At 51.0% G+C, this 70,069-nt stretch overlaps 2 protein-coding genes and 1 long non-coding RNA gene across 5 annotated transcripts in view; 2 read left to right on the forward strand and 1 right to left on the reverse strand.

Moving 5' to 3' along the window:
- POP4 (POP4 homolog, ribonuclease P/MRP subunit) overlaps positions 1 to 3,339 on the forward strand; it is a 9,593-nt gene extending 6,254 nt beyond the window's left edge. For both annotated transcript variants that reach the window (XM_512983.7, XM_016935586.3), the window contains exons 6-7: positions 1,411 to 1,512; positions 2,785 to 3,339. In XM_512983.7, the coding sequence (XP_512983.2) occupies positions 1,411 to 1,512; positions 2,785 to 2,921 (239 nt within the window). In that variant the 3' untranslated portion in view covers positions 2,922 to 3,339. The remainder of the gene's footprint in view (positions 1 to 1,410; positions 1,513 to 2,784) is intronic.
- Positions 3,340 to 17,777: 14,438 nt separating this feature from the next.
- LOC107969716 (uncharacterized) lies at positions 17,778 to 45,617 on the reverse strand. The gene is made up of 3 exons (XR_001711726.2): positions 45,338 to 45,617; positions 32,861 to 33,008; positions 17,778 to 18,531 (listed from the first exon to the last, which is right to left on the reverse strand). It is a non-coding gene; the product is annotated as an uncharacterized LOC107969716 (long non-coding RNA).
- A 7,441-nt stretch (positions 45,618 to 53,058) lies between these two features.
- On the forward strand, positions 53,059 to 63,129 carry PLEKHF1 (pleckstrin homology and FYVE domain containing 1). Of its 2 annotated transcripts, none has more exons than XM_512558.9 (2): positions 53,059 to 53,444; positions 61,476 to 63,129. In XM_512558.9, exons 1-2 carry the CDS (start codon positions 53,206 to 53,208, stop codon positions 62,329 to 62,331), a joined length of 1,095 nt encoding a protein of 364 aa, XP_512558.6. In that variant the 5' UTR covers positions 53,059 to 53,205; the 3' UTR covers positions 62,332 to 63,129. The 2 variants fall into 2 exon arrangements, with proteins under 2 accessions (XP_512558.6, XP_001149430.4); XM_001149430.7 differs by having other exon boundaries at positions 53,069 to 53,154.
- The last annotated feature ends 6,940 nt before the right edge of the window (positions 63,130 to 70,069 follow it).

The following is a 70,069-nucleotide window of genomic DNA, read 5'->3' on the forward strand; positions in this document are numbered from 1 at the left end:
TCACCCACGGCCTGGGATCTTGAACACAGAATCCCTTTCATCCAATGCTGTGGTTTCAAATGTCAGCTACACCTGACAACCCCCAAGGTGACATCTGCAGCGTAGGCCTGTCCCCTGAACTCCAGGCTCAGGCATCCAGCTGCCCACTTGACATAGCCGCCTGGATGTTCAGGGGGCATCTCAGACTTTACATAGCCAAAGCCGCCCCCGATTCTCCTCACAGCAACCCCTCCTGGTCTTTTCCATCTCAGTTAATTACTCAGTTATTTACACTGGTTGTTCAGGCCAAAAACCTAAACAGTGTCTATGTTTCTTCTTTCCTAATCTCCCCGAATCCTTCAGAACATCCTACTACTTAAATTCAGCCACTGTCATTCCCCAGATTACCTCAGACACAGCTCCTCACCGCACCAGGCAGCCAGAGTGCCGGTTACATAGAAATCAGAGCACGTTCCTTCGCTGCTTCAAGTCTTCTGGCAGCGTCCCATCGTATGGGAGTAAACCTGCCTCCTTGCTGTGGTCTAAGGCCTCCCCGCTCCCTGGGGCAGCAGGCCTCCCACACTGCCTTCCTCCTGCCCTGCTTCAGGGCTTCGCCTCTGCTCCTTACCTCTACCCGGGAGTTCTCCTGTGTGTGCACAGTCCAGCTTCTCATTGTTCAGCCCTGCTCCAATGCCACTCCCCTCAGGGTCTACCATTGCAAACCATGACCCTCCACACATTGCCCTGTCCCTACTCTTCATAGCACTCGTTGCTGTCAGAAAGTAGAATGGTGTGGTTCACCGTGCATCACCCTGCCTTGCTAGAACCCGGGCTCCGTGAGAGTAGGATCCAGGACCGCCTCTTTCCGTGCTGTGTCCCTGGCATCTCCCGAGGATGGTGCAGGCATTCCGCAGCTGCTTGGTGACTCTGTCCGCTACACTGAGGCTCGGGTCAGGACGAGGGAGGGGCTGCTGCTTGTGATGGTGGCTCATCTCGCAGTGCTGGCTGCTGGGCAGCTCTGCAGCCAGACTCACGTTCCAGCCAGCATCCTGGGCAGTGCATGGTGGTGTTTGTGCAGATCCTGCAAGGGAGACCTGGCTGCATCAGAGCAGCCAGCCCGTGGGCCCTGATGGTGCTGGGCACATATGTGACCTTTAATTCCAGAATCCTGCCCAAGACCCCTGTGGCCACAGACCCTCCGAAGGACACCTCATAGGAACAGTCCAGAGGCTGCAAAGCCCCAGGGGAAGCCTGGATTCTTGTTGGTTACATCAGGGCCCAGCTGTTGAGCCCCCACTCCCTGGGTGCTCTCTTCTTTCGTCTGCTAGCTCAGAGGGTGGGATCAGCACCCCCAACCCTTGAGGCCTGCTTCTCTGTGGTTCCCCCAGCACCACAGAGGCCTGAGCCTGGAACTGTCCTTTTTCTTTGCAGTGACAAAATCCAAATGCCCCTCTTATGTGGGTATTACAGGAATCCTTCTACAGGAAACAAAGCACATTTTCAAAATTATCACCAAAGAAGACCGCCTGAAAGGTATGTAGGTGTTTCCGAGGGCATTGCTTGCGGGCTGTGGCTCCCAGCTACTGCGTTAGCCTTTTCCTCAAGGCTCCAAGAGTTTGATTTGACCCCTCAAGTCAGCGCAGATTGCAGATACTTGCTGAACCTGCATTAAAGCCTGCAGAGACCATCCCCTGCACCCGTGGCTCCCCAAAGAGGTGTGTGTCAATGCAGCCTGCAACCCCGGCCAGAAATGGCCAAGGGGAAGGAAGACCTGCTTGGCTGTGCCTCAGGGGACCTGGGTCTGTTTGGGCCCCAGGAGAGGGCCTCCACCTGCCCCAAAGGCTGCTGCTCCCAGAGGAATGTAGCCAAACAGGCAGCAGGGTAAAAACAGGAGCGGCGCCTGTCCCTGGAGTTCTGAGCTGTGTCCTTGGTGATAACACTTGGGTTCCATCCGTGGCCAGCATTGCTCTAGCAGATACTTTGGGTCGGCCAGGATTTCTACACCCCGCCTTACCCACAAATCCAGAGATATCAAACCATAGTTAGAAGGTTTTGTTCCTTTAATTTTTTTTTTTTTTTTTTTGGAGACAGTCTCGCTCTTTCACCCAGGCTGGAGTACAGTGGCGCAATCTCGACTCACTGCAGCCTCCACTCCCGGATTCAAGGGATTCTCTGCCTCAGCCTCCCGAGTAGCTGGGATTACAGGCACGCGCCACCACGCCCGGCTAATTTTTGTATTTTTAGTAGAGGCAGGGTTTCACCATGTTGGACAGGCTGGTCTCAAACTCCTGAACTCAAGTGATCCACCTGCCTCAGCCTCCTAAAGTGCTGGGATTATAGGTGTGAGCCACTGCGCCCAGCCTTCTTCCTTTAATTTTTGAGCTTGGTTTTTCTTGTTGCTTCCCTTATTTTCCTACGTATCCTTCTACCTCACATTGTAAACCTCGGAAAGTGGTGTAAGAGTTTCTCCACGGAGCATAAGGCCAGGAGCCCATCTGAAAGTTAATGTGGGAAAACCAGTTTCTGGCAGGTGTTCTGGGACTTTCTGGTTCTGGGAATTTGGTCTATAGCCTTTGACCCTGAAGATTAGGTGCCAAGTTACATTTAGCATGTGACTAGATTGACCTGTGGCAGAATAACCACAGGCAACCCTAATGCCCCTCCCCTTGTGGGTTTCCCGTTTCCTATTAGCTTATTTTTTCATTCAATGTGTTCTGAATAATATTCTACCTAAAAGTAAAATATTAATAACTAAATATTTTTCCTCATCTTTTTTTCTCCTGCCTTTTTTTTTTTTTTTTTCAGTTATCCCCAAGCTAAACTGCGTGTTTACTGTGGAAACCGATGGCTTTATTTCCTACATTTACGGGAGCAAATTCCAGCTTCGGTCAAGTGAACGGTCTGCGAAGAAGTTCAAAGCGAAGGGAACGATTGACCTGTGAATTCTTTGCCGTCTAAGGCAGTTGTTTATGACAGCTGAAAACTGGACACTCCCTAAATGTCCACCTTTCAGTGAAGAGATAGTTAAGCCAATTCCATTTATAGACCACCTCCAGCCAGTGACGCTCCAAGTTGAGGATGTTGAACAACATGGGAAGGTCGCAGCGTACTAAGTGAAGAAGTCAGAGGACAGAGGAATTTCTCTTTCTAGGAGATTTTCATTTTGTGACTCCCATGGGGAGGAACAGACTGGCAGGAAGCACACCGGGGTTAACACTGGTTGACTTGAATAGGATTATTCGATTTTTAAAAATACTTTTCCATGTTTTCTGAGTGCTCTATGATAAAGCAGTTGCATCTGTGATAATACAATACATATGTGGACATAAACAGGGATCAAATAAAGGAGGTATTGCTGCAGTCCAGCCAGGTTGAAAGGGAAGGGGGGTCCCCAAAGGTCCATTGGATGGCAGGTGTCTATAGAGGCACGCCTTTGGGTGGAACTCTGACCCACCTAAGGTTTACTTTGCTATTTCAGGAAGGTTGAAGAGGATTGAAGGATGAGTTGCTAAGTGACTCAGGGCTTATTCACTTCAGGAATCGCAGCTGGGGTGGACCCCGGGAGCAGAGCACTGCGTGCAGCTGTGCCCATGCATGGTTGCCCCAGCGTAGTGAGATGGGACCTGCCGCAGCATGTCCACTCCTGAGCTGCCAGGCTGAGCCATGGAGGACTGAAAGGAGGTCACCCGGCATCACCTCCCGAGGTGAGACCTGCTGCAAAAGCCAAGCCAGCAGCATTGACGCCCTTTGATATCTTCGCCATTTTTGCTGCTGAAAGACTTGGCTTTTCAGTCTGACCCTGGCCCTCTGTGACGATGTGTCTGTAAAGCCAGTGGGTCAGGCCCTTCCATGCAGGGCAAGAGGAAAAGCGGGCCCAGGGCTGCAGTGAGAGCGGGGCAGGGGACCAGCCTACCAGATGGGTTGGAAACATGGCTCAGAAGGACCAACTACCCCTTCCCTTTGAGGAGCAAGTCTCTGCCGATCAGCAAGGCAAGGCCAGGAGCCCTCCTGGCGAAAGGCAGGCCACAAATCTGTTCTCCCCCAGGAGAAGTAGCAGTGCCGGGGCTTTGCGTTCCTGGTAACTTCCACCCAAACCACACCAGAGAGAAACACCGTAGTGGAGAAGGGAAGTGGGAGCGCTGACTGCTGTGTGCCAGGAGAGTAGAAAGGCCCAGGTCTGTGCCACCACCCCTCCCCAAGGCTCATAGTGCACCCAGAGTCTCACAGGGACCAACACGGTACCTGGGTCCTGCTTCCATCTGTGCAAGTGTCCTCTGCTCACCAGGGTGTTCTGAGGCAGCTCAAGTGCTCTCCCCCAAGCAGCACGCAGTCACCGCTGCCAGTGATGAACACACGCACGGGCTAGGCACATGGAGCCCAAGCGCACTGCCACCTCGACACGGGGCCCGGCCCAGCGACTGCCTTGTGGCCGTCCTCATCTGCCACAGGAAGACAGACTTCGAGGGACCCCTTGCCTAAGACCTCGCTGACTCAAGGGTAGAATTGAGATTTGGACCTAATAGTCAGGCTCCAGAACTGTGCTTTGAGCTACAGGGTGGCTGCAGGATGAGACGGATGCAGTTCAAAGTGCAGGATGTGCTGCCTTTATTACCTGCTTTCCCGCTGAGCAAATCCCTGTCTTGAGTGGGAAGTGGCATCTATTCCCCCAGCCATCTGAAAATGCTGTGTTCATAACCGAATAGGTGCTGTAGCTTCCTAGCCATCCCGCTCTTACCTGCCCCTCTGCAATGTAAAAGGCGTCCACTGTTGTGTAAATACACAGTTGCTTTCCAGAAAAGTTGTTGGTACCACTTGCCATGTGAAATCTGTTTTTCATTTAGCTCAGACTCAAGTTTCTGTGTGAGTGGCGGTTTAATTTGTAGATACCTCTCCCTCTCCCCCAAGGAGACATGGTGAGGGTGCTCACCGGCCACTAAGCTGCCGCTGTGCCTGCCTGTTTCTAGGATACACTGTTGCCCCCATGGCCCACCCAGGGGTCATATCTCCCAGGTAGAGGAGGGAAAGGGGAGGGCCCAGCTGGGCAGGACATGGTTCCTGATGAGGAACAGCTGCAGAAAGCATGACCTGAGGCCCAGGGGCCGTGGCAGGGGCCAGGGCTGCCATGTCTCCACAGGCTGCGGCACAGCTTGTCATGGAGGGTAATGTGGTGCTTTTTGGCCCAATCTCTCCCATGTCCACTGTCCAAGGAGCAGGACCCTGGCAGAGCTGAGGCCTTGGCCATGTGGTCCCACGGGAGACAGAGCCACATTCGACTTGTGTAAGCCTCCATGCACCAGAGAAAGTGCCAAAGAGGAGAGAGAGAGTGGTTAGCAACTCAGGACAGGACCCAGAGGCTGCAGGACTGGGAGACATCAGCCCAGCGACCCACTGTTCAAAGAGTGGGGCCCAGGGGCCCTTTACATCTTCCCAGTGCCCAGCTGCCACACAGGGTCTGCAGAGGATAGGCCAGAGCCTCGGGGGAAAGGATGAGGTTCTTGGAGGAGAAAGGACGGCGTGGGCCATGGCTGATGTATCCATCTGCTCAAATCTTCATAACAAAATGCCACACACTGGGGCTGCAGCATTTTCTCACAGCTCTTGAGGCTGGAAGCCAAAGATCAAGGTGCTGGCAGGGCTGGTTTCTGGAGAGGCCTCTCCCTTCTTGTCCTCACATGGCCTTTCCTCCCTGTGTGCAAGGAAAGTGATCCCTCGGGTCTTTTCCGTGTAGAAGGACGCCAGTCCTATTGGATCAGGTCCTGTTCTTATGAACTCCTGAAAGTCTCCAGACAGTCACAGTGGGGGCAAGGGCTTTATCATATGAATTTGGAGACCCAAGTCAGTCCACAGCCACCCCGAAGCTTTCCCAGCCAGGACAGCCTGGTTGTGCCTCCCAGAAAGACTCCAACAGCTACCTGGCTCCCAACCTCAGACACTAGCCAGGCCTTCTCTTCCCCCCATATGGGCTGCTTGGACCACTAGCCAGTCCAGCCGGCCCCAGTGCTGGCCCCTGAGCTGCCATCACCACTGGATTCTGTGACATGCTCATACAGGAACTTGGGTCCAGGGCTGCTCCCTCCAGTACCCGGGGCCCCTGAGCTGCCCAGTTCCCCTTCACTTTTGCAAACAGCTGAACTCCTCCTCCCGCTGGGGCCAGACACAGTCTGGATGGGGGAGGAAGTGCGTGTGCAGGTGGGCAGGATGGGCAGAGAAGTCTCCCTGGAGCAGGGGCTCCAGCTCTAGGCAGCTGTGGGTGTGAAGAGTGTATTCACACCAAGGCTCAGGGCGGGAGCCCGCAGAAGCATCGTGGAGGACCCAGGAAGGCAGGGGAAGCCTGCGAGGGTCTGCCCCCTGGGCTCAGGCAGGCAGGAGGAGAGACCGGAAGGGGTATATGGCTGCCAGGAGTGGAGAGATGGCAGAGATGCTGGAAAAGCCCTAATCCATGGGGCAGGAGGTGGAGTTCTGCTGATCCATTCACGCAGTTCTGAAGTCTTGGGGACCTTGGTGCCGCTATCTGTCAAGTGGGGCCATTAGACTAGACCCAGCGTTCCTGGAATGGCATCCTGGAACTTCCCATATCAGAGTTAGTGGGTGCACATTCAGAGCAGCCAGACCCTGGGCTGCACCTCAGACCTACTGAATCAGCCTCTGGAGGCGGGACCCAGATAGCTGTGTGTTTACCTAAGTCCCCAGCTGATCACTGATGTTTGAGGACGCTGGGCTCCAGATGGTGTCTAAAGTCTCTTCCAGCTCTGAGGTCTGGACTGTGATTTCAGACTTGGGACTCTCAGGCCAACGTTTTCTGGAGGCTGGGAAAGATCATCAAATGACTGATCTCCCAGGTTCCAAAGAGTAAACAGGAACATCCCTCCACAAAGCCGTAAATTCTGGTAAAAAAGCTTGCTTTCTGGACAATGGCTTTAGCTTTAATTTAGTTTGCATTTCTTAGCTATAATGTCTAATTAAGACATCTGTTAAATGTCTATAATATTAATTTAATAGAAGGGGTTCTAATAGAACTGTATTGGAATTGTCCATTTAATTAACCTCGTGAGCCTTTAATGGATGTCTTAAATAGACATCATTAACAAGAGTGCTAGACAAATTAAAATTAGAGTCAATAACATTCTTGGTAATTTTTCCTGAGCTGTGAAGGACAAGCCTTGCTAACTAGACAGGCGCAGAGATAGGCTGTGTTCACAGGAGGGTGGGCGCTGCTGTCCTAGAGGGCATCTGAAATGGACAGGCCCCAAGAGGGATTCAGCTATTCTGTGTCTTGGTCCACTTTGCCCATAAAAGATAACCTCCAACCATAGGAGGCAGGTCTCAGGAGCAAAGACCTGCCCTTCCCTATGCCTTTTACAGAAAACGTTTGCTGGGCCAGGCGTGGTGGCTCACGTGAGCCTATAATCCCAGCACTTTGGGAGACTGAGGCAAGAGGATTGCTTGAGCCTGGGAGTTTGAGACCAGCCTGGGCAACATAGCAAGACCCCATGTCTACAAAAAAAAATTTTTTAATTGAGCTACACATGGTGGCATATGCCTATAATCCCAGCTACTCAGGAGGCTGAGGTGAGAAGATCACTTGAGCCCAAGAGGTTGAGGTTGCAGTAAGCCATGATTGTGCCACTGCACTCCAGCCTGGATGACAGATGAGACCCTATCTCTAAAAAAAACAAGAAAGAAAGAAAAACAAAAAGTGGCCTGACCCATCAGAGCTCCTGGAGGAGGGACTGGCTTAGGAGGGAGATGGAGGAGGATATAGGACCTCACCCAGAGACTCACAAAACGCCGGATAGATGCACAGACTGAGTGAGATGCAACAGACTGGGATAGGGAAGGATTGCCTGGGACAGGCCGGGGAGCAGGATGAAATGGAAAACATTCCATTCTTTTGCCTCCACCGCCCCACTAAGCCACTCTCACTCAAGTGACTGCGTCTCTCCAGAGCCAGTGGTCAGTTCTCCGCCTCTACCTTGCCTGGCCTCTCATCGGCATTTAACAGGTCATCCCTTCCTTCCTCCTGGAACACCTCTTATCCTCACACTCCCGACTTTCCTCCTGCCTCCCTGGCTACTCCCTCTCAGTGTCCTTCGGGAGCTCCTCTGCAGAACTTCTCAGTGTTAGAATGCCCTGAGCTCTGCCTTTGGACTTCTTTCCCCATTCCCTCCATAACTGTCTCGTCCACCACTTCAGATCCACCAGACCCACATGTGTAACTTGGTTTACCGTCTGCCTCCTGCCAGCTAGAACGGAAGTTCCTAAGGACAGGACTCTGTTTTCCTCACTGCCATACCCTCACTCATCCAGAGCGTATCTGACTGTAGTCAGTGTTCTGTGACTGTTGAGGAAATGAGAAAGCTGCCCACCAGGCTCCGCCTGGAGGTCTAACAGGCAGCCCAGCATGGTGGGCTGCACACAGCATGACGGACTTCCCTCCTCTTCCCTTCCTTCCACCCGCGCCTCTGCGGAGGCCCCTCACCTCTTGGATGCTCAGGCGGGAAACCAAGGAGCCATCCTGATTCCTCCCTTGCTTTCACGCCCCCACCAACCTTTCATCACGACCTGGTGGCCCTCCTTGCAACCCTCCCACCACCTGCTGCTCCAGCTCCCTTCCACCCACCTGCCAGCACCCAGCCACAGCCACAGCCCCCCGCTGGCCTCCCTGCATCCACGCCTGGCCTCACTGTAGCCCGGGTGACCTTTGTGAAACATGACTCAGGGGGTGCCTCTCCCGCTGAAAACCCACAAGCGACTTCCTGCTGCACGCAGAATGAGAGCCAGCCCTTGACCGGCATCATCAAGGCCCTTCCAAATCAGACCCCAGCCCACCCCTGCCATCGTGGTCCACCTTCCCGCTGCACCCTGTGCCTCTCTACACCCCCAAGCATGCGATTGTCCCCGTGCACATCTGTGCCTGCCATTCCTTCCTCTTGGGCTTTCTCCTGACCCCTCAATCTGCAGGCAGCCTCCCTGCATTCAGCTCTGCACACAGGGAAGGCCCCATCATCCTAGCTCTGCAGCCCCCACCCCAACCAGTCACTCTGTCACATTACTCTGTCTGATATTTCCTTTTCCTTTTTTTGAGACAGGGTCTCGCTCTGTCACCCAGGCTGGAGTGCAGTGGTGTGATCATCGCTCACTTCAGCCTCAACCTCCCTGGCTTAAGCGATCCTCACACCTCAGCCCCTCAAGTAGATGGGACCACAGGCACATGCCACCATGCCTGGCTAATTTTTGTTTGCTTGTTTTTTTGAAGAGCTGGGGGTCTTGCTGTGTTGCCCAGGCTGGTCTCAAACTCCTGGCCTTAAGCAATCCTCCTGCCTCAGCCTCCCGAAGCACTGGAATTACAAGTGCGAGCCACTACATCCAGCAGTCTTGTTTTCTGTATCACTTCTCAGTCCCCAGTGCAACCATATCTGCCTGTTTCATATCATTTTCTTCCACTGGAATGTGAGCTGCTCGGACGCTGGGACACTGCCCATGGTGTTCGCCGCCATAACCATTGTAAGCCCCCTGCAGGGGAGAACACTGCCTTGCATGTAATAAGTGCTCAGTAAATATTTGTTTTCTGACCCAAAAAGAAAAAATGAGCCCAGGATGTGCCTCTAATAATGTTGAATAAGGGTTGGCACACAGCAACTGCAAGTGATGCTGGTCAGTGACCCCCGTCTGGGCCAGGTGAGCCCGTGTGACTTGCCCAGGGCAGGGCAGCTGCACATCCTGAGTCCAACGTGCCACCCCCCTTCCTTGTCGGTGGGCACCCCTGGCAGCAGGAGCCCCGGGTGAGAAGGCAGCCCTGTGCCACTGGGCCGTGGCACCCCAGCTATGCAGACCGAGGAGGTTATGCTCCATCAACAGCTGCGACGTGCAGCGCGTGTGGCCCGCGTTTCTCTGCCCATTTCAGTTTCCCCCATGAAGCCCCAGGGTCTGGCGGGAGCAGCTATGGCTGGCGCTGCATAGCCTGGCCTGGAGAGGCTGAGCCCAGCAGGAAACCTGAGTCAGGAAACCCAATTTCAAGGCCCAAGTTCCCCGAGATCTTCAGTTCCAAACACGGAGAATGTGAAGAAAGGGAGTGTGGTGTTTATTGCAGGCATATTTAATCTACACAAATTAAACTGTATCCTCTACCAAAAGAGAGGGAGGGAGGGGAGGAAAGAGAAAGGATGCTGTAGAGAGTGCCGCCAGTGGCTCTGTCCTGCCTGTAGAGTGCTGCCAGTGGAGGCTCGCCTTGCAGCGAATGTGAGATGGAAAGCATCCTCAGTTGCCCTGCTCTCCCAAAAAAGTGTGCGATTATAATGCTTTGTATAAAAAACACAGGCCCCAAACAGGTGCTGTGCCAGAGGGGCTTGCGCTGGCTCATGAGAGCTGATGTGTGCACCTCCTACAGACGGCACATTCATGCCGGCACCCTGCAACCCTCATGGTGGGAACAGTTACACAGCAATTTACACTATGCTACAAACCAGGGCTTGTTACACATGTACCAGCATCCCATCACTGCCCTAAATGCAAGCTGGCTGCTCTGTGTGCAAAACAGGCTGTGTTAAGTCATCTTTAGGGGGCTACCTAGCCCCATGGAAGATGGGGCTCCGTGGCCTGGGAGCTGGAGACAGAGCGCTTGCTGGCTGAGGCAGGGGAGACTGCAAACAGAGGATGTGTGTTTTCTCAGGGCATATGTTATACTTCAATTTAAAATGTTTGTAGAAGAACCATTTGGACTATTATGTGGGTGCTTAAAAAATATCTGAAATCATTTGAGCATCTCTCCAGCAGTCTCATTTCTTAATGGTAATGCCAGGCCAGGCATGATGGCTCATGTCTGTAATCTCAGCACTTTGGGAGGCCGAGGCAGGCGGATCACTTGAGGTTAGGAGTTCAAGGCTAGCCTGGCCAACATGGTGAAACCCGGTCTCTACTAAAAATACAAAAACAAGCTGGGCGTGGTGGCAGGCGCCTGTAATCCCAGCTACTCAAGAGGCTGAGGCAGGAGAATTGCTTGAACCCAGGAGGCGGAGGTTGCAGTGAGCTGAGATAGCACCATTGCACTCCAGCATGGGGGACAGATCGAGACTCTGTCTCAAAAAAAATAAAAATGGTAATGCCCAGGTTACCCTAAGTGGCTCTTGCTTGAAAATCACAGATTTAAAGCAAGGAAACCCACATTCCTAAGAAATGCAGTATGTCACCAAACTCACAATTTTAACAGCTCCCTCCTTTCAAAATACGGGCTCTTCCTCTACCCCAGAACTCCAGGGACCAGCTGCTCTGCAGCCCTGTCACTAGGGCATGGTTGCCACAGCCCTCCTGGTCCCGCCCTGTGAGGTCTCCAATTGAGTAGTGAGAGAGTGAGTGGTGATGACAGGACCCTGGGGCCACAGGGTGCGGTGGGAGGGGAACAGGGCCTGTGGCAGAGGCCCCTGGCAGGTCTGGAAGTAGGCTGGCTTCCCTCTGGACCTGACCTTAAGACAAGCCGGAGGGCTGAGCTGGAGTCAGGCGGGCTGAGCTTGAGTCAGGCAGGCTGAGGCCTCCTGCAGAGGAGCTGGGGTAGGAAGTGGGGCCTGCTGGGGTAGGAAGTGGGGCCTGCAGGGGCATGGTGCTGAGAGGCAGCTGGAGGCTTCAGGCACCAGGCAGGGCAGCAGGAAGTGAGGAAGACTGGCAGTGAACTGGGGAGGCCAAGGGCCGGAAGACCAGCTAGGAGGTTGTGGCCGGTGCTAGACGTCTGCGGCTTAACAGGGTGTCGGCCTTGGGGATGCACGGAAACAGGTTTGAGAGGTGCACACAGCACCCACGAACAGGCCTCAGGGACACAGCCCCTCCAGCCTCGGTCTGGGTGTCTACTCACAGCCCAGTGCCCTGAAGGGTGGCAGCCCCACTAGGCAAGTGGAGATGGCTCCAGCCGTCCAAGCTGCTGAACAAGGGGCTGTGGACAAGGCCAGTGTGGCCAAGGAGGCAGGGGCTGCAGCTGAGGTCTTCTCAGGGAAAAGGGGAGCAGGCAGGTGGGGAGACACCCTTGGGCAGACAGAAATAAGGAGGAAGATGGCAGAGCTGGGTCGCAGGGGTGGGGAGCCGTGTGGGCATACCTCTGGGGGTTGGGCAGGCTGCAGCCTTGTCTGGCTTAGCTTTGTGAGTTCAGTCAAGGGTGAGCCTCCACCCATGCCTTGGCGTCCTCATCTGTAAAATGAGCATCAGGAATAAAGCACAGCCAATAAAGTTTGTGTGTGTGGTATCACCCAAAAACTCAGAGGGTTCTGACAGAATACAGTACCATCTTCCAAACATAGGGGTCTGGCATTCTCCCAAACTGTCCCCTTGGGCCAGGTGTGGTGCCTCATGCCTTTAATCCCAGCACTTTGGAAGGCTGAGGCAGGAGGATCATTTAAGCCTGGGAGGTTGAGGCTATAGTGAGCTGTGATTGCACCACTGCACTCCAGCCTGGGTGACAGAGCAAGACCCTGTCTCTAGAAAAAAAAAAAGAAAAGAAAAGAAAACCCACCCACCTGTCCCCTCCATGGCTGCATTCTCAGTAGGACCCCAGAATACCCCCAGGTAGTCAGCACTGGTGGCTGGCTGAGGACACTGAGATGAATTATCCCAGGATCACACGGCCAGTGGGTGAGTCACATGGCAAGGCCCCTCTCACCAAATCAGCTGTTCTTCCAGAACTTGAGGAAGACTTCCTTTCACCATAAATGTAAAGCCCCGTTGCCTGCCAGGGTGGGAACAGAACTATTTTTTGCATGGCATGAACCCCTGCCAGCTCCTGGCTCCTGGCGGTGCTTGCCGCAGAATTTACAGAATGCAATAACTATTGAATACCCTATTATCCGGCTGCCTAATTAATGTAAATGATAGTTATGGTCCCCACACCGTGGCGTATGTTTCTCGGAGGAGGCCCTGCCAGCCGCCTGGGCCCCATTCCAGGGGTTTTTATGGTAGCAGCCCCATTCTGGCTCCGTTGAGTAAAAGGTAAGTTGTGGCCCTAAATAATGAAGACAAGAGCTAATGGGCTCGGTGAAGAAGGGCAGCTCAGGCGCTGGTCTCCGAATCAGGTGACAGACCCTGCACTAATGTGGCAGGCCAGGTCTCACTAACGCAGGCCTCTGTAACACCTGTTTCAGCATTGACTGAGTGGCGAAGTTAAATATTAAAAGCTGATAGAGCCAGTGCCCTATACAAAGGCTGGAATGTAACAAAAGCCCACCAGGAGTTTTGCCCAGGCCTTTCCTGGGCCTTGAAGCATGACAAGGTAACAAAGGAATTAACAGGACCCATTTTAAGATTAAACAAGTTGTATTGGAGGCCTGAAGAAACTCCCCAGACCTCCACAAACAAGTTTACTGGGGATCTGAAGGAACTCCCCAAACCTCCATAATTTAGCAGGAGACAAAATAAGGGTAATCGCCCCAGCACCTGGACCCATTTAGATTAAGTAAATTTACTGAGGCTTCAGAGGAAGATCTTCAGGACTCAGATCTTAGTTCTAGATTAAAAGAAGTTGGGCTGGGCGTGGTGGCTCACGCCTCTAATCCCAGCACTTTGGGAGGCTGAGGTGGGTGGATCACGAGGTCAAGAGTTCGAAACCAGCCTGGCCAACATGGTAAAACTCCGTCTCTACTAAGAATACAAAAATTAGCTGGCGTGGTGGCGTGCGCCTGTAATCCCAGCTACTCGGGAGGCTGAGGCAGGAGAATCACTTGAACCCGGGAGGCGGAGGTTGCAGTGAGCTGAGATTGCACCACTGCACTCCAGCCTGGGTAACAGAGCAAGACTCCGTCTCGAAAAATAAATAAATAAGTTAATCACTTATGTCTTTAGATGAATGTACACTTACACATAAACATATAGCTTAGAAGGTATATAAACTCTGAAACCCGAATTTTGAGTTGGTCTGGTGACATTTCCTAGGCCTTCTTCCCCATAACTGGTTACAGAAATAAAAACTCCCTTCCTCCCCAGTTCATCTGCATCTCGTTATTGGGCCGTGAGAAATAGCAGCCCAACCCTCAATTTGGCCTGGAAACACTAATAGACAGGGTCTTTCCTTGCAGACCCGAGTGCTCCACGGACCCCCTGTGCAACAGTCCCTAGGACTCTGGAACAGAGACACAGAGGAGGTGTTTCTCCCAGAGCGCTGTACGCAGAATAAAATCCTATGAGGCCCGTGTGGCCTGGCCCCTGCCCTCCTCCAGCCTCACCTCATGCCAGGCAGCTGCCTCCTCTCCTCTGGCTCCCGGCGAGTGGCCCATCCTGGCCAGTCTTGCCCTGGCCTTCCCTAGTTTTAGCACAAACCAGAGCAGCTGGTCACCCTATTCCAGCCCCACCAGCTAGGCTTGGTCTCAGGGCATGGGCCCAGGATGGTCTTCCCCATTCTATGTGTCTTAGTGCACTGGGGCTGTTATAACAAAAATACCAAAGACTAGATGATGGATAAAGAATAGAAATTTATTATTCACAGTCCTGGAAGCTGGGAAGTCCAAGATCAAGGTTCTGGCAGATTTGGTGTCTATCAAGGGCTCCTTCCTCATAGACACGTCTCTTCTCACTGTGTCCCCACTGGGTGTGGCACACTGGGTGTGGCAGAAGGGATAAGAGAGCTCTCCGCCGAGCGTGGTGGCTCACGTCTATAATTCCAACACTTTGGGAGGCTGAGGCGGGTGGATCACCTGAGGTCAGGAGTTCGAGACCAGCCAGGCCAACATGATGAAACCCCATCTCTACTAAAAATACAAAAATTAGCCGGGAGTGGTGGGTGTGCCTGCGGTCTCAGCTACTTAGGAAGCTGAGGCAGGAGAATTGCTTAAACCTGGGAGGCAGAGGTTTCAGTGAGCCAAGATTGCCCCATTTCACTCCAGCCTAGGTGACAAGAGCAAAACTCCATCTAAAAATAAATAAATAAAATAAAATAAAGAGAGCTCTCTGTGGCCACATTTTTTTTTTTTTTTTTTTTTTTTTTTTTTTTTTTTTGAGACAGAGTCTCACTCTGTTGTCCAGGCTAGAGTACAGAGATGCAATCTTGGCTCACTGCAACCTCTGCTTCCTGGGTTCCTGGGTTCAAGCGATTCTTGTGCCTCAGCCTCCCGAATAGCTGGGATTATGGGCATGCACCACCACACCTAGCTAATTTCGGTATTTTCTGTAGTGATGGGGTTTCGCCATGTTGCCCAGACTGCTCTCAAACTCCTGACCTCAAGTGATCTGCCCACCTCGGCCTCCCAAAGTGTTGAGATTACAGGTGTGAGCCACTGCTCCCGGTCTGGCCTCTTTTATAGGGCGTTAATCCCTATAAACACTCCATCCTCAGGACCTAATCCCATCCCACGGCACCCACCTCTTAACAGCCTCACATTGGGCATTTGGTTCAATATATGAATTGGTGGTGGACACAAAATATTAAGTCGATAGCAGACTGTTAGCTCCTCAGGGGGCAGACCGATGTTTTAGGCCTTCCCAGACCACCCTAAGTCCACCAGTCACCATCTCCACAGTGCTGGAGAGAGAAGCTGACTCTCCATGGCTGGTCTGCTTCCGTCTTGTGGGAGGAGGCTGGGCCCTGCGTTGGCCGCCCACCCCGGCCCTCCCTCTGTCACAGTAGCACTTGCAGGAAGAGGTGGGGCTGGCCTTTCTTAGAAAGAGCCTGTGTCCAAGGCCAGGCACAGTGGCTCACGCCTGTAATCCCAGCATTTTGGGAGGCCGAGGTGGGCGGATCACCTGAGGTCAGGAGTTCAAGGCCAGCCTGGGCAACATGGCAAAACACCATCTCTACTAAAAATACAAAAAGAAGACAGGCCTGGTGGTGGGCACCTGTAATCCCAGCTACTCGGGAGGTTAAGGCAGGAGAATCACTTGAACCCAGGAGGTGGAGGTTGCAGTGAGCTGGGACTGTGCCACTGCACTCTAACCTGGATGACAGAGGGAGACTCCGTCTCAAAAAAAATAAAAATGAAAATAAAGCCAACAAAAAAGAAATAACCTATGTTCAACTCGGTGCTGCTCAATCCTGGCTACCTGTTACAATCACCTAGGGAGTTTTTAGAACACCAAAGCCCAGACTTCACCCCACAAAGTTAATCCAGAATCCCTGGGGTGGGGCCTTGCCATCAGTATATACATATATAGACAGAGAGAGGGACAGGGTCTCACTCTGTCACCCAGGCTGGAGTGCAGTGGCGTGATCTCGGTTCACTGCAACCTAATCTTCCCGGGTTCAAGCGATTCTCGTGCCTCAGCCTCCCAAATAGCTGGGATTACAGGCGTGCGCCACTACACCCGGCTAGTTTTTGTATTTTTAGTAGAGACGGGGTTTCGTCATGTTGCCCAGGCTGGTCTCAAACTCCTGACCTCAGGTGACCTGCCTGCCTCAGCCTCCCAGAGTGCTGGGATTACAGGTGTGAGCCACCGTGCCTGGCCAGCATCATATATTATCGGTGTATTTTCTACGTGGCCTAGGGCAAGTCACCTCTGGGAGCCAGAGCTTCCTTGCTGTAGAATGAGGAGTATCCACCCTGTGCTGTGGGAGTAATGGGGGCCGGGCACAGGGTAAACACGTGCCATTTGCTGTCCTGGTGCTTTCTGTTGTTGAATGGACAGTTCAGAACCTCCAGAAACCACCCTGAGAATCTCAGGCTTTGTAACAGCAGTGCCTCACCCAGGTCTCCAAGGTGACCACGGCCACTCACAGGGCGGCAGGCTAGGCCAGGTGCCCCTCCACCAAGGACCCAGACACCAGGAGCCTGGATTTGCCACCACTTTCTATGCTGTGTTATAAACACAAACATGTGTCTGCCTCCTTGACTATAAGCTCTGATGAATTCGCCGCTGAGTCCCAGGCTCAGCGCAAAGGCCAGCTCGATGCAGGGGCTCGGAGAATGAGTAAGTGAATCAGTGAATGTGCCCGCAGCTGGTGTGATCAGGAACTTTTGGGTCATTTCAGGGCCGTCTCTGGGGCAGGATGGTGCTTCTGAGAAGGGTCCCTGGACCAACCCACCCAGGAGCCATCACAGGCCGGGTTTCTGTCCCAGCATGCCTTGCAGGGTGTGCCTCGGACTCACATTTCCATAGAAATGAAAAGTAAGATACCAAAGTGCATCGCACATGTGTCAGGTCGCTTCTATTTCCTCACATTTTATTTTAATTATATGTGAAAAATGGAGGTCTCGGCCAGGCGCGGTGGATCATGCCTGTAATCCCAGCACTTTGGGAGGCCAAACTGGATGGATCGGCTGAGGCCAGGAGTTCAAGACCAGCCTGGCCAACATGGTGAAACCCCATCACTTCTAAATGTACAAAAATTAGCCAGGCTAATTTTACAGGAACTTGTAATCCCAGCTACTCGGGAGGCCGAGGCAGGAGAATTGCTTGAACCTGGGAGGTGGAGGTTGCAGTGAGCTGAGATCATGCCATTGCACTCCAGCCTGGGTGACAAGAGCAAGACTCCATTTCAAAAAAAAAAAAGAAAAAGAAAAAAGAAAAATGAAGGTCTCTAGACAGCAAGGGGACTGCACTGGTCTATTCCAGGAAGCTCTGCAACAGCACCAGGCCTGAGGGACAGTGACAGGTAGATAAATAGAAAAATGCTGCTTAGGATCAGGGTTGCAAGCCCACAAGATCAGATTGTCAAGTTTGGAGCTGAACTCCAGCCTAGGGGTATTTTTTGTTTTTTTGTTTTCTTTTGAGACAGGGCCTGGCTCTATTGCTCAAGCTGGAGTGCAGTGACCCGATCATGGCTCACTGCAGCCTCAAACTCCTGGGCTCAAGCAATCCTCCCTCCTCAGTCTCCCAAGTAGCTGGGACTACAGGCACACCTGGAAAATTATTTTATTTTTGTTAGAGAGGAGGTCTCTGTTGTGCAGGCTGTTCTCAAACCCCTGGGTTCAAGCGATCCTTCCACCTTTGTTTCCCAAAGCGCTGGGTTTACAGGTGTGAGTCACTGTGGCTGGCCCCAGCCCAGGTTTTCCTACTCCACTGCCTTGCACCTGGCTCACCCCCCTCTATAGAAGCCCATGATCTCTTCTGGTTCAGGAGCACTATGGTGGTGTGTGGCTTCTCTACACTGTGGTCCCATGTGGACACGTCTCAGAGCTGCCACTCCAGGAGACACTGACTTTGGCCTGTGGCCATCGAGTGCATCTGTTGGAAGGATTTTGTTTGCAAGTGACATAGAACTGAATGTAAACTGGCTAAACAAAAAGGGAATTCAATGAACCCCATAATTGAAGGGTCAGAATTGAAAGCGCTACCTTCAGGAATGGTTTGATCCAGAGGATGAAACAGCATTTCAAGACTGCTTATTTCTCTCCATATCTGGCTCTGTGTTGCCTCCTTGCTCAGCAGGTTCTCTCTTCATAGTGGCAAGATGGTAGCCCCAGCCTCACATTCTCTCAGGCTAGCTGACGGCTGGCTGGGGAAAAGAGAAATGTTTTCTCCCGGTAGCCCTTCCTCCAGTGTCAGAATTTCTTCATGCTGGTTGGATCTTTATGATCAGTTCCGCATTCCTGCACTGCTGCTGGAGCCCCAGGGCACTGATTGGCCACATCTGCATCATAGGCTTCTGTTCTGGAAACAGAGTTCTGGAAAGTGAGTGTCAGGAAGGAGGCTGTTCCTCTAAAGGAAATCAAGGTACTTTTTTTTTTTTTTTGAGGTGGGGTCTCACTCTGTTGCCCAGGCTGGAGTGCAATGGCGTCATCTTGGCTCACTGCAACCTCCGCCTCACAGGTTCAAGCAATCCTCATGCCTCAGCCTCCCAAGTAGCTGGAACTACAGGTGTGCACCACCATGCCTGGCTAATTTTTTTGTATTTTCAGTAGAGATGGGGTTTCACCACGTTGGCCAGGCTGGTCTCGAACTCCTGGCCTCAAGTGATCCATCCACCTCAGCCTCCCAAAGTGCTGGGATTACAGGTATGAGCCACTGCACCGAGCCAAGGTGCTATTTTTTAAAATGAGGGAGCTGGATGCTGGGTGGCAATAATAACAATAATGTATCCATTCCTCTGAGCTCCTGAAGTAACAGGTGCAGCCTAATGAGGGGTCCTTGGGGAGGATTGGTATTGTGTGGACCCACATGAGCTGCAGCTGCATTTCCCAGCATGTCCTTCCCTATGCAGTTCCCAGTTCGCATGGGTTGGGCCACAAGAGACATTCCCTGAGATTTGGGAGGCAGAAGTGACGCAGCAGCCATCTTCTCAGCATTCTGGAGGTCCAAGGCCTCCCTGGTACTCTGGGAGACTGCATAAAACACCCATTCCATGATCCCATCTGAGGTGAAGGAGTTGGGGTATTGATCCACCAGTGCCACTTGGTAGGGGCCGTCCCAGAAGGTGTTAATCCCCTGGCATTTCCTGATGACCATGAGGTAGGCACAGTTGCACACTGGAGCTTTGCAGAATGCCCTCAGGTAAAAAGATGCAGAAACTTTAACTTGCAGGCTATGGGCAGGGCACCAGCAGTGCCTCCTACAGAGCACTGATTAAGTCACTACTGAGTGCTCTACAGGTAACCCCTTCAAATCTTAGCAACAGCTTCAAGAGGCAATTAGGAACATCCAGATTCACCCGTGAGCCTCAGGAGCTTGTCCTCCCCTGGGAAGATGGAACAGTAGGGATTTGAACCCAGGATGTCTGAGCCACTGCTTTCCCCAACAAAACTACACAAATTCAGTGGGGTCATTCCAGGCCACCACCAGGCCCTGCTAACTCCTCAAAGAAGAAAAGCCAGGCTGGGCGCAGTGGCTCACACCTGTAATCCCAGCACTTTGGGAGGCCGAGGTGGGTGGATCGCCTGAGGTCAGGAGTTTGAGAGCAGCCTGGCCAATAAGGTGAAATCCCATCTCTACTAAAAATACAAAAATTACCTGGGCGTGGTTGTGGGCACCTGTAATCCCAGCTACTCAGGAGGCTGAGACAGGAGAATTTCTTGAACCTGGGAGGCGGAAGTTGCAGTGAGCTGAGATCACGCCACTGCACTCCAGCCTGTGCAACAGAGCGAGACTCCATCTTAAAAAAAAAAAAGAAGAAGAAGAAGAAGAAAAGCCGAGAGACCCCTGGACCACCTGCCTTTCTGTGGTCACCCTCTGGGAGTCCCTGCTCCGGTACCCTTTGGGTGCCCACCGTGATCAACAGTCAAGTCCTCCCCTTCTGCGACAGTGGCTTTTTGCAGTCTCTTCTCTGGAATGTTTTTCTGCAGATACTAATGAATGACCCTTCAATTTCCCAGGAAGGGCTGCCTTTTTTTGAAGTGGTTTAAGATCTCTGCTCTTGATTGCAATCTTCCAAGAGCTGATTTTGGCCACTTGGCTCTCATTTCTGAAGTGATGATGGGGATGAGAGGGGAGGAAAGCAAGTGGAAGAAAAGTGTGTGGGCTCAGCTAGTCTATAGGAATTGTAATCCCAGGAGACAATTGAGAATTCTAAAAATAGAGAAAAGAACTGTTTTCTTTTCAGCTCTGTGAACAAGTTATCCCTGGTTTGTACCCCAATATCAGCCACACTCATCTTGCACAAATCATGACTTCTCATGTAAAGGTTTGCTACTTTTTCCCAGTGGTTTTTCATAATTTCAAACAAAATTATTTCTAGAAGACTCATCCCTTATTTTTAATATTAAAGTCTGTAGGATGGCCGAGCATGGTAGTCCACACCTGTAATCCCAGCACTTTGGGAGGCCAAGGCAGGCAGATCATTTGAAGCCGGGAGTTCAAGACCAGCATGGCCAACATGACAAAACCCAACTCTACTAAAAATAAAAACTAAAAAAATCAGCCAAGCGTGGTGGCACGCACCTATAATCCCAGGTACTTGGGAGACTGAGGCACGAAAACTGCTTGAACCTGGGAGGTGGAGGTTGCAGTGAGCTGAGATTGTGCCACTATACTCCAGCCTGGGCAACAGAGTGAGGCTTTGTCTCAAAAAAAAGAAAAGAAAAAGAAAAAACGCTATGGGAAGCTGGCTATTGTGTGCACCTGTGGTCCCCACTACTCAGGAGGCTGAGGTGGGAGGATTGCTTGAGCCCAGGAGTTCCAGGCTGAAGTTAGCCATGACTGTGCCACTGCACTCCAGCCTGGATAACAGAATGAGACCCTATCTCTAAAAAAAAAAAAAAAAATTTAAGTCTGTTAGAAAATGTGACTTGAGTTGGACAATTTCATAGCACATGTAATTTTTAAGAAGTCCTTGCTTCTAAATAGCATATACCTAGATAAAGGCATAATTGAAAAGTGGAAAATAAAAGAATATATCAGCCAGAAATCTCACTGTGTATTTCTAGTTTGACTTAAAAAATGTATTATCCAACATAAAAGTTAAGAACTTAAAAATTAAAAACTTTTTTTTATCAAAACACTGCCTTAAGTGAGAGAAAAGTCAAGCCATAGAGTGGGACAAGATATTTACAATATACATATCCAACAATCAATTCATATCCAGAATCTATTTTTTAAAGTCTTACAAATCAATAAGGAAAAAGCAGATAAGTCAATGGAAAAATGAGCAAAAAGTTGCAAATGGCCAATAAACGTAGGAAGAGAAGCTCAACCTCATTTGTCATTAAAGAAATTCTATTTAATCACCTGTCAACTCAAAAAAATAAAAAAGAAAAAAAAGTATAACCAAAACCACATTACCTTATTATAAACCCACAAAAACAGCTAAAACGAAAAGGAAAAACAATGCAAGGGCTAGCAAGAATTTGGAGCAACTGAAAGCCTCATACCCTGTGGGTGGACTGGCAAATTGGTACAACCACTTTGGAAAACTATAGCAGTATCTATGAGAGCAAAGACATGCATTTCCTCTGGCCCAGCAATTCTGCTCTCAGATATTTACCCATCAGAAGCAGGTGCCTATGTTCACCCAAAGACATGGGCCAGAATGTTCCTAGAGCATTATTAGTCGTGTCCCATGTAAAGTGCCTGGATGTTCAGCCTGGACATATAGACAAATGGAGTGTAGTTCATTTATGAATGGAAATTGATAATGGAATATTCACAAACAGAAATCCATACAGCCATGTGAATGAACAAGCTATTGCCTCACCAACAGTGTGGACAGTTCTCACAAACACAGCATGGACAGAAAGAAGACAGACACACAAAAATACATACTCAATGGTCCCATACACATAAAGTTCAAAAATGGGTGGCATGGTAAAGGTAGGCAGAGAGTGGTAATCCCCAGGGAGCTGATGCTGGGGAGGGTGCCTGAGGGAGGCCTCCTGGGTGGGTCAGAAGGCTCTGCTTCTTCCTCTGTGCATGGATCTATGCACATTTTAAAGATAAATAAATACAAAACCGTACTGCCTTTAAGGCCTCTTCTGCTAACCTGGAAAGCCCAGCTGGGTTAGCCTGGGGGGGTGCAAGAAAAGGAGCCCTAACTTGCAAATCAGAGCCAGGAATCACACTTATGGCCACCCTGTGTCTGACCTTAATGAGAGAGGCTGTGGCTTTAGGTCCTTAGCAGCTCATCTCAGGAAAGAGACCTTGTTGTCCTGTGTCCCAGCTATCTTGTCACACCTGGGCTCTCACGCAGCTCCTGCTACAGCTCAGTTTGTTCCCTAGGTCAGAGCTTTGGTGACTGTCACCCAGGCCCCTGTCCAAGTTCTGGCCTCATGGCACTAATCCCCCACGTAGCCAGTGGCTAGCTGTGCAACCTAGAGCCAGTTAGAAATGTGGCTTAAGGTGATCTGAATCCTTCCAGAACATTAGCCCTGCCCCCTGTAGAGTCCCTGAGAAGAGAAATGCCCCACGAGTGACAAAGAAGGCAAAGTATCTCCTCACTGGGTGCTAGAGTCAGGCCCCAGGCCCCGGCACAGAGAGCTCTGATCCACCAAGCTAGAAGACCTAGGGCCCAGTGGAGGCCAGGGCAAGTGCCTGCCTGGGGTGTGAGTGTCTTCCGCACCATGCAGGATTCCCTTCAGGTCCTGGGGAACTGTCAACAGAGCGGAGGAGCTCCTATTCACCCACAGACACACACACACCCCATCACGCACACACAAGTGCACACCCATACACATCTGCAGGCATAGATACAGGTCTGCTCATACACACATGCACACACGTAACACGAATATCCTTTACACTAGACACACACGTGCTCACAGACACTCATGCAACGGTGTGCATGCACACACGCATGCACTTAGAGATGCACACACACTCATGTAGCGCTTGCCAGACACTATTCTGAGCACTTCCCATATATTAACTAATTTAATCCTTATAACCACTGCATGAGGTCCAGATATCAATCCCACTTTGCAGATAAGAAAATTGAGGCCCAGAGAGGTTAAGTCACTTGCTCAGAGTAATGCATTTGAAGCCTGGCAGCTTGGCCTTAGAGTATGTACCCTTTTTTTTTTTTTTTTTTTTTTTTTTTTGAGTCTCGCTCTGTCGCCCAGGCTAGAGTGCAGTGGCGCCATCTCAGCTCATTGCAAGCTCCAACTCCCAGGTTCAGATTCTCCCACCTCAGACTCCCGAGTAGCTGGAACTACGGGAGCCCACCAACACGCCCTGCTAATTTTTGTATTTTTAGTAGAGGCAAGGTTCCACCATGCTTGCCAGGTGAAACTCCTGACCTCAAGTGATCCACCTGCCTCAGCCTCCCAAACTGCTCGGATTACAGGCGTGAGCCACTCACGCCTAGCTGAGTATGTGGTTTTCTATGTGAATCTCCATTCACAGACAAATGCACAAAGACACTTGGGCCTTTGGACACACACACTCCCACATGCATGCACACACATGCACAGACACACGTGCACACTTGCGATCAACCCTCCCACACATATAAGCACACACACTTCTTTCTGCTGCCTCTCCCCTCACTTCCTGGCCTCTCTGCCTCCCACTGACTCCTGGTAGAAGGAGTGAGAGCCCCTCTCCCCCCGGCCTTGCCAGGCAGTTGGGACTCCTGGCTCCTTGTCTGAAACAAACCCAGCGCCAGCACTGTCTTCCTCGTGCCCTGCAAGTGGGAGGGAAGCCCCAGCTCATCCAGCTCTGTTGGCTACTCTGGTTCCCTCATCACCTTGTGAGACAAATAAGACCTGTTCTCCGTGTTCAATGGGGAAACTGAGGCCCGGAAGGAAAAACGAGTGGCCCAAAGTCACCCTGAGTCATGGCAGGGCTGGGCTGTGGGTATGCAGGCCCCTGGTCCCAGGCCAGGCTCTCCTAGGGCTCAGACGATACCTTTGAAGAGCCAAGCAGGGGTGGGTGCAGCCCAGAGAAGTGGGCCTCCCTCTGACTCTCTGGCCTTAGGCACTAAAGCCTTCCCCAGGAGCCCAGAAAGATAAGTGCCTTTCTACCTGGCAAGGCCCCAGTGGGAGTGGTGGCATTCTGAAGGGGCTGTCACAACTCTCAGCAGTCATGCTAAAGCCCCAGGTCAGGGGCTGAGGGATGACTTCCTGCCTGACGTGCCCCTCTGCCACATCCCTCCCTCTCTAAGAGTTCCCCAGGGTCTGGCCCCACGGGAAGACTTTCTATTTCACACCAGCCTAACCCCAAGTGGCACGGCGGCCGGCACAGCGACTGGGGCCATACATTTCAGCTTCCGCTCCTGAGTTCTGGACTTCTCCCACACCCTTTGTGTGGCTGGAGGTTTTATGAGAAGGCCAAAAAAGAAAAAAGAAAAAAATGAAAAACAAAAAAAAATAAATTACTTGGGAATTTGTTTTTAATTAAGCAATAAGCCTCGATGGGGCTTGGCTGCTGCCTCATAAAACTGCTCCCGGGGTGTGGGGAGGCATTTGGTCCAGATGAGTGCCTCAAATCAGCCCGGAATGTGATGAGATGATTACTCCCCGGAGTTCGTACAAGATGAGCTTCCCCAGTGCTGTCTTATTGCTATTATAAAAAGTCTGCAGGCAGTGGGGGAGAAAAGCTGTGGTGCTGCTTGGAGAAGAAGAAAACACCAATGCTGGCTGTCAGGGCCAGAGCTCAGCCCCCCACCCTTCCTTCACCACATCTGCTCACATGGCGGAACCCATGGGTGGCCCACAATGGAATGGAGGCTGACATCCTTAACAATAAATGGGTCCCCGTACACAGGGAATGGGATGTTTCAGCAGAGACACAAACAAGAAGGCTGCGAGGGACTCTTACTTGGAGATATTTTCTCCTCTCCTGCCAGGAGCAACCAACCACGCTCACTCCCAGGGCAGCTCAATTCATCTCACTAATGCTACAACCTACAAGCATGCATGGCTAGGAATTCTGAGCCTTCTCTCTCTCTCTCTCTCTCTCTCTCTCTCTCCCCCCGTCCTGCCCCCAGTCAGCTTACCAGGGGAAGGAATTTTTGCTTTCTGGGTCATGCGCTGGCCTGTCCTTCACTGTGCTAGGTCTGGATAATAAATGAAGGAAAAAGAAAACCCAAGACACTAGAGAGGTGAAATTGACCTACGTAATAAAACGGCTGAGATAGAACAAGATGAGAAAGTAAGGAAATGGAAAGCCGCCCTGGCTGAGCACTGGGGAGAATTTGGGAAACTGGGAGACAAGAATGGGGAAGAAAAGGAGTCTCGAAGATCTGTCGCCATCAACTAGGAGGATGGAACAAGCAGATGGAGAGGAAGGAGTTTTAAACATTTGCTGAGCCTTAAGAATATATGTTTTCTTGTGGCATTTCTTCAAGAAACAGAGTACAGACTTATAAATACTTTCAATTATTTTGTGATGTAGCTCGATCTTTCTCTGACTATGATACACACAGGGACTAGGCTATTTGAGACCCTGGTTATATTTGAATTAAATTAGCAAGCATGGGCCGGGCCCGGTGGCTCACGCCTGTAATCCCAACCCTTTGGGAGGCCGAGGCGGGGGGATCACCTGAGGTTGGGAGTTTGAGACCAGCCTGACCAACATGGAGAAACCCCGTCTCTACTAAAAATACAAAATTAGCCGGGCATGGTGGCACATGCCTGTAATCCCAGCTACTAGGGAGCCTGAGGCAGGAGAATCACTTGAACCCAGGAGGTGGAGGTTGTGGTGAGCCGAGAGAGATCACACCACTGCACTCCAGCCTGGGTAACAAGAGCAAAACTCCGTCTCAAAAAGAAAAAATCTAGCAAGCATAAAGACAGGAGTAGGAAGATTTAGGGAATCCAGGAGGGTAAGGGGGTAAGGGATAGAAACCCCTATGAAAAGCTAAGGGCCGGGCGCAGTGGCTCATGTCTGTAATCCCAGATAATCTGAAGGCCGAAGCGGAAGGATCACTTGAAGCCAGGAGTTCAAGACCAGCCTGGGCAACATAGCGAGACCCCTGTCTCTACAAAAAATATCAATTATCCAGGTGTGATGGCACACACCTGTGGTCCCAGCTACTTGGGAGCCTGAGGCAGGAGGATTGCTTGAGTTCGAGGCTGCAGTGAACTATGATTGCGCCACTGCACTCCAGCCTGGCAACAGAGCAAGACTCTGTCTCTCTAAAAAAAAAAAAAAAAAAGAATTTGAGATGATGTCCAGACAAAGACAGAACATGAATGAATGACCATATAGGAACTTGCCAGAGAGAAGCAGATGTGCCCCAGGTAAGGTGAGGCCTGGTTCATGCACATGAACAGCCCAGGGCAAGTGCTCTAGAGTCAGACAGCCCGGATGCGAGTGTCAGCTCTGCCACTTGGGAAAGTCCTTAAAACTCTTCTCATCTGCGAAGAGATCAACCATGAGATTGGTCATAGAACTAACTTCACAGGGATGTTGTAAGGCTTGAGTGCACTGTCTATGGAAGTACTTAGCACACTGCCTAGCACATCGCAAATGCCCGGTAAGTGACTGGTATTGCTACTTGAGTGGAAAAAACACAAACTATTTTTCCTCTGCTCTCCCCCACGATAATCAACACAGAAGACTGACCAAATATGAGGGGGTTTTCCCCGCACACCCAGAAAGCAATCGGTCCTGCAGCGGACGCTAACAGGGTGTCCTTTACTTCAATTCTGACACCATCTACCTGCAGATCCCACAGGTGAGGGGTCCATCCCCAACACTGCCTCCACTTCTGGGGCCAATTGCAAACTCCAGTTATTCTTCCTGTGCTGCTGCCCTGCTGACTATAAATCGGGGTTCCCACAACCCCTTCCTGGGGTTCAATTAATTTGCCAGAGCAGCTCACAGAACCCAGGGAAACACATTCACCAGTTTATCACACAGGCTATTTTAAAAGAATAAACAGCCAGATGAAGGGGTATGTACAGCCAGGCTGGGAAGGGTCCCAAGCACAGGAGCTTCTGTTCCCGTGGAATTGGGAGCACCACCCTCCCAGCTCATGAATGCACAGTATTAATGAATATATAGAATATCAGCTTTCAATTAAGCTGACTTCTGCCCATAGAGCTCTTAAAAAAAAAAAAACTTTTCAGAGCTCAGGCACAGTGGCTCATGCCTGTAATCCCAGCACTTTGGGAGGCTGAGGCAGGTGGATCACTTGAGGTCAGGAGTTCCAGACCAGCCTGGCCAACACGATGAAACCCCGTCACTACTGAAAATACAAAAATTAGCTGGGCGGGGTGGTGGGCACCTGTAATCCCAGCTACTCGGGAGGCTGAGGCAGGAGAATAGCTTGAACCCGGGAGGCGGAGGTTGCGGTGAGCCGAGGTGGCGCCTTTGCTCTCCAGACTGGGCCACAGACAGAGCGAGAGTCTGTCTCAAAAACAACAACAACAACAACAAAACAAACAAACAAAAACGTTTCAGGTCAGGCACGGTGGCTCACATCTGTAATCCCAGTGTCAGTAGTGGAAGTTATCCGTGTTCCCCAAAATATGTTACCGGCGGCGAATCCGTACGGGTCTACAGCAGCCTCAATTCTTGCCTCCCCAGCAGAAAGAACTCGAATGAGGGGCGGAAGGCAGAAGAAAAGACCAAAGCAAGTTTCAGAGCAGGAGTGGAAGTTTATTAGAGCAGGAACAAAAGTAAAGAAAGTACACTTGGAAGAGGCCCAAGCAGGCGACTTGAAGGACAAGTGCGGGGTTTCACCTTTTGACTTGGGGTCTTACACGTCGGCATACCTGTGGGGTCTTACAGCACTTCTCCCCTGATGTTGCCGGTGGGTTGGGCTGTCCACAGGCACCGTGGCCCGCTAGCGCTTGGGAGAGGAGCATGCGCAGTGTGTTTACTGGAGTCGTACGCATGCTCACTTGAGGCGTTCTCCCCATAATCTAGCCTTCCTAGGCGAAGGTCATAGACCAGTTAAACACCACCATTTTGCCTCTTAATGTGCGCGATTGAGCCCAGCTGCCCAACTCCTGAGATTTTTTTTTTTTTTTTTTTTTTTTTTTTTTTAATGATGGGGGATTTCCAATCCGCCCTGCTGACTCTTTTTTCTTTCTTTCTTTTTTAAGAACGGAGTCTCTCACTGTCGCCCAGGCTGGAGTGCAGTGGCGTGATCTCGGCTCACTGCAACCTCGACCTCCCGGCTTCAAGCGATTCTCTTGCCTCAGCCTCCCGAGTAGCTGGGACTACAGGCGCATGCCACCACGCCTGGCTATTTTTTTGTATTTTTAGTAGAGATGGGTTTCACCGTGTTAGTCAGGTTGGTCTTGATATCCTGACCTCGTGATCTGCCCACCTCCCAAGGTGCTGGGATTACAGGCGTGAGCCACCGCGCCCGGCCCCAACTTCTGGGATCTTATCGAGAAGCTGCTGATGACCAGCTTCAGGTTTTTTCTATCTAAAAGGAGACCGCCTTTCCCTGGCACTGGCTGCGACCAATTATTATTTTAGAGAGACAGTGTAACAACTGCCTGACCATCACCTGATGATCGCCTGACATTCCTGGTGGGGTGGGGTCCTCTTTTGCCCTGCCATCCACTGTAACACCCAGCACTGTGGGAGGCCAAGGTGGGAGGATCACTTGAGCCCAGGAGTTCAAGACGAGCCTGGACAAGAAGGTGAGACCCCCATCTCTTAAATAAAGAAAGAAAGAAAACTTTTCAAATTTCTAATTATCAGTTTTTACCCAAGACAAATTCCTGGCTTTTTCCCTTTTTTACCAAAGGTACCCTCCTACTTCACAAGATCCAGAACCACCCCAAAAGACATCTCAAAGAAAAGAAACGGCTGGGGACAGTGGCTAATGCCTGAAATCCCAGCACTTTGGGAGGCCAAAGTGGGAGGATTGCTTGAGCCCAGGAGTTCGAGACCAGCCTGAGCAATATAGGGAGACCTCATCTCTACAAAAAAAAAAAAAAATTAAAATTAGCTGAGCGTGGTGGTGTACACCTTTGGTCCCAGCTACTTGGGAGGCTGAGGTGGGAGGATCACTTAAGCCCGAGAGGTGGAGGCTGCAGTGAGCCATGAGTCTGCCATTACAATCCATACTGGGCAACAGAGCAAAACCCTGTCAGAAAAGGAAGAAAGAGAAGCAGAAGAGGAGGAGGAGAAAAGAAGAAGGAGGTGAAGGAGGAGGAAAGAAGAAAAAAAGGAAGAAGAGGAAGAGGAGGAAGCAGAAGAAGAAGTGGAAGAAGAAGATGGAGGAGGAGAAAGAGGAGGAGAGGGAGAAGGAGGGGAAAGAAAGGAGAGTTTTGGTAGCTGTTAGGGTCTCAGCTTCTCAGCTAACCATCTACACACAAAGGCTCTAAAGTCCCGTATCTCCCCACAGACAGGAAATCAAAAGCTATCTGTGGAAAAGGATCAATAACAAATGGATACCCCCAAAGTCAAAGGTCATACAAATATCAAACTAAAAGGGACTGATTCCCTGACTGGAAAGCAAATCCAGGCCATGGCAGAGGGAGCATGGAATTTTAGCTAAACTACAAGGTGGAGCAGCCTTCACTGTGAGTCCCACAGGGGACCCACCGTGGGTGGTTTAGCAGACAAAGGATTGTAACTTTGTTTTAAGTGAGATTTTTACTTTTTAATTGAGCTGAGAGAGTTGCTAAGGCTAGCCATGACACTATATTCTTCCTTTCATTTAATCTTCCCATAAATACAAATAAAGCAATTGTTTAGAATGAGAGATCTCTAATTTTTTTAAGATTTAGGAGTTTTTCTCATTGAAAGGATCCATCTTTTGGCCACTAATGAGAATTTCCTAGGGTGTACTTCTTCCGATAGTGACTCAATCCAATAGCCTCTTCATGGAAACCCCAGGGTGTGATTTTCCAGGTTTAAAACAAGATGTTTACTGGAGAAGGCAATATCAAAGATTTCCTCCAAAAAAATTCACTCCTAGGAATAGTCTAACATACAAAAAGACTCTTTTTTTTTTTTTTTTTTTTTTTTTACTGTGAGCCAGCATCTTGTTCTGTCACCAGGCTAGAGTATGGTGGCATGATCATAGCTCACTGCAGCCTCAAACTCCAGGGCTTAAGTGATCCTCCCACCTCAGCCTTCCAAGTAGCTGAGGCCACAAGTGTGTACCACCATGCCTGGCTAATTTTTTTTATATTTTGTAGAGTCAGGATCTTGCTATGTTGCCCAGGCTGGTCTCAAACTCCTAGCCTCAAGTGATCTTCCCACCTCTGCCATCGGAAGTGCTGGGATTAGAGGCATGAGCCACCATACATAACCACAAAAGACTCTTGTTGCCACAGATGGTTAAGGATGGTGTTTGCACGTAAGATGCCTCCAGTAACCCACAAATTTGTGGAGAGCCACCAGACACAAACTCGTTAATCTGTGAAACCAGGCAGGCCCTCCTAGGATTGGATTTTCCCAGGACTAACAAGGCAACAAGGGTTGAGACAACAGAAGTCACCTAGGATGAGATCTCTTTTTTTTTTTTTTTTTTTTTGGTGGTAGGGGGTGCAGGGGGGAACAGGGTCTCCCTCTGTCACCCAGGCTGGAGTGCGGTGGCTCAATCTCAGCTTGCTGCAGCCTCCACCTCCCAGTTTCAAGTGATTCTCATCCCTCAGCCTCCCATGTAGCTGGGATCACAGGTGTGCAATACCACGACCAGGTAATTTTTGTATTTTTAGTAGAAACGGGGTTTCGCTATGTTGGCCAGGCTGGTCTCGAACTCCTGGCCTCCAGTGATCTGCCCACCTCGGCCTCCCAAAGTGCTGGGATTACAGGCATGAGCCACCGTGCCCAGCCAGGATGGGATCTCTTAAGACAAACTTTCCTGAGAGCTTGACACATTCAGAACAAGATATGTGCTGCTTAAAATCTTAACATGTCTCGGACTTCCAGCCATTTTCAGACTGGCCACCTGACATGACCTATTAATATCAGTCCCCAGAGGCAGAGACAAGAGAGTGTTCCCACTTGGTCATAAGTCAAGCTCTCAAGAACATAAAACAAGATGAGAAGGAACCTCAACTGGTTTTTATTTTGGGGACCAACAGTGAAGTTTATATTCCAGCCCAACCAGAAAAACAAACTGACCAGTCTGCAGGGCTGGCTGGAACAACCAGCTTGAGAGAGTTCTGCATTGTGTCCCCCGCATTGGCAGAGCGACATTTGAACCAGAGTGACTCCATCTTGAATAGGCTCTCTAGGTAAAATAAGGTTGAGACCTACTGGGCTGCATTCCCAGGAGGTTAAGGCATTCATAATCACAGGATGAGACAGGAGGTCGGCAAAAGATACAGGTCACAAAGTACTTGCTGATAAAACAGCATGCAGGCCGGGCGCAGTGGCTCACACCTATAATCCCAGCACTTTGGGAGGCCAAGGCAGGCGGATCACCTGAGGTCAGGAGTTCGAGACCAGCCTGATCAACATGGTGAAACCCCGTCTCTACTATAAAATACAAAATTCAGCCAGGCGTAGTGGCAGCCGCCTGTAATCCCAGCTACTCGGGAGGCAGAGGTAGGAGGATCACTTGAACCCGGGAGGCGGAAGTTGCAGTGAGCCGAGATCGAGCCATTGCATTCCAGCCTGGGCCGCAGAGCAAGACTCCGTCTCAAAAACAAAACAAAACAAAACACCAGCATGCAGTAAAGAAGCCGGCCAAATCCCACAAAACCAAGATGGCGATGAAGGTGGCCTCTGGTCTTCCTCACTGCTCATTATACGCTAGGTATAATGCATTAGCATGCTAAAAGACACTCCCACCAGCACCATGATGGTTTACAGATGCCATGGCAACGTCAGGAAGTTACCCTATATGGTCTAAAAAGGGAAGGTGCCCTCGGCTCCAGGAATTACCCAGGCCTTTCCTAGAAAACTCATGAATAACCCACCCCTTGTTTAGCATATAATCAAGAAATAACATAAAAATAGGCGACCAGCAGCCCTCCATACTGCCCTGCCTACGGAGTAACAATTCTTTATTCCTTTACTTTCTTTTTCTTTCTTTTTTTGAGACAGAGTTTCGTTCTTGTCACCCAGGTGCAGTGATCTCAGCTCACTGCAACCTCCACCTCCCAGGTTTGAGCGATTCTCCTGCCTCAGCCTCCTGAGTAGCTAGGATTACAGGCACCCGCCACCATGCCCGGCTAATTTTTGTATTTTTAGTAGAGATGGGGTCACCATGTTGGCCAAGGTGATCTTGAACTCCTGGCCTCAAGTAATCCACCCGCCTCCCAAAGTGCTGAGATTACAGGCGTGAGCCACCGCGCCCGGCCTTATTCATTTACTTTCTTAATTACTTTCACTTTACTCTATGGATTCATCTTGAATTCTTTCTTGCGCGAGATCCAAGAACCCTCTCTTGGGGTCTGGATCGGGACCGCTTTCCGGTAACACTATGGGGCCCCTTGTTATGACAGAGCAACAAAAAAGGACAAAAACAAAGGAAAGGACTATTTCTGGGAGGAAAAAAGATCAAACAATATTAATATTCCTACCAAAAAGTACACCAGAGTTGCCACACCCAAGACTAGCCACACAAATTCTTTTCTCCCATCAATCAAAATTTTGCAGAGGGAAAAATGACAGTCATTTTTACTATTTGCTTGACTGGATTTTACAGAGAGAGAGGCTGGGAGCCCGGCTGGTAAGAAATTCTTACCCTTCTGCCAGTTTGTCAGGTCCTGGGTTTCCTTCACTGCAGCTCCCAGGAGAGCAGAATGGTGTCAGTCTCCTGCTCACAGTGCCAAAACTGTAGGGGCCAAGGGACAATTTCTCCTTCTCCCTCTGAAGGTTTGCTGGAAAATCAACTGAACAAGGCAGATTAATTAGAGAAAAGGCATGCACATGTATTAACATGCACGCGGAGGAGAACCACAGAGTGATTACCCTACCCACCGTGCTATACAGAAGCTTATATGCCATGTTGGGGTTACAGAAAAAACAGGCAGAGGGGGCACTCAGAGCATGTCCAGAAATGGCTTATGGCAGCAAATCAGGTTATAGCGGCAAATCAGGTTATAGCGGCAAGGAGGGATTGGAGGGGAAGAAGAGAAGTCCTGGCTAGCATAGGTGGGCTTGTTATGCAGATGAAGCCTCCCAGGTAGCAGCCCTCAGAGAGAATAGATGGTGTTTCCTAAAGATTTTTAAAGGCGTCAGATTCTTTCCTAGATCTGGACAGGGAAGAGACTCAGAGAAAACCTGGCTGCATTAGTGCAGATGTTTTTTCTACAGATGCAAATCTCCCACATAAAAGACAGCTTTGCCACTTCTGTTCGCAGGCCCTCTGAACAGTCATCTCAGAATATGTCAAAGAAGTGTATTTTGGGGTGAAATGTTTTGATTTCCTTCACCCCTAAAGAGAAATTCAACCCAAATCAGCCAAAAACTGTGTTGAGCCACTACTGTGGGTGTGCACAACGGGAACGGAGCCCAATTTCCTGTCCCCGGGCCTGATAGCCAGGGAGCCAAAACCACAGAGAAAAATTGTATCGTGCCAAGAGATAGAGCAGGAACACGAAAGAGCATGGGCGCTTCGGGAGTGTGTGAAAAGAGTGAGAAGTGCATCCAGCTCGTGCAGCCTAGGAGATGCAGCTTGCCAAGTGGAGTGAATGCTGCCTTTCAGTGCTCTCACCTCTGCTGGGCATGTTTGTGCAGTGGCCAACTTGCTCAACCGTATGCAATGACCTTGAAAAGAAGTCTCCTCTCTGAGCTTAGAACTGAGTAATGTCTCAAACCGAAAGAGAATAAATACATGCTGGATTTGAGTTTGATGAGACGCTGCCCACTGAGAAAATCTGTTCTATGCCTTATGGGATTAATTCAGGAATAAGTAAATTGAGTAAAGAGATTTGAACTCCAGATATTCAAAGAGCCCTTGACAAGGTGAAACCCTGCCTCTGATTGAGACTGACTAGAGCCGGGGTCCTGTGTGACCTTGATGCTGATGTAGGGGATGTGGGGTAGGACAGGGAAATCAGGGCAGTCTTAATACCAGAGAAAGAAAACAAGGGATTCACTTTTTTTTTTTTTTTTTTGAGACGGAGTTTCACTCTTGTTGCCCAGGCTGGAGTGCAATGGTAGGATCTCGGCTCACTGCAACCTCTTCCTCCTGGGTTCAAGCAATTCTCCTGCCTCAGCCTCCTGAGTAGCTGGGATTACAGGCATAGTGCCACCACACCTGGCTAATTTTTTTTTGTATTTTTAGTAGAGATGGGGTTTCACCATGTTGGTCAGGTTGGTCTTGAACTCCTGACCTCAGGTGATCCACCCACCTCAGCCTCCCAAAGTGCTGGTATTACAGGTGTGAGCCACTAAGCCCAGCCTGGTATTCTTTTTTTTTTTTTTTTTTTTTCTTTTTTGAGATGGAGTTTTGCTCTTGTTGCCCAGGCTGGAGTGCAGGGGCACAATCTCGGCTCACTGTAACCTCCACCTCCTGGGTTCAACTGATTCTCTTGCCTCAGCCTCTCTAGTAGCTAGGATTACAGGCGCCCGCCACCATGCCCAGCTAATTTTTTGTATTTTTAGTAGAGAAGGGGTTTCACTATGTTGGCCAGGCTGGTCTTGAACTCCTGACCTCAGGTGATCTGCCCACCTTGGCCTCCCAAAGTGCTGGGATTACAGGCATGAGCCACCGCGCCCGGCCGGCATTCACTTTCTTAAACAGGATATAGATATTCCAAAATCACACCCTGGTCACAATGCAGGAAACAGTAATAAGAGTAACTGATCCTTACGCATGTTTGCTATGTGCGTATGCTGCCTTAGACGGTTCCCAGGTGTTAATTCATCCACTCGGAACTCTGCCCATCTCTACCTTGAAGAAGCTGCTGTTCAGTCTTTCACTTCATGCCCAGTCCCCTGGGCCTCCAGATGCTCAGAAACCCTCAGTCCTGTCTGAGGCAGACTCCAGGCTTTTAAAAACCCTAGATGGCTAAAATGAAATAGCTAAAAGAGATCCCAGTGCCTGCCTCCGGGACAAGAAGAAAGGAGAGGTGAGGGCAGAGAATTCACGACAAGCCTTTGGGGACCGATGTTTCACTTGGTTTTTTTAACTTTCAATTTAATTTGATGAAACATCTGAGGATTCCTTGTTGCTGTTGTTTTTTCTGTTGTTTGTTTAGAACAAGTATTTTATTATTTATTTTTATTTATTTATTTTTTGAGACCAAGTCTTGCTCTGTTGCCCAGGCTGGAGGTGAGAGGTGGGGGCCGTGTTAAGAACTAGGCTCAGGAAGGTGCAGTGGCTCATGCCTGCAGTCCCAACACTTTTGGATGCCGAGGTGGGAGGATCACTTGAGCCCAGGAGTTCGAGACAAGCCTGGGCAAGATAGTGAGATCCTGTCTCTACAGAAATAAAAATAAAAATAAAAAAATTAGCTGGGCATGGTGGCACACACGTGTAGTCCCAGTTACTTGGGAGGCCAAGGTGGGAGGATTGCTTGAGCCCAGGAGTTTGAGACCACCCTGGGTAACATAATGAGACCTCGTCTCTACAAAAAATTTAAAAATTAGCTAGGTATGGTGTGTGCCTGTAGTACCAGCTACTCGGGAGTTTGAGTCAGGAAGATTCCTTGAGCCCAGGACTCAACCACAACTGTACCACAGCACTCCAGCCGGGGCAACAGAGCAAGACCCCATCTCTTTTTAAAAAGTTTAAAAAAGGAAAAAAGAAAAGAGGACCAAGCCCATTTCTGGAATCTTGTTTCTCTTAATTCTAGTTGCCCCTTTTGAAAGATTTTTAGCAAGATAGTTTGCCCTTGCTTTGTGGGGCAATTTCTATGCCTGGGTTGTTTCTTGTTTTGTGTATTTTTTCTAGTTTCACTCTATTTCTTTTGATATAAAAGGTTTGGGAGTTTTATTGTTTGGGTGGGTTATGTTTTTTTATTTTTGTCTTTGATTTTGTGATTTACTTGTTTTTACTTATTCAGGGTCCTCTTTGGGAAGGTTTAGGGGAGGGAGGCTCCGAGGTTGAGCTTCCTCCTCTGCCTTCTTAGCCAGGAAATTCCCTCTTGTGGCTTCAGAAAAAAGAAGGGAAGTTCTGACCCCCAGCGTCTCAGGAAAGCTGAAGAATCCCTTAGGAGGGCATTAGAGGAACTTGCCCAAAAACATATTAGGAGAGAGAGAGGTTCAGGCCATGACAGATTGTGCTTCCTTTTTTCTTTCTTTTTTTTTTTTTAGATGGAGTCTTGCTCTGTCGCCAGGCTGGAGTGCAGTGACACTATCTCAGCTCACTGCAACCTCTGCCTTCTGGGTTCAAGCGATTCTCCTGCCTCAGCCTCCCAAGTAACTGGGACTGCAGGCACGCACCACCATGCCCAACTAATTTTTGTATTTTTAGTAGAGACGGGGTTTCACTATGTTGGCCAGGCTGGTTGAACTCCTGACCTCGTGATCCGCCCACCCCGGCCTCCCAAAATGCTGGGATTACATGCATGAGCCACCGCGCCAGGCCTTGTGCTTGCTTTTTTTTCCCCCCTCTTGTAACAATAGGTAACTTGGAAGCTTTCCAGTGTGACCTTCATTCGTGCCTAGATGGCCACCAAACCCCAACTCCAAGGCCTTGCCAGTTTTTTAAAATTCTAACACATTGAACGAAATAATGGCATTCCCAGCAACCTGGATGGAATTGGAGACCATTATTCTTTTTTTTTTCTTCTTTTTTTTTTTGAGACGGAGTCTCGTTCTGTATCCAGGCTGGAGTGCAGTGGCACAATCTTGGCTCACTGCAACCTCCGCCTCCTTGGCTCAAGCGATTCTCCTGCCTTAGCCTACCGAGTAGCTGGGATTACAGGTGTGCGCCACCATGCCCAGCTAATTTTTGTATTTTTAGTAGAGACGGGATTTCACCATGTTGGCCAGAATGGTCTCGATCTCTTGACCTCGTGATCCACCCACCTCAGCCTTCCAAAGTGCTGGGATTACAGGCGTCAGCCACTGCTCCCGGCTATTATTCAAAGTGATCTAACTCAAGAATGGAAAAGCAAACATCATATGTTCTCATTCATAAGTGGGATCAAAGCTTTGAGAGCACAAAGGCATAAGAATAATTCAGTGGAGTTTGGGGACTCATGGGAAAGAGTGGGATGGGGTGAGGGATAAAAGACTACACATTGGGTACAGTGTAGATGGCTTGGGTGAAAGGTGAACCTAAATCTCAGAAATCACCACCAAAGAACTTATCCATGTAGCCAAACACCACCCGTTCCCCAAAAACGACTGAAATAAAAAAAAAACCTCAAATACTAAAAATAAAATATAAAATTCTAACACATTAAACTTTTGAAACATGTGCACACACACACACACAAATCCTAATCAGAAACCATGTAAAGAACAAATGTGGGAAATGCTGTATATGCTATGAGAATTTCAATTACAAATGACAACATTATACATTTTACTAATATTTGCTTTAAAATTTTTTAAATTTACATTAAATGTAATTCTTTAGTGTACAATTCTATTTGTTTTGGCAAATACATAAAGTAGTGTAACTACTCTGTCAACAAAGAGTCAAACTTGGCCGGGTGTGGTGGCTCACGCCTCTATCAGCACTTAGGGAGGCCAATGCAGGCGATTACTTGAGGACAGGAGTTTGAGACCAGCCTAGCCAACATGATGAAACCCCATGTCTACTAAAAATATAAACTATTAGCTGGGTGTGGTGGCGTGTGCCTGTAATCCCAGCTACTAAGGAGGCTGAGGCAGGAGAATCACTGGAGCCTGGGAGGCAGAGGTTGCAGTGAGCTGAGATCACACCACTGTACCACAGGCCTGCGTGACAGAGCAAGACTCCATCTCAAAAGAGTTTAAAAAAAGAATCAGACTCTGTAAAATATTTTAACAGATTTATTCTGAGCCAAATATGAGTGGCCAGTGGCCTGTGACACAGCCCTCAGGAGGTCTTGAGAACATGTATCCAGGGTGTTCAGGGCCCAGCCTAGTTTTGTACATTTTAAGGAGACAGGAAACATCATGCAAGATATACATTGGTTCAGTCCAGAAAAGTGGGACAACTGAAAGTGGGGGGACTCGAGCTTATAGGTAGATGTTTAAATTGTCTGATTTGCAATGGGTTTAAAGAGTTATTATCAATAGAAAGGAATGTCTGGGTTACAAAAAGGGGTTGTAGAGATCAAATTTTATCACGCAGAGGAAGCCTCCAGGTAGCAAGCTTCAGAGAAAAGAGATTGTAAATGTTTCTTAGCACACTTAAGGTCTGTGTTGATGTTAAGTAGGTACAAAAGTAATTTGCCATGACCTTTAATGACAAAAACCGCAATTACTTTTGTAGCAACCTAATAAATGCTGGTCAGCTTTTCCTGAATTCCAAGAGGGAGGAGGGTATAATGAGGCATGTCCTCTCATCATGGCCTGAACCCGTTTTTCAGGTTAATTTTGGAGTGGCTTGGCTGAGAGGAGGGGTCCATTTAGACTGTTAGGGGGCCTTTGAATTTTATTTTTGGTTAACAACTCCCACAATCAAAATACAAAAGAGTTCCATCATCCCAAACTCCCACCCGCCCCACCCCCCGCACCCCACCCCCCCGCCCCATGCTACCCGTTGTGGCTACCCCACCCCCAAGCAGAAGCTACTGCTGATCAGTCATCCATCCTGACAGTTCTGCCTTTTGAGAGTGCCATAGAAATGATAACATAGAATATGCAGCCCTTGGAGTCTGGCAGTTTTTCTCTTAGCATAATGTGTTTGAGATTCATTCTTATTGCTGGGTTAGTAGTTTGTTTCTTATTATGGTTGAGGTTCTCTTCATTTCATTGCTTGGATACCATATTTTATTCATCCATTCCACACTTGACGGCTATTTGGGTCATTTCCAATTTTTGCGGGGTTTTTTTGTTTGTTTTTTGTTCTTTTTGCCCAGGCTGGAGTGCAGTGGCATTATCTTGGCTCATGGCAACCTCTGCCTCCTAGGTTCAAATGATTCTCCTGCCTCAGCCTCCCTAGTAGCTGGGATTACAGACGTGTGCCACCATGCTTGCCTAACTTTTGTATTTTTAGTAGAGACGGGGTTTCACCACATTGGCCAGGCTGGTTGGTCTCGAACCCTGACCTCAGGTGATCCACACCCCCTCAGCCTCCCAAAGTGCTGGGATGACAGGCATGAGCCACCGTGTCTGGCCTAATTTTTGTTTTTTAGCCATAAAGCTATTAAAAGCATTGGTTAACAGGATTTTTTGTGTGAACAGAAGTTTTTATTTATCTTGAGTAACCATCTAGGTGTGAGATTGCTGTATCATCTGGGGAGAGTAGGTTTAACTTTGTAAGAAACTGGCAAACTGTCTCTGAAGTGGTTGTGTCCTATTGTGTTCCTAGTAGCAATGTATGAAAGATACAGTTGTCTTGCATACTGTCCAGAACTTGGTATTCACATTATGGGTTTGGTTTAGTTTTTATAGCCATTCAGATAGGTATGTAGTATAATAGTATCTCATTGTGGTTTTAATTTGCATTTTCCTAATGTCTAATGATTTTGCATTAGACATTGCATTCCTAATGTCTAAAGCATTTTTCATGCCTTTATTTGTCATTCATATATCTTCTTTGCTAAAGTGTCTGTTGAAATATTTGCTCATTTTGTGTTGTTGTTTTTGAGACAGGGTCTCACTCTGTTGCCCAGGCTGAAGTCCAGTGGTGCGATCGTGGCTCACTGCAACCTCTGCCTCCCAGGCTCAAGTTGTTCTCCCACCTCAGCCTCCCGAGTAGCTAGGAGTAAAGATGTGTGCCACCATGCCCAGCTAATTTTTTTGTATTTTTTGTAGAAATAGGGTTTCACCATGTTGCTTAGGCTAGATTTTGACTGTTTTTAAATTAAGCTGTTTTTTCTTTTTGTTGGGTTCTTCATATATTCTGAATACAAGCCCTTTGTCAGATATATGATTTGCAGATATTTACCCCTAGTGTGTGGCTTTTCTTTATTTTAACAGTGTCTTTCACAGAGCAAAGTTTAATTTTGATGAGGCATAATTTATCTTCTTTTTTCTTTATGGATTATGTTTTTGGTGTCTAAGAACACTTTGCCTAACCCAAGGTCATGAAGATTTTCTCCAATGTTTTCTTCTAAAGATTTTATAGTTTGATGTTTCACACTCAGGTCAAAAATTCATTTTGCATTTGTTATTGTTTAAGTGTCTTAGTTCATTTGACCACAAACAGGGTAATTTAGAAATAATGGAAGTATATTTCACATCGTTCTCAAGGCTGTGAACTCCAAGATGCAGGTACAAGCATATTGAGTTTCCAGTGAAGCCCCAGTCTGTGCTTCCAAGATGGTGCCTCAAACACTGTGTTCTCACATAGCAGAGAGTGGAAGGGTAAAGGGTCTAAGCTAGTTCCTTCCAGCCCTTTTATTAGGCACTAATACATTACTGAGGGTGGAGGCTGCGTGACTTAATCACTTCACAAGAGATCCCACCTCTTAGTTCCACCGCAGTGGGGATTGTCTCAACACATGAATTTTGGGGAACATCCAGAACATAGCAATAAGGCATGAGATGTAGGTCAAGGTACATTTATCTGCATATGGATGTCTAATTATTCCAGGACCATTTGATGAAAGCACTGTTCTTCCTCCATTAATTCTGTTTGCACCTTTGTTAAAAATCAATTGATCATATTCATGTGGGTCTATTGTTGGACTCTATATTCTGTTCCATTGATCAATTTGTATATCCTTCGAGAAATATCACATTGTCTCAATAACTACAGCTCTATAGTGAGAAGTAGTGGGTGTTGCACTTTTGCTCTTTTTTTCTGAAATGTTTTGGTGATTCTACTTCCTTTGCCTTTTCCCACAAAGGGTGTGTGTGTGTTTGTGTGTGTGTGTGTGTGTGTTTGAGACAGGGTCTCACTACATCACCCAGGCTGCTAGAATACAGTGGCATCATCTCGGCTCATTGGACTCTGCCTCCCAGGTTCAAGCAACTATAGGCATGCACCACCATGCCAGGCTAATTCTTGTAATTTCCGTAGAGGCAGAGGTCTCCCTATAGTGCCAAAACTGGTCTTGAACTCCTGGGCTCATGCAATCTGCCTGCCTCGGCCACCCAAAATGTTGGGTTACAGATGTGAGCCACCGCACCTGGCCTCCCATAAATTTTAGAATCACTTTGTCAATATCTGAAAAAAAAAAAAAAAAACCTGCTACACTTTTGATCGGGATTGTGTTGAATGTATATACACCAAGTTAGGGAGAAGTGAAATTTTAACAATATCAAGTTTTCCAATCCACGTATGTATTATATGTCTACATTTATTTAAGTTTTCTTTGATTTCTTTATTTTTCAAAATTTTTTTGTCTTCTCCAGGTCAGAGTTGAATTATTTGATTTCTTTAGTTCATGTTTTGTAGTTTTCAGCATACAAATCCTGCATGTATTTTGTTAGACTTATAGAAAAGCATTCCATCTTTTGGTGCTATTGTAGATGGTACTGTTTTTAAATTTGTTATTCTCAATTTTTTATTGCTACATATAGAAATATAATTGGGTTTTGCATATTGACCTTGTTCCTGTGTACTTGCTAAGCTCACTTATAAGTTCTGGGAAGTACTTGTAAATTCCTTGAGATTTTCTATGCAGACCAGCAAATCATATGACAATAGAGAAAAATTTATTTCTTTCTGACTTGTATGCCTTTTATTTCTTTTTCTTGCTTTATTGCACTGGCTAGGACTTTAGGAACAATGTTTAGCCTATTGATATGGTGAATTACCTTAATTGATTATTTAAAATGTTGAATCAACCTTGAATTCCTAGTATAAACCCAACTTGGTCACCTTGTGTTATCTCTTAAAAATATTGCTCGGTTTAATATGCTAATATTTTGTTGAGGATTTTTGCATCTAAGTTTATGAAGGATGTTGGTCTGCAGTTTTCTTTTCTTATACTGTCTTGTTCTGGCTTTGGCATTAAGGTAATGCTGGTCTCATAAAATTTTCCGGAAGAAATTTTGTAGCATTGTTATTAATTTCTTCCTTTAATGTTTGATAACATTCACCAGTGAGACCATCCGGCATGGAGCTCTTTGTTGTTGTTGTTGTTGTTGTTGTATGGCTTTTCCATACAAAATAAATTTCTTTAATAGCTATAATGCTTTTCAAGTTATCTCTTTTTTCTTAAGAAAGTCTTAATGGTTTATGTTTTTCAAGGAATTGGTTCATTCCATCTAAGTTGTCAAATTCATGGACATAGATTTATTCATACTATTTCTTTATTTTTTAATGTCTATAGGGTCTATAGTAATATTGCCTCTCATTCCTGATATTAGTAATTTGTGTTTTCTCTCTTTTTTCTTCATCAGTCCAACTAGAAGTATATCAATTTTATTAATCTTTTCAAAAATCCTGATTTGGGATTTCTTTGCTGTTTTTTAGTTTTCCTATTTTATTTATGTCTACTCCAATTTTAATTATTTCCTTTCTTCTAAATACTTTGGACTTAATTTGTTCTTTTTTATCCCATTTTTTTAAGGTGGAAACTCAGATAACTGATTTGAGGCCTTTTTTCCATTCATTGTGGAAGCGTTTACCTTCACCTCCTGGAGAATGGTATAATCATGGGGACATTTGCTCCCAAGACAGAAGTTTGCTCTCTTTATCCATTTTCTCAGAATAAAAGACCTCCCTGCTTCTGTCTTCCAAGGATTGTAAGCAAGGAGGTTTTATGGGGCGTTTATGAAGATGCTGCTGGAGTTTGTCTTAAGAAACAGGAATAAAATGCATCATGAAAAAGATGGTGATTTTTATGTCTCAAGAAAACATCCCAAAGATGTGAAGAGAAGATATATGAAAGCTCTCCCATCACCTCAGCTGGAGAGCAGACAGTGAGGGTTGGGGAAACAGAAAGCAAAGTGGGGAGGAACAAAGGTGGGGATCTAGAGGCTTAAAAGCTGCCTAGAGATTAGAGTCTTGAGTGGTAGGAGAAGTGCACCACTGGTGTCTGTGTCTTAGTCAAGGTCTTCCTAGAAGCAGACACCAAGACAGGATCAGATACGCAAATGGACTTGGGGACATCAGTGAAGGATAAAGAAGAGGTAGTCAGAAAAGATGGAGAGACCCTTTAGATGACTTTGCCAGCCTGACACCAGGAGAAAGGAAGAAGAGTCTCAAACTGCAGCACAGTTCCAAGAAAGTGTCAATCAGGCCAGTGGGGAATCCCTGAGTCAAGGTAACCCAAGGTCCCACATCTCACAAAGATGGACCAGTCTCAGCACCCATCATGCTCAGACATTGACTGGCAGCAGCCTGGAGGAAGTTGGGCGCTGGCACTAACACAGTGGTAGGTCCCCAAAGAGAGCATGCGGGGCTATCAGTCAACCACACTCTCACAGCAGAAGGGTGAGCCATGCATTTTCATGGCTGCCACCACAGTATGGGGACAGGGGACAGTGTGGGGGTGAAAAGCCTAATAATGCATGCTCTCCTTTGTCCTGAGCTGCTCAACCCAACCCCAATTCCAGGGGCACTCTGGAAAAGGCACCTGGGCCCCTGCTTCGGGAAAAAGAGGAAACATCATGAGAGGGCACCTCCTGCAGGAACTGCAAATGCAAGGCAAACTTGTCAGCCTCCAGAGGCCTCAGGGAGGGCAGCCAAGGGGGATGACAGCAGGGAGCTGGGGGCTGTGCGGGAGCAGGATGGGCAAGTCCTCTAAGAGCACTCAAGCTCAGATTTTTGGGTAGGGGGGCTTTTATCCTATTTTATTTTATTGACATATAATATACATACAATAAAGTGCATGAATCTTATGTGTATAGTTTGATAATTTTTTTTTTTTTTTTGAGATGGAGTCTTACTCTGTCACCCAGGCTGGAGTACAATGGCATGGTCTCAGCTCACTGCAACCTCTGCCTCCCGGGTTCAAGCGGTTCTCCCACCTCAGCCTCCCGAGTAGCTGGGACTACAGGCATGTGCCACCACACCCCGCTAATTTTTGTATTTTTAGTAGAGACGGGTTTCACTATGTTGGCCAGCCTGGTCTCGAACTCCTGACCTCGTGATCCACCCGCCTCGGCCTCCCAAAGTGCTGGGATTACAAGCGTAAGCCACCGTGCCCGGCCTTAGTTTGATAATTTTTTTACACATATTGTCAGCATTCATCATTTTAGCAATTCTGGTGAATGTCAAGTTTAGATTTATTTATTTATTTATTTATTTTTGAGACAGTGTTTTGCTCTTGTTGCCCAAGCTGGAGTGCAATGGTGCGATCTCGGCTCACTGCAACCTCCGCCTCCTGGGTTCAAGTGATTCTCCTGTCTCAGCCTCCCAAGTAGCTGGGATTACAGGTGCACACCACCACACCCAGCTATTTTTTTGTATTTTGAATAGAAACAGGGTTTCACCATTTTAGCCAGGCTGGTCTTGAACTCCTGACCTCAGGTGATCCACCCACCTCGGCCTCCCAAAGTGCTGGGATTACAGACGTGAGCCACCGCGCCCGGCCCAAGTTTAGATTTTTAAAATCCAGCATGCTAGCCAAGCAAAACGGAACTGTGGGACCTGCAGGCAGCCAGTGTGAAAACCTCACACCTAGGAGTTTTTCATTGCCTGTACAGGTGCCCACAGCACACACACATCTGGAAGTCAGGCCTCTCCTCCACTTCTCTGAATACTCAGGTGCAGTCCCTCCAGAGGGCAGGGCTCATTGCCCTTGCAGTGGATCCCATCTCTCCAGCCCATGTCTACCCAGTTTTAATATTCCCAAATTATCAATCACACAAGGTGATGGTGTGTATTAGGTTATTGTTATCATCATCATCATCACCACCACCACTGTTAGGATGCACAAATGCAAAAGGTACAAAATTCAAAAGACAGAACACGATGTATGAGTTATCCGTTGCTGCCTAACAAATTACCTCAAAATGTAGTGTCTTGAAGCCTGGGCAACATAGCAAGACACTAAGACACTGTCTCTACAAAAAATAAAACCAGCCAGGTGTGGGGGCATGCACCTGTCATCCCAGCTACTCAGGAGGCTGAGGTGGGAGGATCACTTGAGCCCAAGAGTTTGAGGCTGCAGGTGAGCCATGATTGCACGACTACAGTCCATCCTGGGTGACAGAGCAAGACCCTGCTTTAAAAAGAAAAAAAAACTAGTTGGTGGCTTGAAACAATACATACTTATACAGTATCACAGGGCTTCCGCAGGGCAGGAGCCAGGGAATGACCCAGCTGGATGGCTCTGCCTCTAGGTCTCCCATGAGGTTGCAGCTAAGATGCTGGTCTAAGCCATGATCACCTCAAGGCTTTCTGGGGCTGAACAGTCTTCCAAGAGTCTTCCTCACCCCTAGCAAGGGGTTGGTCGCTGTTGGCTGGAGGCCTCAGTGTCTCCCATGGGCCTCTCCGGAGGGCTGCACGGACCTCTTCATGACTCAGCAGCCAGCTTCCCCTGGAGTGAGTGATCCTAGGAAGCAAGGCAGAGGCCACAATGTTCTTTATGACCTAGACCTGGAAGCCATGCTCTGTCATTTCCACAGTATCCTGTTGGTTACAGAGGTAAATCCTATTCCCTGTAGAAGAGAACTATACCAGGGCGTGAATACCACAAGGGTGCCAGGCATGGTGGCTCACACATGCAATCCCAGCACTTTGGGAGGCCGAGGCGGGCAGATAGCTTGAGCCCAAGAGTTCCAGACCAGCCTGGACAACATGGTGAAACTCTGAGTCTACTAAAAATACAAAAATTAGCCAGGTGTGGTGGTGTGCACCTGTAATCCCAGCTACTTGGGGGGCTGAGGTGGGAGGATTGCTTGGGCCCAGGAGGTAGAGGTTGCAGCACTCCAACCAAGGCAAAGAGCAAGACTCAGTCTCAAAAAAAAAAAAAAAAAAAAAACCACACACACACACACACACATAACAAAACAACAGCAACAACAAAACAAACAAAAATACCACAAGGGTATACAGTAAAGGGGAATCTCCCTCCCACCCGTTTACCCTTCCAGAGGCAAACCCATGACCAGTTTATTGTGAATTCTGCCAGCAACACACACACACACACACACACTCACACACTCACACTATACGTCCACTTGTATACCTTACTTTTTTTTACTCAGTATATCCTAGAAATCCTTGCATTTCAGGACATAAAGACCTGCCTTATTTCCTGAAACTGTGGGAAGCCATTCCATTGTATGAATGAATCGTAATTTCTTTGGCCAGCCCCTGTCAGTGGATATTTGGGCTGCTCCCTGCATTTCCCTACTGTAAGCAATGCCACAATAAATGAATGAGTGTTTATATCCTTTTGCACAAGGATAGGAGTATTTAAGGATAAATTCTGGAAGTGAACCAGCTGGACAAAAAAGAGCCTGTGCTTTTTTTTTTCTTTTTGACAGAGTCTTACTCTGTCACCCAGGGTGGAGTGCAGTGGCATGATCTTGGCTCACCGCAACCTCCATCTCCTGAGTTCAAGCAATTCTTCTGCCTCGGCCTCCCAAGTAGCTGGGACTACAGGCACCCGCCGCCATGCCCACCTAATTTTTTTTTCTTTTTAAGACGTAGTCTTGCTCTGTTGCCCAGGCTGGAGTGCAGTGGTGCCATCTCAGCTCACTGCAACCTCCGCCTCCTGGGGTCAAGCAATTCTCCTGCCTTAGCCTCCCAAGCAACTGGGATTACAGGCATGCACCATCACGCCTGGCTAATTTTTGTATTCTTAGTAGAGACAGGGTTTCACCATGTTGGCCAGGCTGGTCTCGAGCTCTTGACCTCATGATCTGCCCACCTCGGTCTCCCAAAGTGCTGGGATTACAGGCATGAGCCACCGCACCCGGCTCTTGCCCAGCTAATTTTTGTATTTTTAGTAGACGGGATTTCGCATGTTGGCCAGGCTGGTCTCGAACTCCTGACCTCAGGTGACCCACCTGCCTCAGCCTTCTGAAGTGCTGGAATTACAGGTGTGAGCCACTGTGTCCGGCCAAGTCTGTGCATTTTAAAATTTGATCAATGTTGCCACATTGCCCCCCATGAAGGTTGGTTGTAAAAATTTATGCTCTCACCAGCAAGAAAATGGATTTATGAAGGCTTGGGTGGTAATGGCCAAAATGTAGGGCATTCCCTGGGCAGTTCAGTAAGTAATTAAAAATGGAATATCACCTGTCCGGGTGCAGTGGCTCATGTCTGTAATCCCAGCACTTTGGGAGGCCAAGGCAGGAGGATCACTTGAGGCCAGGAGTTTGAGACCAGCCTAGGCAACATAGCAAGACCTGTATCTCAATAAAAAATTTAAAAATTAGCTGGGAGTAGTGGCGTGCACCTGAAGTCCCAACTACTCAAGAGGCTGAGGCAGGAGGATTACTTGAGCCCAGAAGTTCAAGACTGCAGTGAGCTATGATTGCACCACTGTAAGCCAGCCTGAGCAACCAAGCGAGTCCCTGTCTCAATAAAATAAATTTTAAAAAGAATAAAAAGTAACATGGAATATCACCCATCCCTGTCCTTTGAAGCCTTTCCCAGCCCCATTCCACAACCAGAGAGCCTCCCTGGCCCTCTCTCACGCCATGTGCTGGACTTTTTCTCTCTCTGGCTTGCTTGTTCCTGGCCCCTGGAATTTCTGTTCTTGCCTTAAATGCAGCAAGTGAGGAGGTATTTGCCAGCCAGACCCCAAAGGCTGACACTGAAATGCCAAATGGTTCTCCAAGATGTGTCATCCAACCAAGACAGCTTCTCCTGCACGGACCCCTGCCCTCTACTCGGGGTGGGCAGCCTTCTCTCCTCATGGATAAATATGATGTGTTCATGGGTTTGCCCCAATGGACTGTGAGCTCCCCAAGGGTAGAGGCAGTGCCACATTCATCCCTGGATCCACTGCCTGGGTAGTGGCACAAAGAGGGATCCAGTAATTGCTGAATGAATGAATGAATGAATGACCCAGACAGAACTTTGTCAAACCAGTGCTGTCAAAAGCCTCTTGGATGTACTCCATTGACATTAGGTGGGTCTAATACTCTCAGGTTATATTGGCATGCAACATTTATTTCACATCTCGAAGGCATTTTTCAAAAAGCATTGCTTCTGTTTTATTTATTTATTTTTAGAGACAAGGTCTTGCTCTGTTGCCCAGGCTGAAATGCAGTGGTGTGATCTTGGCTCACTGTAGCCTCAAACTCCCAGGCTCAAGTGATCCTCCCTCCTCAGCCTCCTGAGTAGCTGGGACTACAAACACGCACCACCATGCCCAGCTAATTTTTGATATTTTTGTAGAGATGGGGTTTCACTATGTTGCCCAAGCTGGTCTCGAACCCCTGGGCTGAAGTGATCCACCCGCCTCAACCTCCCATAGTGCTGGGATTCCAGGTGTGAGCCACCACGCCCTGCCTGCTTCTGTTTTCTTTTATTTCTCCTTTCCCCCTTTGGCCTGGTTGGAGCCTCAAGGGGAAAATCCATGCGGGGAAACAAACACAATAATGCCCGTAAACATGAAGTGGATGTGCAGACAGCTGGAATGATAAGTGCAGGGCATACACACACACACACACATACACACACACACAGAGAGAGAGAAAAGAATAAACAGGCAGACGGGCAGGGCAAGTGGGTGCGGGGGCGTCAGTGTCATCTCATGGTTCCGTAGAGTCGAGATTATCTCAGCTTCAAATCCAAGGCCCCTGCAGCAAGCCCGCCCTCAAGATTCTCTTTTGAAGTCACAGTTTGCCAAACATCTCTGGGTTTCCTCCTTTAAAACGAATCTTCTTAACCATTTCAGTAAAAATCTTTTCAAAATGCCCCACATTTTATGGCTTTGAGACTCAGTGTCTTTAGTATGTTACGGTATCTATAAAGAAAGCAGCATTTAGGCCAGGTGCGGTGGCTCACACCTGTAGTCCCAGCACTTTGGGAGACTGAGACAGGAGGATCACTTGAACCCAGGTGTTCGAGACCAGCCTGGCCAACATAATGAGACCTGGTCTCTACAAAAGATTTTTTAAATTAGCTAGGTGTGATGGGGTGTGCCTTTAGTTCCAGCACTTTAGGAGGTAAAGCTGGGAGGATCACAAGGTCAGGTGTTCAAGACCAGCCTGAGCAACATAGAGAGACCCCCCCCCCCCTACATCTCTACCCAAAATTTAAAAAGTTAGCTGGGCGAAGTTGCATGGGCGCATAGTCCCAGTTACTCAGGAGGCTGAGGCGAGAGGATCGATCGCTTGAGCCCAGGAGGTAGAAGCTGCAGTGAGCCATGATTGTGCCACTGCACTCCAGCCTGAGTGACAGAGCAAGACCTCATCTCTAATAAATAAATAAATTGAAATAAAATAAAAATAATGTTTTAAAAAGAACACAGCATGTAGTAGTTTGGGAATCAGACAAATTTAGGGTCAGTTTGAGGATCTACCCAAGCTAAACAGTAGGACCTCTGTTTCCTTTGTTTTTCTTTAATTTGTTTTCCCAATTTTTTGTTTTGAAAACTTTCAAATCAATAGAATAGTTATAAGAAAAGTTCAACGAATAGCCAGAGATCAGGGACTGTTAAACTTCAGCCCACATCCTGGTTTTGTATGAGCTAAGAATGGTTTTTAACTTTTTCAAATGGCTGGAAAAAAATTTTTAAAGAATTTTTCATAACACACGAAAATTACATGAAATTCAAATATCAGTGTCCACGACGTTAACTCTCTTGTTTAAGTATTGTTTGTGGCTGCTTTTGCTTTGCAACAGTGAAGTTCAATAGTTGCCGTAGAGATCCTGGCTCTCAAAGCCCAAAGTACTTAACATTTGGCCCTTTACAGAAAAAGATTGGAGACTCCTGACCCCAATTTACCAATTGCTAATATTCTGCCTCCTTTGTTTTCTCTCTCTCTTGCTGGAATGTTTGTGTTCATCCTTAAATACTCCAGTGCCTATTTCAGTTTCTTAAACTGAAAGCTGGGAATGACAGCTTTAGTGTGGGAAGAGATAAGATAACATAAAATGTTTAGCACACAGTGCTTGGCCTGTAGACAGAACTTAATAAATGATCCAAAAAAAAATTCCTGGCGTTGAGCACAGAGGTGGTTGCCAGAATCCCTAACTTGAAAATCCCGAGCCCCACTGCTTTTCTGAAACCCGGGTTCCCGCAGTCTGGAAGCCAGCTTTTCCTCCAAAAGGGCTTCTTTCCTGAGAAGTAGCAAACGCCTCGGAGAAACCTCATTCTTTCCACAGCTTTGTGGCTTGGCTGACTCAACTTCTGCCTGCCCCTGAGTCATGAGTTTTTCCTCTGTTATTTGGAGGAGCGAGGCCCTCCACCCTCCACCCAGCTGTCCCACGCACAGCCAGCCCCGCTGGGAAGTGGATGGACAGCTGGGAGACCAGTGTGTGCTGCCTCCAGGGCGTTTCTTGGAGCGCCATTCAGATCCATAGCTGGAAGGAAGGACAGAAGAGGAGACTGAGGTCCAAGTGGGCCCTGGACCACCAGCAGGACAAGGCTAGGAGGAACATCCTCCCTCTAGTTTCCCAGTCATGAAAAGGCTTCCTTCTCCCGAGGCCTCCTCTGTACGGACAAGGTGTTAGATGCCAGGACACTGTTATAAAGAGACAGCCCTGCCTTCCCAGGGGACTGGCTCCCTTCCAAGTCTCACGGCCACCTCCACCCCAGCCAGGGCCTACCCTCCATGAGAAGCAGCTCCTTGCCAGGGAGGTGGTGGAGCTGGCACTGAGCAGTCATGGATCGCAGCCTTCAAGGCTCAGCTTGAAGTCCCCCTCCACCCGCTGGCGACAAGCAGTGTGTACACAGGAGATGGTGTTTCCCAGCATCCCAATGGCCCCACTGACCCTCCTGGTTATTATTCAGCCTGTGGGATCTCAGACCTTGTGTTTTCTGCTCTCTGTGGTACAGAGGCCTGGCTGCCCCTTCAGGACTTGTAAACCCAAACGTATATTCATCGGGAGGTGCAAAAGGGGGTAAAGCACCCCAAAGGGGAAACCAGAGGGAGTGTGGGGACCATAGTGGAGGGGAGAACACAGGACCCCTCTAAAGAGGACCCGCATTCTCAAATCTTCTGATTTAAGAGAAGCTGAAGATCCTGATTTTTATGTGAACTCTCCCCATATGAAATGTTCACAGCAATGCATTTTAAAAATGTTTAAACACTTTGAAAGCAAACAGACATTATTCGGGTCTTGCGGGGTTCAGGGTTACTTACCAGGCGGTGACTTCTGTTGAATGCTCATAAAAACTGTCCTTGCTGATGAGGGCAATGGTAGTGGGTGGGCGCCATGAAGTGGTAGTGGGGAGGGGGCTCCCCAAGGCCACAGCTGGTGGCCCTCTCACTTGCCTGTCCCCTCTCCCTCCCCCTCCCTCACCCCCTTTCCCTTCCCTTCTCAGCTGGGAGAGGACCGTCTCAAGCACTGGGCCCACCTCACAGCCTCGCCCATAGCCCCCTGCCAAGAGAGCAGGCACCTCTTCTAGCTCCAGCCCCACAGCCCTACAGCCCATCAGCCCTCCCCCCGCTGCTCCCCTCTCACCTGGTCCTGGCCCAGCAGGCCTGCCCCGGCCTGAACCACCCCTCTCAGGGTGCCCAGGCGGAGTTCTATTTGGCAAGACAACCTGCATCTATGTGACAGGTAGGGACTGCGTTCCTCCTACGCGCTGCCCGTTCTCAGCACTCGGGATGCAGGGGTGAACCAGAAGAAAGTCCTGTCTGAACACGAGAAGAAATTACTGTCTAGCCCGTGGGGCTCACAGCCTGGGTGGGAGGCAAGCCACCAGCATGACTTGTTTATGAGCATTCCACAGAAGCCACAGCCTGGTAGGCAGCCCTGAATCCCACGAGCGGCCTCAGGAGAGGACTCTGGGTTGGGAGATGCTTTGCAAAATTACAAACACGGGTGACTGTGGAGGGAGATGGGGTGGAGACAGGGAACCGCTTTGGGTGGCCAGGGCAGCCTCCCTGAGGAGGTGACAGTTTGAGGTCTGATGGAGGTAGAAGCAAAGGCCTGGGGCTTTAAGGAACAGGAAGAAGCCCATTTGAGAGGACCTGTGGGGAGGAGGCCGGGGAGGGCCAGGAAGGCCTCCGGGCACTGAGGCCTGGGAATTTCCTTCTGAGCCGCACAGGAGGCTCAGGTGCGGTTGAGCCAGGGGTGACATAACTTGCTGCTAGTGTTGGACCTGGGTGACGGGCACCAGGGTCCCCTGGACTATTCTCTTTCCTTCAGTTTGAAATTTTCCACTATAAAAAGCTTAAAATAGGCCAGGTGCGGTGGCTCACTACTGAAATCCCAGCACTTTAGGAGGTCAAGGCGAGAGGATCGCTTGAGCTAAGGGGTTCGAGACCAGCCTGGGCAACATAGTGAGACCTCCGTCTGTACAAAAATACAAAAACTAGCCGGTCCTGGTGGGCTAATTCTCCTGGGGTCAGGATGATTTCTGTGCAGGCTGCAGTGAGACGTGACCGCGCCATTGCACTCCAGCCTGGGCGACAGAGGGAGACCCCGTCTCAAAAAAAAAAAAAAGGTTATAAAGTGCTGCTGCATTTTCATATTACGATTATTGACCGCTGAGGGTGACTGTGCTGTGAGGCCCGCCGGAGGCACCAGAAGACACAAGCCTCCCACTGCCCCTTTCCCCGCCAAGTCCCGCAGGTCTCGCAGTCGCGGGCGCCCCCACCCCACCCCTGCCCAAGGCCAGGGTCGCAGTCCCAGCGGGTGACGGCAGTCGCGCTCCGCGTGGGGCAGCGGCGAGCGGAAAGGGAAGCCGGGCGGGGCCAGGGGGTCAAACACGGGCGCCAGTCCCGCCCAGCCCGGGACCTGCAGCGCGCACAAGCTCGGGCGCCCTCCGGGAGCCGCGCCCAAGCCCCGCCCCTCCCGCTTCCCGGGCTCCGATTGGCCGAGCCAACGCGGGGGCGTGTCCGGCGGAGCTGGCGGGGACCTGGGCGGAGCTGGTGGGGACCTGGGCCGAGCGGGCGGGGACCCGGGCGACTGCGGTGCGGACTCGCGGGCTGGGCGCGGGGCCGGCGCAGAAGGTGAGTCCCCCCACCGTCCCCCGGCCGGGCTGCGGGTCGCGGGGCAGGCGCATGAGGCGAGTCTCCCATCACCACCCCCGGACAAGCGAGCTCTCTACGGCCGGGCGGTCTTGGCGGCTCCTGGGCGGGCGGGGCGCAGTGCCGCTGACTCCAGCCCAAGAAGAGGCCGGGGAAGGGCGCTCCTGGGCGGCTTGCGGGGTGAACCTGCAGGGAGCCTGGGGAGAGCGGTCAGGGGTCAGAGTGTCCGAGGCGGAATCCCCGGGGAAACGCGCAGATGTAAGCTGGTGGAGGTAAGGGGGTCGCGGGCCACCTGGGACTGCAGGGGTCTCAGCGCACCCGGTCGCTGGTGGTGTTTCCGGGATCCTGGCCTCGTGTGGCCGCCGGGACCTCTCTTCTCAGTCCCAGTCTGCAGTCTGGAGGCCTGGATGGGACCACTGTCCCCCTGGGCAGGGGCGCGGCGGGGGGCGCTGGGGTCCCAGTTCCTCTGGAGCAGTTGAGTTTGTGAATCTTGGTGGGAGCTGCCAAGGGAAACAGGGTCGGACACTGCTCCCATCTCAGAGAGGAAACTATTGAGCAGGCCCGCAGAGAGAGGCGGCCTGGAATCTCCCTCCTTTCTCGTTTCCCCAACACCTGGCGGGCCGTGTAGGGCAGAGGTGTGGTCAGCCCCTTTGCAGGTGGGAAAGCAGAGGTTCCGAGCCACCCTGAAACTTGATCTCTGCAGCCCAAGGGGAGCACTCCTTTGGAATTTGAACACCTCTGGTATCTCCCGGCCAGAGAGGGTCAGAGGCCAAGGAGGTGGGGAGGTAGTCCCCTAATGCGCTGGGATCGTCTCTCTGCACAGCGTCGTTCCCACTGGAGTCTGTTGTGAGCTGAGATGACTCTGACTTCGGCCTGCGTCCCTGCACACGTCAGCCCTCCGGGCTGCCAAAACACAGGCCAGGCAGCCCTGGGTGAACTAGGGGACCTGCCCAACCCAGCCCACCCCGAGGAAGGAAGGGGGATTGGCCAGTGTGGCCTGGAGGGTGGGACAGCCCAGCCAAGCTGACGGACCTGCTCGGGATGGGGTGGGCATCAGGCATTTGGAGCGCAGGCAACACCCGCTGGACTCTGACTTCTGGAGTTCTGATTTGGTCTCTGGTTGAGTGCAGCTTTCCACAGCTCATGGTTATTTTGGAGCCGAGCTTCCTGATCACTCAGCAGGGACCTTGGGCAGTGACTTTGATGTGGTGGAAGTACCTTCCCCAAGGGGGCTTTTGTGAGGATTAAGTGAAATAATGCACGTAATATGCTTAACTTTGTGCCTGGTGAGCTCTAAGTGCTCAGTCGGCGGCACTTCCAGTTTTGTTTTGCTTTGTTTTTCATTACCGGTCTCTTCCCGGAGGAGGGCCTTCCAGGAATCACAGGGCTGGACAGAGCCCAGGGGCGGCCCCTCTGGAGGGAGAGGAGGCTTGGCGCCTGATGCTGCCGTCTCAATGCACATGGAGAAAACCTCACATCCTCACGCTGGCCTGGGAGCCTGCAAGATGTCCCCTGCCGGCACTGCAACCTCATCTGTCCTCCTTGCCCCATCGCTCCTTCCTCCGCAGCCTGACTTCACCCATTCCACCTTGAGCTGCTCCCCAGGACCGGAGCTCTGCCCCTAGATCTTTGCACAGCTGACTTCAGGCTGGAGTGAATTCACTTCCTCCCAAGGCCTTCCTTCCTCGACCTCCACCGTCCTCCCAGGCCCTGCCCTGCTGGGCGCACCAGTCTTTTTCTTCACAGTGTTGAGCACTGGCTCTCAGAAAAGACCCTGTGAATGTACTTCTAGTCTCACTGGCAAGAAGTGTGCATTCCTGAAGGGCCTGGTCTCCAGCTCCCGGCTGTAACCTCGCACAGTGTCTGGCACACAGTGGGACTCATAAATATTTGGAAAATGAAATCAGGCAGGCATGGAAGCAGGGTGGGTCTGCGTGCGGCCCAGGTCCCTGCAGGGAAGGAGGAGCCCCGATCTGGAAGTCAAGGGAAAGTCCAAAGGGCTGAGCTGCCCCCCGAACTCTGATTCCCTTGGTGACCCTGGCCCTGCACGTCCTGAGCAGGTTCTCCACGTGTAACCCGAGGCAGAGCAGTTACAGCCCCCACCCCACCCCCCACCGCTGCCCAGCTCCTACTTTCCAGGGCTACCATCTTGGGGCCCCACACATCTCTCATTTATCCAAAATGCTGTGTCCCGAGTAAGGGAGAGGACAGGACGACTCCCGTCAGGACAGTACCTTGTGTGGCCTGTTTAGCGTGCCCTGCAGTGTGTGCATTATACATTTTACAACGTGGCATGGTGTAGATCAGGGGTTGGCTAACCTTTTCTCTCAAGAGCTGGTAGCAAATAGTTTAGGTTTTGCCAGCCATACAGCCTCTGTCCCACATGGCTGTGTTTGAATAAAACTAGATTTAGAAAAGCTGGCAGTGGCCCAGATTTGGTGTAGCTCTCCAGCCCCTGCTGTTGATCATGTATCACACCTGGGCTGCCACATACAGAACCTGGCTTCATGGCTTCTGCAGCCACACGGTGGCTCTCAGGATGTGGCTCCCAAGCCGCAGTGCTCACATGAGCACCTCCAGCCCCTGTGCAGGCAGCAGGATTGCTGAGCCTGAGAGCCCCCACCCCTCTGAACCCTCAAAGAAAGATGCAGGTCTGTTCGTTGCCTGGTCTCCCAGGCTTACTGAGCCTGCACCGCGGTCACCCCTCTACCAGCAGCCCTGGGGCCACACTGGGGCCAATACAGGCACTCAGGACCCAGAGGCTGCCAGGAAGCTCTGTCACCAACATCTTCCCGAGGCAGGCCGGCCCCAAATGAGTAAGGACAGGGCTCAGCATTTTCCTCCCCTGTGCTAAGCAAGGGAGGTTCACTTCCCTAGTGAGAACAATTAAAAAAAAAAGGATTCCCACCTGGGCTCAGTGGCTCATACCTGCGATCTCAGCACTTTGGGAGGCTGAGGAGGGAGGATTGCTTGAGGCCAGGAGTTCAAGACCTATCTAAGCAACATAGTGAACCCTCGCCTCTAAAACAAATTTAAAAATTAGCCAGGCATGCTGGTGCATGCCTGTGGTCCCAGCTACTCAGGAGGCTGAGGCGGGAGGCTTTCTTGAGCCCTGGAGTTCGAGGCTGCAGTTAGCCCTGATTGTGCCACTGTACTTCAGCCTGGGCAACAAAGCAAGACAATGTCTCAGAAAAAAGAAAAAAAGAAAAAAAAAAAAAGCATTCCCCATCTAACTCAGGGCTGCTGTATTTGCCAAGAAAAACCTACAGGCAAGGTCAAACCAGGATGTGAAGTTGTGGTCATGTAGAGAAGGTGCGCATGCGGGGGCAGCTCCCAGGAGGATGTTGTCTGCCCCGCCCCTCGCCCAACCTGGGACCCTCTGCAGGTTCACAAAGGAGGGCACATGTGAGCCCCTGGCTTCCCCAGTCAGTGTATGGGGTCAGCTCTCAGCCCAGCCCCTTTCATCGCCACCAGATGCCCCTCCTCGCCCTTCCTGGTCCACATTTTACCATCAGCAGCTGGACACTAGCCCTAATAGCCTAGAGGGGGTCTGTGAGTCATGGGTGGGGGCAGATCAGCAAAGGGGTCCCATGTGGAGTGTTCTGCACCCCCTCCAAGGGCTGCAGAGACAGTGTCATGGACTCTGCCCTCTGCTGGACGGGTCCAGGGTGGATTGGGCACCCCTGCCTGCGGCTCTCTTCTGCCTGGTGCTGCTCCTTCCCTTCCTCCATGCCATCCACTTGGTTGGCCCAGTCTCCAGAGCTCAACAAGCCCCCAGGGTTGCGGGAGGGCTACCTGCTCTCTGGGCACAAAGCCCACCTGCCTCAGCTACTGAATGTGGAGGCTTTGGTCTGCAGTCTCAGGATTGGGTTTTCATCCCGTTTCACCAGTGGCCTGACTTCTCAGCACACAGGTGGGCTGGGGGCACACATGGCCTTGCTTCTTCGGGGCTCCTGACATCCCCTGCAGGTGCCCAGGCCTGGATGCCATGTGGTCACCCTATCGGGCCCAGCCAGGCATCCCATCATGAGACGTGCTCAGTGGCCCCCAGCCCATGGAGCCCAGGACTCAATCCAGACACTGGCCTGTAATTCTTTTCCTTTTGAAGACCTTAAATTAGAAGAAGCAACACATGTTCCCATTTCTTGAAATTGGCAGATATTCTGATTTCATCGTGTTTGCTGCTGCCTTTTTTAAAAAAATTTTTTAAAAATGAAACCTTATAGACGAAAGTGGAATCCAATCTGAGCCCTCCATTCCTGGTCACATCTAGGTCCTCTCCCCAGGCTACTTACTCCTGACTTTCTCCTTCCTATCTTTTATTTTTACCATTCTAACCACTTTCAAGTGTACAGTTCAGTAGTGTTAAGTATATTCCCATTGTTGTGCAACAGATCTCCAAAACTTTTTTTTTTTTTTTTTTTCTGAGACGGAACTCACTGTGATGCCCAGGCTGGAGTGCAGTGGTGTGATCTCGGCTCACTGCAATCTCTACTTCCTAGGTTCAAGTGATTCTCCTGCCTCAGCCTCCTCAGCAGTGGGGACTGTAGGTACATACCACCATCCCTGGCTAATTTTTGTATTTTTAGTAGAGACAGGGTTTCACCATATTGGCCAGGCTGGTCTCGAACTCCTGACCTCAAGTGATCTGCCCCCCCTTGGCCTCCCAAAATGCTGGGATTACAGGCATGAGCCACCACACCCGGCCTCTAAAACTTTTTAATCGTTTAAAACTGAAACTCTATACCCAGACAACCTCCGCATTCCCCTTCCGGCAGCCCCTGGCAACCACCATTCTATTTTCTGTCTCTATGAATTTGATCAGTATGTATATCTCATATAAGTTATTACAGTATTTGTCCTTTTGTGATGGGCCTGCTTTACTTAGCATGATGTCCTTAGGGCTCATTCGTGTTGCAGTGTGCGTCAGAATTACCTTACTTTTCGAGGCTGAATAGTATTCCATGGTACGTATGTTCCACATTTTGTTCATCCGTTCTCCCATTGACAGACGTTTGAGTTGCTTCCACTTCTTGGCTTTTGTGAATGATGCTGATATGAACATGGGAAAGCAGATATTTATTTTAGTCCCTGCTTTCAGTCTGGATATATATCCAGAAGTGGCATTGCTGGATCATATGGTAGCTCTGTTTTTAACCTTTTTTTTTTTTGAGACGGAGTCTCACTCTGTCGCCCAGGCTGGAGCGCAGTGGCGCGATCTCGGCTCACTGCAAGCTCCGCCTGCTGGGTTCACGCCATTCTCCTGCCTCAGCCTCCCAAGTAGCTGGGACTACAGGCGCCCGCCACCACACCAGGCTAATTTTTTGTATTTTAAGAGACAGAGTTTCACCGTGTTGGCCAGGATGGTCTAGATCTCCTGATCTCATGATCCCCCCTCCTCGGCCTCCCAAAGTGCTGGGATTACAGGCGTGAGTATTTTTAACTTTTTAAGGAACTTCCATGCTGTTTTCCTTAGGGGCTGCACCAGTTCCTATTCTCATCAGCAGTGCACAGTTTCCAGTTTCTCCACACCCTCACCAACACTTGTTATTTATTTTTTGTCTTGTTTTTTTCCCCTCCTTTTTTTTTTTTTGAGATGGAATCTCACTCTGTCACACAGGCTGGAGTGCAATGGCACCATCTTGGCTCACTGCAACCTCTGCTTCCTGGGTTCAAGCGATTCTCCTGCCTCCGCCTCCCGAGTAGCTGGAATTACAGGTGTGAGGCACTGTGTCCGGCCTTCCTCCTACCTATTTTTATTCATAGATATAGTTCTTGAACACTTTCAGAATATTATGTAATTCCTGCATAAGTGGTGTCACTTTACATACAACATTCTACAGGCTGTGTTTTTCCACTGCACGTTTGTTGTTTGCCATCAGACCACATTGATCTGTATCTCTCATTGCGTGAGTAGCCCCGGGTTTTTATCCTTTTCCCTGCTGGTAGGCATTTTGGTTGTCTCTGCTGGGCAGTCATTGCTCTTTGTGGAATGCAGTTCTGGTTTTGTCAGATTGTCCCTCAGCCAGGTACTCGGTGATCAGTCATGGTGGGACAGGTCAGGTCTGTCACTGGTAATCCCCTAGGTTTGCAGTATACAGCCAAGATCAGCAAGCTAAAAATAGCAGTTCTTACGTAAGGCAGTGTGGGCAGCCCTTCTCAGGACACTTGTGATCTGCAGGGGCAAGTGGAACAGGACTCGAGGGCCCAGCATCTTCTGTTCTGCAATGCATCCACCCTCACACTGGGGCCCCACTCTGGCTTTCTACTGGTGGCCAGGCTCAGAACTGCAGCTCAGTGACCCAGAAACACTATGGGTGTGATCAGCTCAGCCCCAGGCGTGCCGTGTGTACCGGAATGCATGTGTGCACGTGCTGGTGGTGGGGCCAGCTCTCACCTCTTCCTCTGTAGAGGTAAGAGCTGAGTCATGCATGGTGGGCCTTGGGACCTGCTTGGAACCGTGCCAAGCTACTTATGAAGCATCTAGTATGTGCTTGGCATGGCTCCAAGAATTGTGGACACAATGAACAAGAAGAAGCTCCTGTTCTCATGGAGCTAAGAACTGAGCGGGGAAGCAGAAAACACACAAGCAATGAATAGACAAGCAAACAGCAGGTCCTGTTCAATCCCACAAAGAAAAACGATTGAATCCCAGAAAAGTGGCCAGCAGACCTTTTCTACAAAGGGCCAGGTGGTGAATATTTTAGGCTTTGTCACCATGTAGTCCCTGTCACCAACACTCAACTCTCCCATTGCAGTGTGGAAGCCACCAGAGACAATAATAAATGAACGAATGTGGCTGTGTCCCAATAAATCTTTAACAAAAGCAGGCTGAGGGCCGGATTTGACTCTCAGTCCATGGATTACCAATGCTTGTCCTGGGTGTGGGAAGAGGCTGCCTGAGCTGGGGTTGTCAGGGAGAACCCTTTCGAAAAGGAACTGAGAACCCGTTGCAGGAAGGAGCCGACCCTGGGACAGCCTGTCTCAGGTAGGACACAATGGCACCTTGCCACCGATATGGTGGCGGACTTATGTGCTGAGAAATGGGCAGGCTAGATTTGAGAGGTAAAGATGATGAGATTTACTCATGGCTTGAATGTTGGAGGTACAGGAAGGGGGAGATTCAAGAATGTGTCCTAGGTCTGGGGTTTGAACTCCTGGATGAATGGTGGTGTCACTGAAGGAGAGGAAGAGGTGCAGGTCTGCAGAGGTTTGTTGTTGGATGTGTTGAGTTTGAGGAGCTTATTAGACAAGCAGGTGAACATCTATGCTGACAGCCCTCCTAGAGCTTGGAGAGGCCAAGACTGGAGGCTTGGAATGGGGAATCTATGGCATTTATGGGGTCTTCAAGGTCGTGAGTCTGGTGGGCTGGTGTGTGTGTGGACCAAGCAGGGGGCGCCCGGCATGAGCTCTGAGTTAGTGCTTAGTGCTTAGGGCACCAACAGAGGGGCCTGTGTGGCCTCACACTCCACTCGGGACGGCAGCATAGTGCGAGCTCCAGGGCCCCTGCCTCCTAGCATCGCCTCAGTCCCCCTCCTGTAAAGTGGGGATCCTGCCTTCTGGGGTTGGGTGGGAACTAAATGAGATAGTCACGCTTGGCTGACAGGAAGCACTCGGCGCCTGTGCTTGTGATGGTGGTGGTGACTGCTGCACTTCCTGGGTGGTTGCATGGGTTGCAGAGCCTGTGACAGCTTGGTTTGGTGGATGGCAGAGTCAGGGTTGGGTTGGGGGTGGAGACACCCAGGTCTCCTGGCACAGACCGTTCTGATGTCCCGTTGAGGCCTGTTCCGCCCTCTTTTTCAAGGCTCCCCAGCGGGGCTGAACCTCTGCCCTCTGCTGCCCACAGTAGTAGCCAGCTCAGTAGCACTTTTTTTTTTTTTTTAAGAGATAGAATCCACTCAGTCACCTAGCTAGAGTGTAGTGGCGTGATCATAGCTCACTGTAGCCTCAAACTCCTGGGCTCGAGCCTCCTCCTGCCTCAACCTTCCAAAACGCTGGAACCACAGGCATGAACCGCTGCACCTGGCCTAAGTAGCACACTTTATCACTGCCTTCCCATCCCTGTCTGGCCTCCACATCCCCTTTACTGGGAAATCCCCCTTCCCTCCCCGTAGTTCCCTGTACTCCCGTCTAAGGGTCAGCTTCCGAGGTGATGCTTCTCAGTGCTGGGCAGGCCTGCGGGTTGCTGTGGGTAGTCAGTGGGCTGCCCGGCATGGTGGGTTAGTCCGTTGGGGGTGGGCAGCGTGGTTCTGACACCCCCATGCCTGAGCCTGGACATACTCCTTGTCTGTCTCCTCCTGCAGCCGGCAGCTGGAGACGATGGTGGACCACTTGGCCAACACGGAGATCAACAGCCAGCGCATCGCGGCGGTGGAGAGCTGCTTCGGGGCCTCGGGGCAGCCGCTGGCGCTGCCAGGCCGAGTGCTGCTGGGCGAGGGCGTGCTGACCAAGGAGTGCCGCAAGAAGGCCAAGCCGCGCATCTTCTTCCTCTTCAACGACATCCTGGTGTATGGCAGCATCGTGCTCAACAAGCGCAAGTACCGCAGCCAGCACATCATCCCCCTGGAGGAGGTCACACTAGAGCTGTTGCCGGAGACGCTGCAGGCCAAGAACCGCTGGATGATCAAGACGGCCAAGAAGTCCTTTGTGGTGTCGGCCGCCTCCGCTACGGAGCGCCAGGAATGGATTAGCCACATCGAGGAGTGCGTGCGGCGGCAACTGAGGGCCACGGGCCGCCCGCCCAGCACGGAGCACGCGGCACCCTGGATCCCCGACAAGGCCACGGACATCTGCATGCGCTGCACGCAGACGCGCTTCTCTGCCCTCACGAGGCGCCACCACTGCCGCAAGTGCGGCTTCGTGGTCTGCGCTGAGTGCTCGCGCCAGCGCTTCCTGCTCCCGCGCCTGTCCCCCAAGCCCGTGCGCGTCTGCAGCCTCTGCTACCGCGAACTGGCCGCCCAGCAGCGGCAGGAGGAGGCGGAGGAGCAGGGCGCGGGGTCCCCAGGGCAGCCAGCCCACCTGGCCCGGCCCATCTGCGGAGCGTCCAGTGGAGACGACGATGACTCCGACGAGGACAAGGAGGGCAGCAGGGACGGCGACTGGCCCAGCCGCGTGGAGTTCTACGCCTCGGGGGTGGCCTGGTCTGCCTTCCACAGCTGACCCCCGGCCTGCAGAACATCTGTCCCCAAGCCAGCTCCACTGCCCAGGCCCCCAAGAGGGCAGCTCCAGAAGCTGCCCAGGGCTCAGGGACCCCATCCCATGGTGGCAGGTGCAGCGGTGGGGAGTGGCTCTTTCTGGACTCCCAGTGCCTTTTTGCTGGACACTGTGTCCTTATGGCTTCACTGCAGGTAATGCCTTTCCCTTCAGGAAGCCCCAGAACACCCAGAGGTCTTGGTAACAAACGCCACCTTACACTCTGCAGGCTGCAGCGGCAGCTCCAGATGGCCTCCTGAGCTGGACGACCCCAGGTCTCCAGACATCTAGGGACCAGAGCAGGTTTCGGAACATAGAGGGAAGACAGGATGGGAGTGTAGCCACAGAACCCACCTGCACCCCGACAGGCACACCCCACTGAAGAGCCTGAGTCCCAGGAGGCCTCCTGGAAGCCCAGGCCTGCCCACCCACCACGCTGGTGCCCACCGCCTGGCCAGCCAAGCCCTGCCGATCAGACATGTGGGCTCCCCGAAGCCCAGCCAGAGACTGCCGTGCTGTGGGTGCCACCAGGCCCAGGGACTGCAGCCTGAGCTCCCCGAGGCCTGGGGCAGCCGGGTGAGGACTCTGTCCTGTGTCACCTCTCTCCAGGTGTCCAGCTGTCTCATGCCTTTTTGTCCTGTCCTCAGCTCTCCCTGTGGTCAGCGAAACCAGTGTTTTCTGTTAGGACTCATTTGCAAAAACAGAAACCCTGCCCCCACTTAATAATAAAAAAGAAAGTTTATTGATGGGTGGTTGCAAAACAAACCCAGGAGTGTCCTTGCTTCAGACATGGCTCTGTCCATGGTTGAAAATGTGCTAGGTGGCAAAAATCTACCACTGTCCCCCACACTGGGAGTTCTTGTGTATGCTGGCTGCCCGAAGGAGACAGACGCTCATGCCGTGCCTTGGCTGGGCCCCCCCAGGACACAGGTCTGTCCGGGTGCCATGACTGTGGCCTGATGCCTGCTGCCCTATTCACTTTGGTGTGGGGGATCTCAGTGGATGGAACTGAGGAAACAAATAGCCATTTGTGTGGCTCTGCCGGGCCTCCCAGGCTGAGAGCTTCCCCGTGCAGCCTGCCTGGCCCTGGGGCTGGTGCTATGGAGAGGGAAACTGGGCCCCAGGTACACCAGCCTTTCTCAGAGTGAGTGTGCATTGGGCCTGGGGCTCAAGGTCGGCCTCCCAACGCCTGGCCCAATGCTGGCCATGGAGCTGGGGATCCTTTGACAGTGTCCCGCGAGTGCTTCTGCACTAGTCTTTCCCAGAGCCTCAGCCTTGGCAGGACTGGGGCATGGACTGGGGTTGCTGTCAGCTAGAAGTGGTGACCGTGGGGCTGGGAGTTCCCTGCCCACACAGTACAGCATCTGAAACCCCACTGACAGGGCCTCTCCCTGGCCTAGCACCATCCTCCTGGGGCCAGTTCTCAGAGGGTCACGTGCAGACAGAACCCTGGAGGGTACAGTTCAAGTGCAGATTCTGATTCGGCAGGTTGAAGCCCAGCTCCCAGGGCCTGCCGCTACCACCACCCACAGACCACCCTTGAGGTGACAAGGCCTGCTGGTGGCCTGTGGGCACCCTGTGAGGGAGGCGGGAGGGTCAGTATTTTTTTTTTTTTTTGAGACCGAGTCTCACTCTGTTGCCCAGGCTGGAGTGCAGTAATGCAATCTTGGCTCACTGCAACCTTCACCTCCCGAGTTCAAGCAATTCTCCTGCCTCACCCCTGCCAAGTAGCTGGGATTACAGGCACCCGCCACCACACCTGGCTAATTTTTGTATTTTTAGTAGAGATGAGTTTTCACCATGTTGGCCAGGCTGGTCTTGAACTCCTGACCTCAGGTGATCCACCTGCCTCGGCCTCCCAAAGTGCTGGGATTACAGGCATGAGCCACCACACCCGGCCAAGGGGTCAGTATTAAAGCGCCTTCGACCTGCCATGCTTGGCAGAATGACCAGTGTGGGAGGCCCACTGGCCTTCCAGGAAGGACCTATTTGTTTACAGTCCCTTTCTCTCCCTTGGCCTCCCTGAACCACACAAACTGGTTCAGGCTGGTTCTGCCTGGGCAGAGGGCACAGGGTGAGACAGGTCACGGAGCTGGGGGTGACTTCCTGGACAGATCTAGTGCCCTCTCCAAAACCCAGGCCGGGCAGCCCTGTCCCTGCACCCTGGGACTGAAGCCAGGGCAGGGTGTGTTGGCTGCCACCGCTGGCCTCTTCTCACAGCACACTCCCCTGCCTGAAAACCCTCAGAGCCTGAAAGGCAGCGTTCACTAAGATAGGAGAGGGGACCACGTGCAGCTGAGCCCGGCCACCACCAGCCTCCTCTACAGCTTCCTGCCAAGGGGGTCCATGCACAGGACCCCAGGCTGACTGAGTGCAGTGTCGTCCTCTCCAGGTCATGGCAGGCAGCGCCCTGGGGTCTGGCTGAGTAAGTGATTCTCAGCCCTCAGCCCAGTACTCAGGTCTGTGTCCCTCTCCCCCGCAGGGCTGGAACAGAACTGCTGCTGCCCCAAGTCCCAAGGTGTTAGGGCCTGTAAGGGCCCACGGCTTGGGGTGGCCCAGGACCTTCGCAGAGCCTTCACAGTTGCAGTCTTGCTCCCGCACCAGCTGGGCCATGCCAGCTGCTGGGGACACCGCTGGGAGTGAGACAAACAAGGCCCGTAGAGCATGGTGGGGGAGACACAGGTGCAGAAGCCGGGGTGGAGGGTGCTATGATGGGGAAGGGCTGAGAATGAGTGAGCCACGCCTGCCCGGTGGGGAGAGGACATTCCAGCAGAGGGAACAGTCAGTACAAAGGCAGGAAAGGGACCCCTGTGACCTGAGCTGCGTGGCTGGAGCTGGGCCCCCAGAGGCACGGGGCAGCCACCTCGGGTGCCCCAGAGCTGTCGGAGCCTTCTGCACGCAGCAAGGCTGATCTCGGCTTTTGAGAATTTGTCCTGACTGCTGTGCATGGGTGGCTGGTGGGAGAGGGGGTCTGGCAGCCATGGAGGCCGGCAGCTGTCTGCTTCCCTGGGATCCCCAAGGGCGGACCTGCGCTTCACTGAGGCCACATCTGCCTCCGATTTTGGCTCTGGCTGTGGACTGGAAGCCTTAGCTGCCCTCCTTCCCGTCCTTAGCTCCTTCCAAGGGGCAGGCCCCTCCCCTGTTCTGCTGAGATGTTTTTTGTTTGTTTGTTTGTTTGTTTGTTTGAAACAGAGTCTTGCTCTGTCGCCCAGGCTGGAGTACAGTGGCACAATCACGGCTCACTGCAGCCTCGACCTCCTAGGCTCAAGCCATCCTCCCACCTCAGCCTCCCAAGTAGCTGGGACCACAGGCACACCCAATGGCACCCAGCTAATTTCTTATTTATTTATTTATTTATTTATTGAGACAGGATTTCCCTATGTTGTCCAGGCTGGTCTCGAACTTCTGGGCTCAAGCAATCCTCCCACTTCAGCCTCCCAAAGTGCTGGGATTATAGGCAGGAGCCACCACACACCCAGCCTATGCTGAGACATCCAACAGGCACTGAGTCTCAGCTTCCAGGCTGACAGCCAAGGGGGCGCCAGGAAGCAGAATGACCCCCAGGACTGCATGGTGTTTGGGGCCAGTGTGAGTTTGAATGAATCGGGGTCCCTGGCCACTGAGGCACAGAGGGGAGTATGCTGGGAGAGAGCAGAGCCACCCAAAATGGAAGATGTGGGCCTGGCCAGTGGGCCCAGGAAGGGAAGGTGCTGCCCTGGAGGCCCTGTCTCCAACTCCTATCAGGTTTATTTTCCACCAGAGATGGCCTCCTGGGCCAGGCTCGGGTCGACAGGTGAAGCTAGGCCAGCTGCCCAGGCAGTCCCCGGAGAGGGCCCTTCCTCAAGGAGCAAGCACGGAAGGGGAAGGCCAGCCTGTAGAGCTTGCAGCCGTCTCTCCTGCTTCGCCACAGCGCCGCTGCCAGTCCCCTTCTTGGGTGGGGAAGCTCCTTGGAGGCTCTGGAAGTTGTCTTCAGTCCCAGCCATGCAGCTGAGCTTTGCTCATGGCTTGCACTCCGCCCCCACGCCTGGGAAGGTCAGGAGGCCTCGGGCCGGGGCCTCTGCTGTTTGCAGATGCTCCCTTTCCCCAGAGCTGAGCCTGAGGTCTGGCAGGAGCACGGGGCTGCTGGGCCAGGGTCCAGCCTCACGCTCCTGCCTGGGGCTTTGCTTGCAAGGCCTGGCAAGGACACAGGAACCAACTGTCCTGCCAGCTGAGTGCTGCTGTCCACCTCTCAAATCTTCCTCCCAGCTGTGCCTGGACTCCATGTCCCTGCCAGAAGCCGGTCCTTCGCACAGGCAGCATGGGATTCCTGGGAGGCGCCTGCCTCGTCCCCTGCCTCTTCCTAGGAGGTGCAGAGGGGTGAGGAGAGGGTCCGAGAACAGGCCCATGCGTTTGAGGGGCATCAGAACCCCACCACTCCACCCACAGGGGCAGGCCAGAACCGCTCTTGCAGGAATCAGCCCAGAGCAGAGCAGCTCAAGATGGCAAGTACAGTCAAAGCTGTGACCCCAGGGCTCTTTGGGATTGATGACAGCCCCTTTATTTATTTATTTATTTATTTTTTTTTTTTGAGACAGAATCTTGCTTTTGTCGCCTAGGCTGGAGTGCAGTGGTGCGATCTTGGCTCACTGCAATCTCTGCCTCCCGGGTTCTAAGCGATTCTTCTGCCTCAGACTGCCGAGTAGCTGGGATTACAGGTGCGTGCCACTACGCCCGGCTAATTTTTGTATTTTTAGTAGAGGTGGGGTTTCACCATGTTGGCCAGGCTGGTTTCGAACTCCTGACCTCAGGTGATCCACCCAACTCAGCCTCCCAAAGTGCTGGGATGGCAGGCGTGAACCACTGCACCCAGCCAGCTCTCCCTTTAGAGCTCTGCAGGATGCAGTGTTCCCACGGGACCCAGAGGCTGCAGACACTAAGGAGACTTTCACAAAGGTCAAGTAGCCCCTACCTGTGGGCTTTGGTGGTTGGGATTTTTCCATGCCAAGTTTTCTTAAAGATGGGCCCGCCATCATGTATGCTGGTAACATTGGGGTGTTGCCTGCCAGAGGCCAGGGAGCCAGGCGGGGGGTTCACAGGTCCCCAAGAATTTTGTCCCTCCTTGATGATGATGGGGTGCAGGTGCTGATGGTGGCAGTGACTGCCACTTACTGAGGCCCACCCATGCGCTGGTTCCAAGGAGGCAGAGACAGGTCACATGAGGCCATCCTAAGGCTAAAGGAGATATGTCATGAGCCCTGAGAGAGGGATAGACAAAGCCAGAGAAAGGAACTCCCAAAACAGCTGGGTGGGCTTCCTGGAGGAGGCAGTGTTTGGTTGAGCCTCAGAGGATGGTAGGACTTTATCAGAGGATTGGAGTCTCCACGAGGACTGGGACTCTGGGCCTTTTTGGTAACTGTCTTTTCCTGTCCTTGGCACTAAACATATGTTGAATGAATAAATGAGTCAGGTAGAAAATGGGGCTGGGGGCATCGGGGTAGAGAGGATGATAATGAAAGCAACTGAGCTTCACCCTGGAGCCTCCAGGCCAGGCTGTGGATGGGAACTGGTGTTCCTGGTGTATTTCTACAGGAGCAGGGCCAGCAGGAGGGCTCAGCCTGGCCCAGGGTTTAGGGAACAGTCCCCCTCCAAGACGCTAAATGTGAGTGGCCTTCTCAGGTGGGGACAGGAATGCCCACCCCACCCCACCCAAGTAGCGCTTTCCGGAGCTGGGTCTGACTTGATCGCAGGCCGGGCTCTAGGCTTCCATGGGGCTGTTGTCCAGGCTGGCACCAGAGGGTTTCCGCTGGCCTGGCCACTTCCCTGCCCAGCCTGTTCTTTGAACAAGGCCAGAAAGAGGCCTAGGAGAAGGCAAAGCCGCTCCTGGGCTCAGCCCCTGGGATGGGGCCTGGAGGTGACTCGAAGGCTGACCCAGTTCCCAGCCAGGATCCGCTGCCACCCGGGCCATACGCGCAAACCAAGGCAACCACTTCCGCTGGGGCCATCTCTGAGGAGATGTGCAGGAAGTGAACTTCCTGGGGCTGAGGGCAGGGGAGAGGCTGCCTCCTAACACCTCATGCCCGCAGGCCCAGGGCTGCCCCTCAGCCCTTGCTGGCTAGGAGAAGGGGGGTCCTCTGCCTCTGTCTGCATCTAGGCTCTTCACCTGGGAGGCGCCCACACCATCCATGCCTGTGCTCTGCCTCTGCCCTCAGCAGACTTGATGGAACCGGTGCCCAGGAGCAAAACCTCAGGCAACGCAGGGGCCCAGAGTGGGCAGAGGGAGGGGTCTGCCTCGACGGCCCCGCAGATCTGGGCTCCGGCCTGTCCTGGGCTGCTTGCTGACCCCATACCCACCATTTCCCCAGTCTGCCTGTGAACTTTGGCCCGGCCCTCCCTGTGAACCTGGCACAGAAGCCACCTCCTCTCTGAAGCCGTCCTGGCTTGCCTCAGGTAGTGTGGATCACCCATCTGTGCCCCCAGAGGCCCGGTGGCCCCTGCTCCAGCTCTCCCACCTCCACTCTCTACAAGGAGCCTCAGGCAGCCTGTGCCCCCCAAACCTGGCCTTGGCATCTGAGCGCCTTGAAAGCACAGGTGTTTCTCATTTGTTTTTGGCCTCCATGGCCCCCAACCCACGGTCCTGCACCGCTGGGCATCGCACAGGTGCTTCCCTTGCAAGGAGGAATTGTCACCTTCCCTAGCTCCTGGAGGACACTGGGAAGATGTCACAGGGATCTCAAAGCCCATGTGTCCCAAAATGACAGCATTGGCTTTGCCCAAGCCGCTTGTCCTGCCTCTGCCAACACCTACACCTGGGCAACCCAGCCAAACCCTAAGGTGTCTCTCCACCCTTTCTTGCTCCTTCCACCTCCTCCCCCATGCCTTCCAGGGCCCCAGGCCCAGAATGGAGGCATCTGTGGTGCATTCAGGCACCTGAAGGAGTAGCCCTGCAGGAGTAGCTCAGGCGAGGCCACAGAGGCAGGTGTGGGCCAGTGTAGAAGGGAGGACAGGGAGTGACCCCAGGGAGACTCCAGCCTCCTCTCCATCATCCCCTTTGGCGTCAGGGCTGGAAACTGGGCCCAGAGGGAGGGCGCACCCTGCACTTGTGTGTCAGGGTCGGGCCAGGAGCAGAGCTGCGGGCAGCTGTGTGGCCTCTGGCCTCCCAAGCCCCCTCTCCTGCTGGCTTCCATCACCACCACCAAGTCCAGCTCCGAATGGAATGTTCCAACGCTCAGAGCAGAGCAGCAGGCAGGGAAGGAATGGGGATGTGGGCAGGCAGAGCCAGACATTTCTGGGCAACAACAAGGGGAAATTTCAATCCTTGGAGCATCAGCTCAGGGTTCCTGCCAGACATTCTGACCCTGAAACACAGGCTTTCTGGAGAAGAGGGCCCGCCCACTGTGGTCCCAGGCTGGGAGGGAGAGAGCCTGGGGCCTGGGGCTGGTCATCTGGGCTGCCCAGAAGTGCCCCGAGGCAGTCCCTGTCTCCCGCAGCAGCACAGCTATGCCCATCATACTTCCTCTAGCTGCCCACGGCAGCACCTGGGCTATGGGGACCTGGGCTCCGGGATTCTGGAGCAGCACACTGGGACACTTCGTACAGTTTGCAAATTACTAATACCCTTAAAATACCAAAATGCCTTTGGATTTCAGCAGCCACCAGACCTCCTGGGGGCCCCCACCAGGAAGCAGCGGCCTTTGAACCTTGCCTGCCCCAGCCATAACCACTTGCT

This window comes from Pan troglodytes, chromosome 20, assembly GCF_028858775.2.
Source record: "Pan troglodytes isolate AG18354 chromosome 20, NHGRI_mPanTro3-v2.0_pri, whole genome shotgun sequence".
Classification (NCBI taxonomy): Eukaryota; Metazoa; Chordata; class Mammalia; order Primates; family Hominidae; genus Pan; species Pan troglodytes.

Excerpts from the sequence above, each read along its gene's own strand:
- PLEKHF1 (XM_512558.9), top strand. The coding sequence starts at position 53,206 with ATGAGGCGAGTCTCCCATCACCACCCCCGGACAAGCGAGCTCTCTACG. Across the intron at positions 53,445-61,475 it reads GCAGATGTAAGCTGGTGGAG|CCGGCAGCTGGAGACGATGG; the intron begins GTAAGGGGGTCG and ends CTCCTCCTGCAG.